This window comes from Rhinopithecus roxellana, chromosome 7, assembly GCF_007565055.1.
Source record: "Rhinopithecus roxellana isolate Shanxi Qingling chromosome 7, ASM756505v1, whole genome shotgun sequence".
NCBI classification, from domain to species: Eukaryota; Metazoa; Chordata; class Mammalia; order Primates; family Cercopithecidae; genus Rhinopithecus; species Rhinopithecus roxellana.
This window is the reverse complement of record NC_044555.1, coordinates 30,990,261-31,062,349: the sequence shown is the minus strand read 5'-3', so window position 1 is coordinate 31,062,349 and position 72,089 is coordinate 30,990,261. Positions and strand designations below refer to the sequence as shown.

The 72,089-nt window shown below is 39.8% G+C and overlaps 1 protein-coding gene across 1 annotated transcript; it reads right to left on the bottom strand.

Moving 5' to 3' along the window:
- Positions 1 to 40,783: 40,783 nt before the first annotated feature.
- NDP (norrin cystine knot growth factor NDP) lies at positions 40,784 to 65,892 on the bottom strand. The gene is made up of 3 exons (XM_010352847.2): positions 65,693 to 65,892; positions 50,486 to 50,866; positions 40,784 to 42,035 (listed from the first exon to the last, which is right to left on the bottom strand). Exons 2-3 carry the CDS (start codon positions 50,657 to 50,659, stop codon positions 41,808 to 41,810), a joined length of 402 nt encoding a protein of 133 aa, XP_010351149.1. The 5' UTR covers positions 50,660 to 50,866; positions 65,693 to 65,892; the 3' UTR covers positions 40,784 to 41,807.
- Positions 65,893 to 72,089: the final 6,197 nt, after the last annotated feature.

The window sequence follows — 72,089 nt, the reverse complement described above, 5'->3', positions numbered from 1 at the left end:
CCCATCACCATAACATTCCTGTCTGTAAGCATCATTATCCTCAATTCCCCCATGAGGAAACTTAGTTGCAGAGTGGTTGAGTAATTTACCGAAGGTTACATAGTGTCTGATAGAGCTGGATTTCTCCAGGAAGGTTTTCTGATTTGCTAGTTGTGAGACTGCACAAGTTTCTTCCCCTTGATGTGTCTCCACGTCCTCATTGTAACAGTAGAGCTAATACCATGCTATCTGCCTTACAGGATTATTGTGGAGATTAAATGAGCAAACGTAGGCAAAGTACAGGGCCCTTGCGCTCACTGCTGGACATGCCTAGTTGATACTAATTCATCATTCATTGAGTAATACCATTCAAATAGCTACTAATCTAACAATTTTGTTCACGAAGATATAATGAAATACTTTGTTAAATACCTTGCTGAATATAAAATTCTCTCAACCTATGAAATCCCTTACCTGCTGGTTTCATTAACACTATCTACAAAGGAAGTGAGGTTTGGCTTACTTCTTGGTGAACTCGTTTCATCACTCCATGGTCATGGTTTCCTTGTGTGTGTCCCAGGCTTTCCTTCTGTTATCTGCTTTAGAATTTTGCAGAGGAATTCCATCAAGCACATTCTTCCTTGGTTTCCAGAACCCACCTTCCTTCCCTTTTGGAAAATGGGAACATTATTCCAACTTCAAAATAGATTCATTTAGTTTTTATATTTTGTTCCCACAGTGTCTGGTAAAATGCATTGCTCAGCCGGGTGCGGTGGCTCACGCTTGTCATCACAGCACTGTGGGAGGCAGAGGTGGGCGGATCAGTAGAGGTCAGGAGTTCAAGGCCAGTCTGGCCAACATGAAGAAACCCCATCTCTACTAAAAAATACAAAACTTAGCTGGGCATGGTGGCACACGACTGCAGTCCCAGCTACTCGGGAGGCTGAGGCATGAGAATCGCTTGAACCCAGGAGGTAGAGCTTGCAGTGAGCTGAGATTGCACCACTGCACTCCATCTTGGGTTACAGAGCGAGACTTTGTCTCAAAAAAAAAAAAAAAAAGACAAAAGCACATTGCTCAATTAACTTTGTGGATTGCTTGATTTGGGACTGAATTCTGATGTAGATTAGATCTCTGTGTCCCTACCCAAATCTCATGTTGAATTGTAATCCCTAGTATTGGAGGTGGGGCCTGGGGGAATGTGATTGGATCATGGGGACAGATTTCTTATGGATGGTTTAGCACCATCCCCTTGCTGCTGTTATTGTGATACTGAGTTCTCCTGAGATCTGTTCCTTTAAAAGTGTGTGACAGCTCCCCTCTTTCTCCCTTGCTCCTGCTTTTGCCTTGTGATGTGTCTGCTCCTTATTCACCTTGCATTACGATTGGAAGCTTCCTGAGGACTCCTCAGAAGCAGACACCACTATGCTTCCTGTATAGCCTGCAGACCCATGAGCCAGTTAAACCTCTTTTCTTTATAAATTACCCAGTCTTGGGTATTTCTTTGCAGCAATGCAAGAATGGCCTAATACAAATTCTTATAAAGTCTTTGCAATTGATTAGAATGTACCCAGAACTTTAGTATTAAAATGATCCATTTGCCTAGTAATATAGTAACTAATATTTTTATGTGCCAAGGAATGTGCTAAGCCCTTTACAAGCATCATTTCCTATAAGTTTTACGAGATTACTTTGAGTGAATTAGTATTCATTACCCATTTCGCAGCTGAAAAGCTAGAACTTATAGATTGTATTTCATGCTGCATGTTGACCAAAAAAACAAGCAAACAAACAAAAAACACCAGGAAGAATACTTGACAAAGAGGGAAATAGGATAGATACAAAATGAGAAGTGCAGAGCTGCCAGGATTCTTAGAGTATTTGGTGGTTTTCTAATTCCTGATTTTAGTCCTTTCTGGACGCTTATTTAAAAACCTTTTTTTCTCCCTTAACCTGATTCTACATCATATCTGTTACTTGAAAATTAAGTCTTCAGAAGGCTTTCTGGAAGATGTAACAAACAAAACATTGTTTTGAGGAACTAGGAGTTTACAAGATGAATAAAGGGCATTTGCAGAACAAACATCAGGTGAGAAGCGTATAGTGGCTACAGGCAGCACGACAGCCAGTATGTTTCAATATTCCCAATAGGAAGGGAATGTGAGAGGTGTGATGGAAAGTGAGGTGAAGAGATAGAAGCGTAATCACGTCGTGCCTTAAATATCAAAATTGAAGAATTTTAAATGTATCCTGAAAAGTAAGAGAATGGTTTTAATGTTTAGTAACAATAAATATAAAATTAAGAGAAAGATTTAAATATTTAATAATAATTAAGATGAATAATTTTAAGCTGGAGATAAAATTTGCATTTTGGACTGATCATGCTGAGTGTAGCCACCTGGTGAAATGTGTGGGGAATTTTCAACTGCCAAACGACCATGGATTTCAGTGATCCAGGAAAGGAGTGGAGGGGACCTGAACCAAGGCCGACACAGTCTCACCATTACCTAAAAGGTGAAGGGTTTTTCTTAAAAAAATAAAAATAAATAAAAAATAATAAAAAGACGTATTTATTTATTTTTTCTGTTTCTTCTTTTAAAAACTTTTATTTTAGGTTCGAAGGTGCATGTGCAGGTTTGTTATGTAGGTAGACTCATGTCACAGGGGTTTGTTGTACAGATTATTTTGTCACACAGACACTAGACCCGGTACTCAATAGATATTTTTTTCTGATCCTCTCCCTCCTCCCACCATCCACCCTCAAGTAGGAAACAGTGTCTGTTGTTTCCCTCTTAGTGTCCATGTGTTCTTCTCATTTAGCTCTCACTTGCAAGTGAGGATATACTGTATTTGGTTTTCTGTTCCTGCATTAGTTTGTTAAGGATAATGGCCTCCACCTTCATCCATGTTCCCGCAAAGGACGTGATCTCGTTCTTTTTTATGGCTGTACGTTTCGGGTGAAAGGTATTCTTTCAGCTCAATTGCACGCATTTTCTTTCTGACCCTCGGTGAACTTGGAGGGTACAAAGACAAAGCAAATGTCCCAGAAGGAAGTAGATGTATGCAGTTTCATAGTTTATCTATGCACACAATCCAGATACATTGAGGTTTTATCTTAGGGACAAATAAGATCATAAAATTAGTATTCTGAATTCTAAAGACCGTATATTTTGATTCTGCAGGCAAGTTGGCTACTGCAGTACACTTAGAATTCAGGACAGAGAGACATAAACAACAAGGCTTGAGATTAACTTTCTATGAAACTCTTGTTGTTAAGATTCAAATATTTTATGTTAGTTTCAAATAACAGGTTTCTGAGGTTGTTAGATGAAAAATTGTGCCTGAATTACATTTGCATCTTTTTGGCTACATTTTCTTATCATTTACACATGAAAATAATGGCAAATAATCTCTCCATTTCTTTAACAACCTCACAGAATCTCAATTTTTCTAAAGAAGGCTTCTGGTTTTGCTCGTTTGTTTGTTCACTTAGTTTTTAGGAGTAAGGAGCAGCAGCTATATCCATTATCCTTGTGTGTTTCAGACTTAAATGCCCCCTCTATTTTTCCTACACTATTGGACCAGCCTGTTGATTCAAGACTCTGCCTTTCATTTAGTGAGGGCTGTGCCTTTTAAGTCATTGTGAGTTACGTCAGTACCCAAAGCACTTCATATCTAGGACCTCTTTATACTGAATAGCATATAACAGAGCTTGATGCAACTGTCCTGACAAAGATGGGTGTTATTGAAATTCTAGGGGGAAAACCAAGCTTGTTCATTTGTTTGTTTAAGGTAATTGCTCAGACCCAAACAATCCGAAGCAATGAACAATTTTATCTAAGACAAATTTCATTATATTATATTCTAATTGCTTCAGTAACAACTGTAGAATATCTAATTCTAATCATAACAAGAACAAACATTTTTTAAATAAGCTGATCAGATGTCTGTCTGAGACAAGGCAATGGGAAGGGTGTATGTGTATGTGAACATAAAACAAAGGACAGATTTCAGAGATTGAAGTTCTGATATTTTCTTGGCAATAAGATCGAAGTTATGAACTACATGATCCTGAAATCCTTCCTAGAGGAAGACAGTGCTTCCTTTATTTAGCCTGAGTCTTTCAAAACAAAAGGACATCTGTGTCAACTTCAAATTCCAAAGGTGTTTTAGGTGTGAACATGAAGCACACAAAACTTTGTCATTTATAAAATTATTTTCATGTATATATTTTAAGATTTTTTGTGTTTCATATGTTTTCAAATACATATGTTTTTACTAATGCAAATGTTTTGTTGTATTTTCCATTTTTTTGCTTGACTCTTCCCTTGACCTCATTGCTTTATGCTCACCCACATTTACCCCTCCAACACATGAGCCCACACACATGTGCACACAGAAACATCATGTTGACTACCCGGTGTGTATCCTTACCAAGCTTACGTAATTGTATACACACATACAAACATGAGTGTTTATCATCATTTATTTCATAAAAGTGCATCATATTATATTACACACTCGTTTTTGCATCATTTTTTCCTTAACATTCCTATAAAAATTCCTCCAAGTCAAGTGGTACCTTTCTTTTTTTGAGACTGAGTCTCACTCTGTTGCCTGCCCAGGCTGGAATGTGTGCAGTGGTGCCCTCTTGGCTCACTGCAGTCTCTGCCTCTCCTGTTCAAGCAATCCTCGTGCCTCAGTCACCCGAGTAGCTGGGATTACATGTGTGCATCACCATGTCAGGCTAGTTTTTGTATTTTTAGTAGAGATGGGATTTCACCATGTTGGCCAGACTGGTCTCAAACTCCTGGCCTCAAGTGATCCACCCACCTTGGCTTCCCAAAGTGCTAGGATTACAGGCATGAGCCATCACGTCCAGCCGGTACTTTCTTTTTAATGGCTGCATAATAGTCTACAGTTTATGAACATATGTATTCAACCATACCTCAGCTTTCATCCAAACCTGATTTAGATTATTTTCAACTTCAGACTTCCAGAACTGTAAAATAATAAATTTATGTCGTTTTAAGCCACACATGAAGTGGCAATTTGTCACAGTACCAACAGGAAAGTAATACAATTATAAAGAGGTGGCAAATAGAAAGTATAAAAAAAAAAGCAAGACAAAGAAAGAAATCAGAAAAAAAATAGCCAAAATTTTAAGGAAGAGTACGTATGCAAGATAGTAGGTTTCCTCTGTGATGTTCACCCAAGAGTAGAGAAAGAGTATATCCCTAAATTTTATAGCTTGGTAAAAGAGGGCAGAGAATATCTGCTTTAAGTCCTAGTCAGTATAGCTTCCATAACAGGAAGCTGATAAAATAAAAAGAATAACATTTTATTGGAAAATGTAAAAAGTATCACTATTGGGAGACTACATAATATTTTCCTAAAAATTCCAAGGAAATAAACTCGAAAATCTTGTAATTAATGAGTGAATTTATTTCAGGGGCTCAATAAAAAACATACAAAAGCATTATCTTTCTTACATATTTGTCATAGTGAACATTATAATTCATTTTATTTTCTGCATATTTGAATTTTCAGACTTTTATACAATTATGTTTTATGACTTGAGTAATAAAAAAGAACAGTGGATAATGAGAACATGAAAAAAGTCACTGGTTTCAAGTAATTTTATTATGTTGTAAATCTGTGTTGTTTTCTTCATGTTTCTTACGTTTGAAGTTTATTGAGTTTCTTGGATTTATAAGTTTATAATTTTCATCAAAATTCTACATTTAAACCAACTTTTTCTAATTCTTTTTATTGTCTTCTTCTCTTTCTTCTTTGGAGATTCAGACTACACATATGTTATGTCACGTGACATTGTCCCACAGCTCACTGATGCTCTGTTCATATAGTCATGTCTGGTTCAATGACAAGGATACGTTCTATGAAATGCATTGTTAGGTGATTTCATCGTTGTGCAAACATCAGCATGTACTTATACAACACCTAGGCTATATGGTATGGCCTATTGCTCCTAGGCTACAAACCTGTACACCAAACTGGTCTAACCCACACCCCATGGGCCGCATGCAACCCAGGACAGCTTTGAATGCGGCCCAACACAAATTTGTAAACTTTCTTGAAACATTATGAGATTTTTTTTTTTTTGCAATTTCTTAAAGCTCATCATCAATAATTAGTATTAATGTATTTTATGTGTGACCCAGGACAATTTTTCTTCCAGTGTGTCCCAGGGAAGCCAAAAGATGGGACACATTGGAAGAAGAAGACAATTTTCTTCCATTGTGGCCCAGAGAAGCCAAAAGATGTTACTGTATGGAATACTGTTGGCAATTTTAACACAATAGTAAGTATTTGTGTGTCTAAACATATCTAAATGTAGAAAAGGTACAGTAAAAGTACAATATTACAACCTTACGGAACCACTGGGATATAGGCGGTCCATCATTGCCTGACATGTCATTATATGGTGCATGGCAGTATTTTTTTGTCTGTTTTCTCACTCATTTTGAATGGTTACTACTGCTATGTCTTTAAGTTCACCAATCTTTGTTTTCAATGTGCTGTTAATTCCAACCAGAGTTTTTTTTTTTTTTTTTTTTTTTTTTTTTTTTTTTTTTATCTCAAATACTGCAGTTTTTATCTCTGGCATTCTATGAGCCTTTTTTATTTTGTCCATATCTCTGCTTAATATGCTTAATCATCTTCTACTTTGTATGATATATGGAATATAACTATAATAGTTTTAATATCCTTATCTACTAATTCTATCTTCTTTGTCATTTGTGCATATGTTTTGATGGGTTTATTTTTCTCCTCATTTTGAGTCACAATTTCCTGCATTTTTGCATGCCTGATCATTTTGTATTGGTTGCTAGACATCGTGAATTTTACTTTGTTGATGGTTGGATGTTTTTGTGTTCCTAGAAAGAATTCTTGAGCTTTGTTATAGGATGTGAAATTACTTAGAAACAGATTATTTTGGAGGCTTTGTTTTAAGCTCCGTTAGATGAGATCTGAGTAGCCTTCTGGTAGCTTTGATTTTGACTCATGACTCTCTCAATACTCATGTGATTACCTAATGCTCTGTGAATTATGAGATTTCTTCTCTGACTAGCAGTAGTACAAACTATTCCTGACCTTGTGTGAGTCCTGGAGATTTTTCCCTCTACTATTTTTGGGTTGTTCTTTTGTCCAGCCTCTGGTAACTCCCTTACACACCTGCGTCAATCAGCTCTCAGCTGGAAATTCAAGGGACCCTTATGCAGCTCTCTGGGAAAGTCTTTTTGGGTACTCTCTCTTCTTTGGAACTCTGTCCTGCAAACTCAACTCAGGGAGAGAACCAGGCTTCATCTGGGTTCCCTCTTCCTGCACTGCTCCCAGGAAATGCTCTCTGAGCAGCAAGCTGGGATAGTCATAGAACTCACCTCATTTGTTTACCCTCTCCCAGGAATCACTGCCCTGCACTGTATGATGTCCAGTGTTTGAAAACCACTGTTTCATATATTTTTTCCATTGAAAAAATGGTTTCAGTTCCCTGTTATTACATATTGAATGAAAGCCAAAATCTGAAATAAGCATTTTTATATGTATCATTAAGTTTCAATAATTAAAAACTTTTTAAACTGATGCAAGAATTCCTTGACAGATCATTAAATCTGTTTATCATTGACAGGTGGTCATGTAATATATCATAAAGGTGGCACCTTAAATTAGTGGCTAAAAGGAGGAATTAATCAGTAAAATGGGGTCGAAAATTCTTTAACTATTTGGGAATAAAATAAATTTATATCTTCACCGCACACAATACTTGAAATAAATTTAAGTTAAAATAAAGAATTAACTATAAGTCAAAAATGAGCAAATCCACTAAAAAGACATGAATATTTAATACCACCATACAAAGAATTTCTAAGTTTAAATTTAAAACTGTGCTAGAAAACACAGAAGAATGAACAAATCTGACTTACAAAAATAAAAAATTATATGTCAAGAACTATTCATAAAATTAAGGAGGAACGTTGAGAAAATATGTTCAACATGCATTTACAAATTACTAATAACTTTTTGTAAATTAAAATAAATAAAAATCAATATCACTCCAAATTATAAAGGAGCCCATGTTATGAGTATATACTCCTCAAAATTGTAAATAAATTACTAAACTTGTGATAAGCTACTGAACATGGTAGTAATCAAATAACTGCAAACTTAAAGTAACAATGAAAATCTATTTTTATCTACCAAACTAAAGTAGATTAAGAAAAGCAAAACTTCAAAATTGGCAAGGTGGGGAAATGAAATGAGTGCTTATCTATATTGTCAATGGAAGGAAAAATAAGAATTCCTTTTATGAAAGCAATTTGGCAATATTTATCAGCAGTCTTAAAAGTGTTTCTTCTGATTCTGTAATTCCACTTCTGGGAACATATCCTAAGCAATAACAATTCTAAATGTAAACATTTATTTGTACATAAACAAGTTCAAGTTGTATAAAATGGAAACATCTAATATTGATGGAACACATGATAATGTACCTAAACAATGAAATGGTATGCCACCATGAATAATGTTTACAAAGAACTTAGATGCAAATATACCTAATAATTTTAGAAAACAGGAACATAATAGAATATACAGTAAGTACTAAGTAACTCAACCATGTTAACATTTTATAGAAATAATAACTGGGATGATATTCACAAATACATTATTGATTATCACTGGAAATAGAAAAATAAGTTACTGTATTCTTTCCTCACACTTCTCTGTATTTTCCATATTTTCAACAACTAACACATATTATTTTTATAATCAGAAGAAAGTTAACACTTAAAATAATGCCAATTGTCAAGCTGAATTTAGAATTTCTTATAAGGTCTATTTTTTAAAAGATATTATGCTTGTGATCTTCTGGATAGTCTTACAAATAAAATATGTAGACTGTCCCCCCACCCCCCAACATCTCTGGTGTAGGAATCATTGTTATTGTTAATGTTGTCAATGTCATTAATCATCTTCTGGAACTGATCATAAAACCTCATTAGTGATCAGTGTCCAGGCAGTAGTCTACTTCTAAGGAAGTAGAGTTTCTTCCTCATGGTCCTCATCATGGTTCTACTTCATTTCTATTTTCGTATCTAATTTACTAAGCCTGCAAGGTTCCTAAAAGTTAAGATCTTTGTCAGAAGCAGTTCTGAAGTAATGCAGCATTAGAGATATAAAAAGCGTTATCAAGTAGACTGGAACTTAAATTCACCTGCCTACATCTAGAAAAGCTAATCAACTGAATCTCAGGATTTTTACCTACAAAAATAGGGAAATAAAGCCTAGAAATAAAATTCTACCTTCTAGAAGTGCTAAATGTTAAAAAAAAAATAGTAGTTACAAAAAAAAACTATTACTTAGTAAGTATTCAATAAATTGCAGTTGGTAGTAATATTTCATGGAGTAAGTGCTAAATAGGAATTTCTTGCTGACTGATGGAAGAAATTATACAATCAGTTAATCTCTTTGGAAAACTAGCAAACCAATCCTGAGAGGCACATTATTTACCCATTATTATTTACATACCTTCTCCTCCCCAAGGTAATATTTTTTAACAAGATGCTTAGAAGAGCAATGTCTTCACCCAAAGAATGAACTTCTAATAGCACAATTTAATAGTGTAACAAGTGTGCAAGGGAGTGATTTGGGAGCAACAGAAATCTTCCAGAAATAACCTCCAATCTTCCTTACTTTGCCTATGGGTAAGGCCATAAGTATAATAATGGAATGGTGAGATTTCAGGCACAGATGAGATTTTGGATGTTTTATTATCCACCAACACTTAATCAGTAACTTCGTAATCAAGGAAACCAAGATCGAGTGAGCTGGAAAGAACCTCCCATGGTAGGTCATGTTTGAGACAAGACTAGAAGCCAAATCAGGCCTCTTGGTTCCTAGTTTAACCTCTATTTATGCTATATTTCATAATAAGGAGGTGAGGGAGAAGGAGAAGGAAGAAGAGAAGGAAGAGAGTGACAATGGTGGTGGTACTGCTGAAGAAGAAATGCTATATGTATAAAGTCTTCACCCTATTCTAAAGAGGGAAACTGATTTATAGCAGCATGGTGTTATGGACTGAATTGTGTCCTCCCCCAAAATTTATACACAGTGGCCCTAACTCCCAATACCTCACAATGTAGCAGTGTTTAGAGATAAGGTCTTTAAAGAAGTAATTAAGTTCAAATGGGGTCATTAGGGTGGGCCCTAATCCAATATGACTGGTATCCTCATAAGAGGAGGAGGTTGGCACACAGACATACACAGAGTAATGACCATGTGAAGGCACAATGAAAAGATGGTCATCTGCAAACCAAGGAGAGAGAACTCAGAGGGAACTAACCCTGCTGACACTTTGATCTTGGAGTTCCACCCACCAAAACTATGAGAAAACATATTTCTATTGTGTAAGGCACTGAGTCTCTGGTGTTCCGTTATGACAATCTGAGCGCAGACTTACACATATGGCAAATTTAGCTCCTTTCATGAAAGCAATTAGCCAGTTATTTGCACTGATCCTTCTTATTGGTCAAAACTGGTCCCAGCTACTTGTGCCCTTGTCATGAGGAAATTTTTGATGAGTGAAGGAATGGGAGAAAAGAAAGAAGTCAAAAGATGATTTAACAAAGGAATTAAACTCTAAAAAATGTAGAATAAAATAGAAAATACAATGAAGTTGTTTAAAAACTGACAAGAGAACATAGGGGAAATTATCTCCATTGTGGGCAAACTTTTTCTTTGGTTTAGAGAAATTTCCTTTTGTTCACTGAGATTTTGGTGCTGGCTAAATAATTTTTCCCTTCCTTTAAGACTTCTTATCAACCTATCTTCTTAATCACTGTATTAAATTGCGTAACGACTATACACTTTATGCTGATTTTGCAAGGGAAAGGGAAAGGCTGTGATGGTTCAACGAACATGGATTTACCAAAACAACCTTATCTTTTTTTACATAATAAGTCATGCCAACTGAAACATAGGAAGGTATTTCTTTTGATCTACAGTGACATGTCCCATCAAGAACAAAGAATCCTATGCCATCTCGGTACACACAAACAGCTTTACCCTCCCAGTAGGGGTATGCCTTTGTGAAAGCGCCACCATCTGATGATTCCATTTCACTTTTGGCAGTGTTCCAGTTAACTGAATGTCTGCCCACTTATCCACCTGAAGGAGAAGATCTGTGACTCTGAATCAAATCAAGATATATTTGGTTTTTAAGATTTTGATGTGCAGTTTAACTTATTTCTTGTTTTATTGTTTGCCATCTTTCACAAAGATAATGATAAACTGAGAAAGAAAGGACAAATAGTTGTGTGCTCAAGCAAATACTTGTTTTGGCTTGTAAATGTTTTACAAATGGAGTTATTTTGTATAAATAAATGATAATCTTGATGAAATGAGATACATGTGCAGAACATGCAGGTTCGTTATATAGGCATACACTTGCTGTGGTGGTTTGCTGCACCCATCAACCTGTCATCTACATTAGGTATTTCTACTAATGATATCCTTCCCCTAGTCCCTCACCCCCCGACAGGCCCTGGTGTGTGATGTTCCCGTCCCTGTGCCCATGTGTTCTCATTGTTCAGCTCCCACTTACGAGTGAGAACATGCGGTATTTGGTTTTCTGTTCCTGTGTTAGTTTGCTGAGAATGATGGTTTCCAGCTATATCCATGTCCCTGCAAAGGACAGGAACTCATTCTTTTTTATGGCTGCATAGTATTCCATGGTGTATATGTGCCACATTTTCTTTATCCAGTCTATCATTGATGGGCATTTGGGTTGGTTCCAAGTCTGCTATTGTGAACAGTACTGCAATAAACATAACTGTGCATGTGTCTTTATAGTAGCATGATTTATAATCCTTTGGGTATATACCCAGTAATGGGATTGCTGGGTCAAATGGTATTTCTGGTTCTAGATCCTTGAGGAATCGCCACACTGTCTTCCACAATGGTTGAACTAATTGACACTCTCACCAACAGGGTAAAAGCGTTCCCATTTCTCCACATCCTCTCCAGCATCTGTTGTTTCCTGACTTTTTAATCATTGCCATTCTAACTGGCATGAGATGGTATCTCATTCTAGTTTTGATTTGCATTTTTCTAATGACCAGTGATGATGAGCTTTTTTCCGTATTTTTTTTTGGCCACATAAATGTCTTCTTTTGAGAAGTGTCTGTTCCTATTCTTCATCCACTTTTTGATGGGGTTGATTTTTTCTTATAAATTTGTTTAAGTTCCTTGTAGATTCTGGATATTGGCCCTTTGTCAGATGGAGAGATTGCAAAAATTTTCTCCCATTCTGTAGGTTGCTTGTTCACTCTGATGATAGTTTCTTTTGCTGTGCAGAAGCTCTTTAGTTTAATTAGATCCCATTTGTCAGTTTTGGCTTTTGTTGTCATTGCTTTTTGTGTTTCAGTCATGAAGTCTTTGCCCATGCCTGTGTCCTGAATGGTATTGCCTAGGTTTTCTTCTAGGGTTTTTATGGTTTCAGGTCTTATGTCTAAGTCTTTAATCCATCTTGAGTTAATTTTTGTATAAGGTGTAAGGAAGGGGTCCAGTTTCAGTTTTTTGCATACGGCTAGCCAGTTTTCCCAACATCATTTATTAAACAGGGAATCCTTTTCCCATTGCTTGCTTTTGTCAGGTTTGTCAAAGACCAGATGGTTGTAGATGTGTAGTGTTATTTCAGAGGCCTGTGTTCTGTTCCATTGGTCTAAATATCTGTTTTGGTACCAGTACCAAGCTGTTTTGTTACTGTAGCCTTTTAGTATAGTTTGAAGTCAGGTAGTGTGATGCCTCCAGCTTTGTTCTTTTTGCTTAGGATTGTCCTGGCTATATGGGCTCCTTTTTGGTTCCATATGAAATTTAAAGTAGTTTTTTTCTAATTCTGTGAAGAAAGTCAATAATAGCGTGATGGGGATAGCATTGAATCTACCAATTACTTTGGGCAGTATGGTCATTTTCACGATATTGATTCTTCCTATCCATGAGCATGGAATGTTTTTCCATTTGTTTGTGTCCTCTCTTATTTCCTTGAGCAGTGGTTTGTAGTTCTCCTTGAAGAGGTCCTTCACATCCCTTGTGAGTTGTATTCCTAGGTATTTTATTCTCTTTGAAGCAATTGTGAATGGGAGTTCACTCATGATTTGGCTCTCTGTCTATTATTGGTGCATAGGAATGCTTGTGATTTTTGCATATTGATTTTGTATCCTGAGACTTTGCTGAAGTTGGTTATCAGCTTAAGGAGATTTTGGGCTGACACAATGGGGTTTTCTAAATGCATAATCATGTCATCTGCAAATAGGGACAATTTGACTTCCTCTCTTCCTATTTGAATATGTTTTATTTCTCTCTCTTGCCTGATTGCCCTGGCCAGAACTTCCAATACTAGGTTGAATAGGACTGGTGAGAGAGGACATCCTTGTCTTGCGCCAGTTTTCAAAGGGAACTTTCAGTTTTTGCCCATTCAGCATGATATTGGCTGTGGGTTTGTCATAAATAGCTCTTATTATTTTGAGATACATTCCATCAATACCTACTTTATTGAGACTTTTTAGCATGAAGGGTTGTTAAATTTTATTGAAGGCCTTTTCTGCCTCTATTGAGATAATCATGTGGTTTTTTTGTCATTGGTTCTGTTTATGTGATGGATTACGTTTGTTGATTTGTGTATGTTGAACCAGCCTCGCACCCCAGGGATGAAACCGACTTGGTCGTGGTGGATATGCTTTTGGATGTGCTGCTGCATTTGTTTTGCCAGTATTTTACTGAGGATTTTCATGTTAATGCTCATCAGAGATACTGGTGTGAATTTTTCCTTTTTTGTTATGTCTCTGCCAGGTTTTGGTATCAGGATGACGCTGGCCTCATAAAATGAGTTAGGGAGGATTCCCTGTTTTTTATTGTTTGAAATATTTTGGAAAGAATGATACCAGCTCCTCTTTGCACCTCTGGTAAAATTTGGCTGTGAATCCGTCTAGTCCTGTACTTTTTTTGGTTGATAGGCTATTAATTACTGCCTCAATTTCAGAACTTGTTATTGGTCTATTCAGAGATTCGACTTCTTCCTGGTTTAGTCTTGGGAGGGTGTATGTGTCCAGGAATTATCCATTTCTTCCAGATTATCTAGTTTATTTGCGTAGAGGTGTTTATATTATTTTCTAATGGTAGTTTGTATTTCTGTGGGATCAGTGGTGATATCCCCTTTATCATTTTTTATTGGGTCTATTTGATTCTTCGGTCTTTTCTTCTTTAATAGTCTGGCTAGCAGTCTATTTATTTTGTTAATCTTTTTTAAAAAAACACCTCCTGGATTCATTGATTGTTTTGAATGGTTTTTCTTATCTTTATCTCTTCAGTTCAGCTCTGATCTTAGTTGTATCTTGTCTTCTGCTAGCTTCTGAATTTGTTTGCTCTTGCTTCTCTAGTTCTTTTAATTGTGATGTTAGGATGTCGATTTTAGATCTTTCCTGCTTTCTCCTGTGGGCATTTAGTGCTATAAATTTCCTTCTAAACACTGCTTTAGCTGTGTCCCAGAGATTCTGGTATGTTGTGTCTTTGTTCTCATTGGTTTCAAAGAACTTATTCATTTCTGCCTTAATTTAGGAGCAGGTTGTTCAGTTTCCATGTCGTTGCTCAGTTTTGAGTGAGTTTCTTAATCCTGAGTTCTAATTTGATTGCACTGTGGTCTGAGAGACTGTTTGTTATGCTTTCCATTCTTTTGCATTGCTGAGGAGTGTTTTACTTGCAATTATGTGGTCAATTTTAGAATAAGTGTGATGTGGTGCTGAGAAGAATGCATATTCTGTTGATTTGGGGTAGAGAGTTCTGTAGATGTCTATTAGGTGTGCTTGGTCCAGAGCTGAGTTCAAGTCCTGAATATCCTTTTTAATTTTCTGTTTTGTTGATCTGTCTAATATTGACAGTGGGGTATTAAAATCTCTTGCTATTATTGTGTGGGAGTCTAAGTCTCTTTGTAGGTCTCTAAGAACTTGCTTTATGAATCTAAGTGCTCCTATATTGGGTGCATATATATTTAGGATAGTTAGCTCTTCTTGTTGCATTGATCCCTTCACCATTATGTAATGCCCTTCTTTGTGTTTTTTTATCTTTATTGATTTAAAGCCTGTTTTATCAGAGATTAGGTTTGCAACTCCTGCTTTTGTTTTGCTTTCCATTTTCTTGGTAAATATTACTCCATCCCTTTACTTTCAGCCTATGTGTGTCTTTGCAAGTGAGATGGATCTCCTGAATAAAGCATACCAATGGGTCTTGACTCTTTATGCAATTTACCAGTCTGTGTCTTTTAATTTGGGCATTTAGCCCATTTACATTTAAGGTTAATATTGTAATGTGTGAATACGATCCTGTCATTGTAATACTAGCTGGTTATTTTGCCTGTTAGTTGATGCAGTTTCTTCATAGTGTCGATGGTCTTTACAATTTGGTATGTTTTTGCAGTGGCTGGTACCGGTTGTTCCTTTCCATATTTAGTGCTTCCTTCAGGAACTCTTGTAAGACAGACCTGGTGATGACAAAATTTTGGGTTAAACATTCATTTCTTTAAGAATGTTGAATATTGGCCCCCACTCTCTCCTGGCTTGTAGAGATCCACTGTTAGTCTGATGGGCTTCCCTTTGTGGGTAACCCGACCCTTCTCTCTGGTTGCCCTTAACATTTTTTTCCTTCATTTCAACCCTGGTGAATCTGATGATTATGTGTCTTGGGGTTGCTCTTCTCTAGAAGTATCTTCATGGTGTTCTCTGTATTTCCTGAATTTGAATGTTGGCCTGTCTTACTAGGTTGGGGAAGTTCTCCTGGATAATATCCTGAGAGTGTTTTCCAACGTGATTCCATTCTCTCTGTCACTTTCAGATACACCAATCAGACATACGTTTGGTCTTTTCACATAGTCCCATATTTCTTGGGGGCTTTGTTCATTTCTTTCTATTGTTTTTTTTTTTCTCTAATCTTGTCTTCATGCTTTATTTCATTAAGTTGATCTTCAGTCTCTGATACCCTTTCTTCTGCTTGATTGATTCAGCTATTGATACTTGTGTATGCTTCACGAAGTTTTCCTTCTGTGTTTTTCAGCTCTATTAGGTCATTTATGTTCTTCTCTAAACTGATCATTCTAGTTAGCCATTCCTCTTACCTTTTATCAAGGTTCTTAGCTTCCTTGCATTGGGTTAGAACATGCTTCTTTAGCTCGGAGGAGTTTGTTATTACCCACCTTCTGAAGCCTACTTCTGTCAGTTCGTCAAACTCAATCTCCATCCAGTTTTGTTCCCTTGCTGGCAAGGAGTTGTGATCCTTTGGAGAATAGGGGTGCTGGTTTTTAGAATTTTCAGCCTTTTTGTGCTGTTTTTTGTTTCTCCTCTTCGTGGATTTATCTACCTTTGATCTTTGATGTTGGTGACCTTCAGATGGGGTTTCTGTGTGGATGTCCTTTTTGTTGATGTTGATGCTATTCCTTTCTGTTTGTTAGTTTTCCTTTTAACAGTCAGGTCCCTCTGCTGCAGGTGTGCTGGAGTCTGCTGGAGGTCCACTCCAGACCTTTTTTGCTTGGGTATCACCAGTGGAGACTGCAGAACAGCAAAGACTGCTACCTGTTCCTTCCTCTGGAAGCTTCATCCCAGAGGGGCACCAACCAGATGCCAGCTGGAGCTCTCCTGTGTGAGGTGTCTGTTGGCCCCTGCTGGGAGGTGTCTCCTAGTCAGGAGGCACAGGGGTCAGGGACCCACTTGAGGAGGCAGTCTGTCCCCTAGCAGAGCTTAAGCACTTTGCTGGGAGATCCACTGCTCTCTTCAGAGCCGGCAGGCAGGAACATTTAAATCTGCTGAAGCTGCTCCCACAACCACCCCTTCCCCCAGGTGCTCTGTCCCAGGGAGATAGGAGTTTTATCTATAAGCCCGTGACTAGGGCTGCTGACTTTCTTTCAGAGATGCCCTGCCCAGAGAGGAAGAATCTAGGGAGTGAGTTATTTTTTTTTTTTTAATCTACTTGTGTTCAAACATGTCCTAGTCTCTGTAAAAATGTCTGTCCCTACTATTCCCTACTTACCCATATTCTGGCAAGAAACATCAGGGACCTGCAGAAGCACAGTAGATTTGTATGATGTTGTCGACAATTTTTAATTTTTATTTCAAAAATTTTTTGTAGAGATGGCATCTCACTATGTTACCCAGGCTGGTTTCAAACTCCTAGCCTCTAGTTATCCTTTTTCCTCAGCCTCCCAAAGTGTTGGGATTACAGCCTTGAGCCACGGCACCCAGCAACCATTTTATTTTAAAATTAGAAATCTTACTCTGTCACCAAATAATATCTTTCTAACTTAGGCACAATGTATATATCTCACGGTAACTCTCCAGTGATTGATCATGTAAGCGCTGATAGCAAATTTATACTCATAAAGGTTTTTATGTTATTCTTTTCAAACAGAAGAAAGCTTCTGAAGTAAATCTCTTAAGGCTAAGATATTACATTTCTGTTTTTTTCTTGGAGATCATTTAAATTAAAATTGTGGCTGAAAAAAACCAGTATGTAAAATATCACCTAGTGGTTTCAAATACCATGAGCTCATTAGAACAGCAAAACACTTGCTGATAATTTATCAGAAACTGAACAAGGGGGCACCTAGCAAATGAAGAAAAGTAAATTTAATCTGCAGTTTAATTAAAGAGCAAAGGGATAGGATGATTATATTAATCATATATTTTCATGGGAAAAGTACCCATAAAAATCTAGGACATCGTAATTGACAGTATCTTTGCAGTTTTAACATTTGGAATTTTCATGCAAGTGTAAAGACACAGTTTGAACAAGGTCTGGGTGCCAGGAATTGCATGCTTAGATTTAATGGCAATTCTTGGGATGACTTTATGTATCTCTTGGTTTTAGTTCCTTCACACAATGGAAGTCATCACAATTCTTTATTTTCTCGCATAAATCTTGATAAACGTTAGCTTAAGAAATATACCAACCAAAAATATTTTATTGTGTTAAGCCTTCTGAACACCTGTGGTCCATACCATTACATAAACATTTTCAAAACAGACACAAATAAAGATTAAGAAAAAGCAGCTTGCATTCAGACATGATGAAGTGCTCTTCTTTCCAAAATGCATGCTATTTTCCAGAATTTGGGGGTATCTTAGTCCACTTTGTGCTGTGCTGCTAATACCTGAGACTGAGTAATTGATAAACAATAGAAGTTTATTTGGCTCCCAGTTCTTGAGGCTAGTAAGTTCATGAGCATGGTACTGGCATCCATTGAAGACCCCTGTGCTGACTCATCCCATGGTGGAAGGAGAAAGGGCAAGAGTAGCAAGAGAGGGCTGAAATCACTTTTCAAACAACCCACTTTCGCAATCACAAAACCACTCCAGCGATAACGTCATTAATCCATTCATAAGGGCAAAGCCCTCCTGGCCTAATCACCTTTCAACAATCCCACCTCTTAATATAGTCACAATGGCAATTAAATTTCAACATGAGTTTTAGAAAGAACATTCAAACAGTAGCAGGGCGCCTGGTATTATGGCACAAGAGATAGAGAATTCTAATTGCTGAAACAGAAATAATGTGTCTGCTTTTTGAGCATTTAAAAATCCTTTTTTTTTTTTTTTTTTTTACCGTGAAGAGGATGTTTCCTTATTTATTTATTTATTTTTTGAGACGGAGTCTCGCTTTTTCGCCCAGGCTTGAGTGCAGTGGCGTGATCTCGGATCACTGCAAGCTCCGCCTCCTGGGTTCACACCATTCTCCTGACTCAGCCTCCCGAGTAGCTGGGACTACAGGCGCCCGCAACCATGCCCAGCTAATTTTTTTGTATTTTTAGTAGAGACGGGGTTTCACCGTGTTAGCCAGGATAGTCTTGATCTCCTGACTTTGTGATCTGTCCGCCTCGGCCTCCCAACGTGCTGGGATTACAGGCGTGAGCCACTGCGCCCGGCCCCGAAGAGGGTGTTTTCTTACAGACTAAAAAACACCAAATAGCCTTTATTTAATTATGGGCTAAGTGCATTCTGGTGGGAGAATAATGCAACTTCATGATATTGTGTCAATATTCTCAGTTATCAAAAAAGCAGAGTCTCACTGATTTCAACATACATTTTGTCAAGATTTAATATCTTAGGGTCTTTATTTGCAAATTCTCTGCTATCTCTATGAATGTGCCATCCAATTATTTAACCTGTCTGCAATCTCTATCAGCATACAAGATATGGATGGAATGATAGGTATTGACAGATGAATAGCTGTGGAGCTGTGTGTATAATTCTTGTGACAAATTACTCTTTAATTCATAAATGTGTGCAGAAATATTATGAAAATAAGTGAATTCAGTCCTTTCTTGTTACTTTTGCCCTTTCTCCTTCCACCATGGGATGACTACTCAAAAATTAAGTTTCTGAAAATAATCGTTTTTTTAGCTTACAATTTTACAAATTGGCAACTTGAGCTAGGGACAGCTAGGAAGGTCCTTCTGGTGGTTTTGACTGGAATTATTCATTTGTCTGGAGCAGGAGTCAGCAAACTTTTTCTGTAAAGGGCCAGATAACAAATATTTTAGGTTTTATGGGCCATACAGTCTCAATCACAACTACTTAACTCTACCAATATAGCACTAAGGGAGCCATAGATGGTAGCAAATGAATGAGCATGGCTGTTTTTCAATGAAACATTATTTACAAAAATAGGCAGCTATTCAGAGAACTCTAGTTGCCATACTCTGGTTTAGGGTCAGAAGCCTGTTGGCTATGGGCTGGCTGGTCTAGAGTGAACTCAGCTGAAAGGTTCCGCACTTTTCAAGTTTCTGTTTGCATCCTGTTTGCTAACTCCCATTAGCCAAAGCAAATTGCCAGCCAACCCAAATCCAAGGGCTGCAGAAACAGACTACACATCTTGATGGGAGGGGAATAATTTGTGGCCATTTGTAATTATTTAGTTCCCAGTCAATCATGATCTATGTATCTAAATAATCTTCAGTAAGATATGCTAAGAGACAATACACAGCTAAAGCTCATAGTAGCCACACATATTCAGTGAGGCTTCCTGTGTAGATCCTGGATGTCCCCATTGCTGACCAGGGCTGGAATTCACGAAATCTCTTAGAATGCTTCTTCTCCTTCCTGAAGAGGTGGGATGGCCCTGGGAAGATTGACACCCTATGCATCTTATATGTAGTGAGCAACTAAGTAAGGTAACCTGAGAATATAGAAGGACCCAGGTGGTCCAAAAGCATCACTCACTGCCAATAACATCTTCTACCATTTGAACTACTTCTTCGAGGTTAAAAGCTGTGAGGCATTTATCCTCCAGAGCATCTGGTTAAAGTGCGTTCAGGCCAGCAGAAAGCCCAACTTCTAGCTCAGATTTACTGCCTGCCACCTTGTGGCTTGTCTCAAATTTCTCACAATGCTTTCATGTTGTTCTATAATGATCTCTTCTTTGTTCTGTTTTCTCCTTACCATTGATAATAAGAGTATGTCTTACCCAATATCTGTTGAAGGGCCTCTCAAATGTAAATTTGGAGTGGGAATATGGATACTGTGGGGTAAGAGAAAATGCAGGCACAGAAGGCAATTTACAGGAAGGCAGATCCTGGGGAGGTTTTGCTCTGCCATCCCAATAGCAGCATGAGAAATCCCAAATCAAATACAGCATGTTTCGCCATTTACCTGGAGGAAGGAGAATATCCTTAACTGAGTGTCTGTCATTTTGCAGGGGCCCACCTTTAAGAATTTGGCTTACATCCCCTTGTTCAGTCTTCTTAAAAACCCTTTGGCATATACAGTATTATCCCCATTTTACTGATGAGAGAACTGAGGCTCAGAGATGTTCAGTGTATTGGCTGAGGCCACTCACCTAGCAAATGGCATAATCAGGGTTGAAACCCGAGACATTCTCTGGCAACTCCAAATGATGCCGCCAAGACTGACAAAGAAACATCTTCCATCAAATTGTCTAAACCCTTCAAAGCAAGCAGCATTAACTTACCAAATGTTTGACATGTAAGTTTTCCTTCGCACTTTAGCTGACAAGTTTTCCAAGTCATCCAATGACAGTCAGCAACAATAGCATTTGAATTTGGACTGTGACACATAACGCACTCTCTATCTTGTGCTCAGAATCTTGCCATCTCTTATTAGAATTAGGAATATTCCTAGGGAATCATCCATCATGCCTGGTCCTCACTTCAAGGCTGTGGAATTGTCTCAGGCTTTCTCAAACTGCTATTCTGTTCCTTTCTCAAGGTTCTCTAGCAGAGAGTTCCTATCTTTTCTACTGGAGACCTCTTCTAGTGTTTTCTTCTCTTGAAAGAAAGGAGTTTCTTCTTAATGAAGATCTAAAGTTACTGTAGTTCTAAATGAAATCATTCCTGTATTTTCGTCTTCTAAGAAAATAAAGAAAGATGATCCAATTCATCCCCACAAAAACTCCATTATACAGTCATGTGCCACATAATGATGCTTCAGTCGACACCAGACTACATATACAATGGGTGGTTGAGATTATAATGGAGGTGTCCTATTCAAGTATGCCATTTTTTATCTTTTATACAACATTTTTACTGTACCATTTCTATCCTTACATATGTTTTGATACACAAAAAGATACCATCACATTACAGTTGCCTACAGTATTCCCTACATCCACATGCTATACAGGTTTGTAGCCTAGGAGGCATAGGCAATACCATATGGCCTAGGTGTGTAGTAGGCTATACCGTCTAGGTTTATGTAAGTACAGTATATGATGCTCACATAATGACAAAATCATTTTGTAATGCGTTTCTTAGAATGTATCCCCATTGTTAAGTGACACATGAATATATAGTTAAAGATAGCAATTACGCCTTCAGCTTCTCTTGAGCACCTCTATCTTCCTCAATTAGTTTTTGGCATTCTTTAGGAGCACAATCCTGATCATAATTATTTCTTCATCTTTAGAAACTCCTTATTTACAAGAATCAGACTGACAGTCATAATTTCACTTCTTAAGAGATGAGTCTCTGAACGTTGCCATGTCAAGTAATAAAAGATCATGGAATTTGAAGTCAGATGTTCAAGATTTGAACCTTGGGTCTGTCAACTATTAGCTTATTTACCTCTGAACCTCAGTTTTCCCTTAAATCTTCTATTGTACTTTTTATTTTTATTTTGGGGGCAGAGAATATATTTTATCACTTAGGAAATGTTGAGTTTTTGTTAAAACCTAGTACATAGTTACTGTGGTAGGCAGAATAATGCCCCCACCAAAGATATTCTCCTTCTAAACCTTGAAACTTGTGAATGTGTTATGTGACATGGCAAAGGGGGGTGAAGGTTGCAGATGGAATGAAGGTTGCTAATAAGCTGACCTTAAGATAACAAGAACATCCTGGATTATCTGGTGGGCTCAACGTAATCACAAGGGTCCTTAAAAGTGGACAAGGGTAGCAGGAGAGTTAGAGTTAGAGAAGGACATATAATGGTGGAAGCAAGGTTAGAGCGGTGCAATGTGAGAAGGGCTCAACTCACATTTGCTAGCTTTGAAGATTGAGGAAGTGTTACTAGCCAAGGAGTGTGGGTGGTCTCTAGAAGCTTTCAGAGGTGTGAGAAGATAATCCATTTTCTTGTCTTTCCAGCTTCGAGACCACACACACTCCTTTGCTCAGGGCTCCTTCCCCCATCTTCAAAGCTAGCAAATGTGAGTTGAGTCCTTCTCACATCACTCCACTCTTTCCTTGCATCCATCATCATATGTCTTTTTCTAACTCTGACTCTTTGCCTCCTTCATCCACTTTGAAGGACCCTTGTGATTACATTGGGCCCACTGCAATAATCCAGGATAATCTCCTTATTTTATGGTCAGGTTATTAGCAACCACAATTTCATCTATAACCTTGGTCCCCCTTTACCATGTAACCAGAGGCTCCCCTGTGCCATCTAAACCCCCAGTTCTCATACAATCCATTTGTGAGTGATGCACTGCTAACCACTCTCTGAATCCTCTCCAACCTCCACTTCATTGGCTTCTGTCTTCACTGGTCCTGCTTCAGCAACTCTGGCTGAAACCCCCCGGTATCTGCATCAGCTCCCTCTCTTCTACCTGCCTCTGAGATGTGAGTGTTCCCAGGGTCTCCTTTTAAGTTTGTTTGCTCTCATGGCTTCCATTACCACTATAGGCTGCAGACTGCCACACCTGTTTCTGTGTTCCAGCCTCCATCTTGTCCAACCCAGCACAGTGCTTCTAAGGGCCTGTCACTCTGCTCTCTGCAGAATGTGCCAGATAATTCACTAATGGGACATTTTAGTACTGCCTTCGACATCTAAACCCCTCACTTCATCTGCAAATCGTATGTCTCTTCCCTCTCTACTAGTCCTTCTTCTATTATGCTCTCATGTAACGCTTGGAGGATGACAGATATAGCCAGCAGAGCTACAGTTTCCATCTTCAGATATGATCATGTCACTCCATTAGTAAATGCCAAGTCTTTACTCCAATACTCCCCTCTCCATGAGGCCTTCCCTGTCCACCCTACTTAACATTGCTGCCATCCCCTGCCAACATTCCTAACTCCCCATACCCTGAGTTATTTTTTTCTTTCCTCCATATCACATGCAACCTTCTAACATGCTATACAATTAACTTACTATGAGCATTGTTTGTTGTTTGTCTCCCTATTAGAATAAAAGCAGGAATTTGTGTGTGTGTTGTTCTCTGGTACATTCCCAGCACCTAGAAGAGTGCCTGGCACAGAACATAGTGAGCCCTCAATAGTTATTTGCTACATGAATAAGTGAATAAAGCAATAACAGAACAGTGATTCATGAGGCATATGAGAACTAGAAAGAGAAAAAAGATGAGGACGCAGTGAAGGCCAGAGTACAGGGTTCAAAATTCCATCCATATATAATGTCTCAGGCCCTAATGTAGGGCACTACCAGTGGTTATGCAAAATGGAATTACAATCAGAGGACCTGGAAAGGGCCCAGCTTATATAATAGATGGATAATTTAATATCAGAACTACTATAATAATATTTTAATATTATTAAAACCTGAAAGTTGTGTGCTTGATTAAGTCCCAGATGATAGGTGACAGGTAGACAAAAGCTACATAAAATAAGTTCTTCCAAACGGTTGCTTATTTCTTCTTGGATGGGGTTCCCAGAGTGTATTAATCATTTTTTTAAATGTTCTGATGCTTTGATATCTTGACCTTTTGCAGATCCAGGGAAGGACTATGCCGCCGAAGGGTGGCTAATTCCTAGCTGTAGCAAACAACATACCACAAACCAAAGAAGCCCAAGCTCATATTCCCCTTTGCCTTCTTTTATTAAGCTCATGTTATCTGGGACACCATCTCCCTCCCCTAAAACACCCCAGGGCCAAGTACCAAGCAACCCTAGACTTTGCCAACGTTATTCAAACTATTCAATCCTAAAACTGTTTAGCTTGCTTACCCTGACTTGCCCATTTTTTTCCCCATGGAAACCAAAATAAAGGCTCTGGCCCATGTGTTGCCCTCACTCTTTCTGCCTCCTGACTGACCCTGGTGATTTCTCATGTGGCCCTGCAGGCTTCTCTTTCTTTTTTTAAGATTCTAGAAATGCTTAAGAGCATTTGATCTACTAAATAAACTTACCAGATTCACAGAAGTGGTAAGAAGGATTTTACTTGTTAGATTTGTGAGTTTGCCTTTGTAAAAGTGAAAGAATCAAATATATTCAACCTGTAAATGCAGTCTGAAATAGCTAAGGTAATTTGATTACTTAAAGATGAAATTGGTGCTAAATACTTAGAAGGATTTGATCTGTAAAATTAATGAAATTTATGAATTAATTGAACATTAATCAAATAACCAATTAAAATGACTGTCCTTTTTCTTATACAAAAATACTGTTTATAAATATAACCTAAAAGATGGGCTTAAAAGCTTAAGAAAGTGTAGGTTTTTATAGTTCTTATTTAAAAAATTCAATAGTAGGAGCCAACCTATGGAATGAGAGAAAATATTTGCAAATCATATATCTGATAAGGGGTTAACATCCAAAATATATAAGGAACTCACACAACACAACAGCAGAAAAACAAATAATCTGATTTTTAAACAAGCAAAGGCTCTGACTAGACATTTTTTCCAAAGAAGACATACAAATGACCACCAGGCACATGGAAAGGTGCTCAACATCACTAATCATCTGGGAAATGCAAGTCAAAACCACAAACACCTGTTAGAATGGCTATTATCAAAAAGACAAGAGATAAATGTTGCTGAGGATGTGGAGAAAAGGAAACCCTCATATACCATTGGTGGGAATGTAAATTGGTGCATCTATTATGAAAAACAGTATGGAATTTCCTCAAAAAATTAAAAACAGAATTATCACAAGCTCCAACAATCTCACTTGTGGGTATACATCCAATGGAAATGAGATCAGTAGCTCAAAGAGATGTCTGCAGTCCCATGTTCGTTGAAACATTGTTCACAATAACCAAGATATGGAAACAATCTAAGTGTCCTTTGACAATGAATGGATTTTTAAAAATGTAGTATACAAAAAGGATAAAATACCTAGAATACAGCCAACCAGGAAGGTGAAAGATCTCTACGATGAGAACTACAAAACACTGCTGAGAGAAGTCAGAGATGACACAAACAAATGAAAAAACATTCCATGCTCATGGATAGGAAGAAAAAATATTGTTAAAATGGCCATAGTGCCCAAAGCAATTTACAGATTAAATGCTACTCCTATCAAACTACTGATGACAGTTTTCACAGAATTAGAAAAAAAAATTATTCTAAAATTAGTTTGGAACCAAAATAGAGCCCAAATAGCCAAAGCATCCCAAGCAAAAACAACAAAGCTGGAGGCATCACACTGCCTGACTTTAAACTATACTACAAGGCTACAGTAACTAAAACAGCATTACTCTGGTACAAAAACAGACACATAGATCAATGGAACAGGTTAGAGAACCCAGAAATAAAGCCATACACCTACAACCATCTGATCTTCGACAAAACTGACAATAACAAGCAATGAAAAAACGACTCCCTATTTAATAAATGGTGCTGGGGTAACTGGCTAGACATATGCAGAAGATTGAAACTAAACATCTTCCTTACACCATATACAAAAATCACTTTGGGAGGCCGAGGCAGATGGATCACCTGAGGTCGGGAGTTAGAGACCAGCCTAGCCAACATGGTGAAACCCTGTCTCTACTAAAAATACAAAAATTAGCTGGTTGTGGTGGCACGTGCTTGTGGTCCCAGCTACTCAGGAGGCTGAGGCAGTAGAATCGCTCTAACTTGGGAGGAGGAGCTTGCAGTGAGCTGAGATCCCACCACTGTGCTTCAGCCTGGGCGATAGAGAGAGACTCCATCTCAAAAAAAAAAAAAAAAAAAAAAAAAAAGAAAAATCAACTCAAGACGGATTATAGACTAAAATGTAACATTCAAAACTACAAAAACCCTGGAAGACAACCTAGACAGTATCATTCTGGACATAGAAATGGGCAAAGATTTCATGATGGAGACCCCAAAAGTGATTGCAACAAAAACAAAAATTGAGAAATGGGACCTATTTAAACTAAAGATCCTCTGCACAGCAAAAGAAACTATCAATACAGTGAATGGGCAACCTACAGAATAGGAGAAAATATTTCTAAACTATGCATCCTATAAAGGTTGAACATCCAGAATCTCTAAGGAACTTAAATCGATCAACAAGCAAAAAACAAACAATCCCATTAAAAACAGGCAAATGACATGAACAGACACTTCTCAAAAGACATACACATGGCCAACAAACATGAAAAAAGCTCAACGCCACTAATCATTAGAGAAATGCAAATCGAGACCACAATGAAATATCATCTCACACCAGTCAGAATGACTATTAAAAAGTCAAAAAATAACAGATGCTGGTGAGGTTACAGAGAAAAGGAAATGCTTATACACCACTGGTGGAATGCAAATTAGTTCAGCCACTGTAGAAAACAGTCTGAAGATTTCTCAAAGAACTTAAAATAGAACTACCATTCAAGATGGCAATCCCATTCCTGAGTATATACACAATGGAATATAAATCGTTCTATCATAAAGACACATGCATGTGCATGTTCACCACAACACTATTAACAACAGCAAATACATGGAATCAGCCTAGATGTCCATCAACCAAGGACTAGATTTTTAAAATGTGATACATATACACCATAGAATAAATACTATGCAGCCATAAAAAAGAATGAGATCATGTCCTTTGCAGCAACTTGGATAGAGCTGGAAACCAATTAATGCAGGAACGGAAAACCGAATACTGCATGTTTACACTTATAAGTGGGAGCTAAGCATTGAGTACACATGGATATAAAGAATGAAACAATAGACTTCAGGGCCTACTTGGGGGTGGAGAGTGGGAGGAGAGTGAGGATTGAAAAACTACCTATTGGGTACTATGCGAATTACTTGGGTGACAAAATTATCTGTACAATAAACCCCTGCAACACGCAATTTACCCATGTAACAAACCTGCACATGTACCCCCTGAACCTAAAATAAAAGTTGAAAAGAAAAGAAATGTGGTGTATATACACAGTGGAATATTGTTCAGCCTTAAAAAGGAAATGTTGACATTTGTGACAACATGGTTGGTAAGTGAAATAAGTCAGGCACCTAAATACAAGCACTGTATGATCTCCCTTATATGTGAAATCTTAAAAAGTCAAGCACCTAGAAGCAGAGAGTAGAATACTGGTTGCCAGAGCCTGTGGGGTGGGGAAGCAGGGAGACGTTGGTCGAAGGATATAAACTTTCAGTTATAAGATGAGTAAGTTCTGTGACTCTTATATACAGCATGGTGACTACAGTTAATAATACTTCATTGTACACGTGAAATTTCCTAAGAGAATAGATCTTGAATGCTCTCACCACACACATACAAAAAAAAAGTAATCACGTGAGGTAATAGATGTGTTAACTAACTTGATTGTGGTAATTATTTCACAATATATACATATATCAAATCATCGTGTTGGACACCCTACATTTATAAAATTTTATTTGTCAATTGTACCTCAGTAAAAGTGGAAAAAAATAAATGGTAAGATACAAGTACTTATAAGAACATTTTTCTATGCACAAAAACATTTTGGACAGAAAAGTCTTTGACCCTTAAAATCTTTCAAAGTCTTCACAATGCACCTCTATTCACAATAGCAAAGACTTGGAATCAACCCAAATGTCCATCAGTGACAGACTGGATTAAGAAAATGTGGCACATATACACCATGGAATACTATGCAGCCATAAAAAAGGATGAGTTCATGTCCTTTGTAGGGACATGGATGCAGCTGGAAACCATCATTCTCAGCAAACTATCCCAAGAACAGAAAACCAAATACCGCATGTTCTCACTCATAGGTGGGAATTGAACAATGAGATCACTTGGACACAGGAAGGGGAACATCACACACCAGGTCCTATTGTGGGGAGGGGGGAGGGGGTAGGGGAGAGGGATAGCATTAGGAGATATACCTAATGTAAATGACGAGTTAATGTGTGCAGCACACCAACATGGCACATGTATACATATGTAACAAACCTGCACGTTGTGCACATGCACCCTAGAACTTAAAGTATAATAAAAAAACAAAAAGGAAATCCCTAGCACACCCCAAATTTCCTTGGCAAGGCAAGTCAGCCCCTGCCTGCTTTGCCATGTCATGCTTATGCTCCTCCATCCCCTGCCCAACTTCTCACTTCCCAGTCTGTGTGACTGCCAGCTGGATGCCAGCTCCTCCACCTCCTGCATGTGTTTGGCACCATCCAAACCCTCTTCTTCACCTGGCTCTCTCTTGCTCATCCTTCAAGTCTCAGCCTGAATGTCTCTTCTTTGGAAACTCCACATTCCAACTAAATTTGTCCCCTTTCCCTGAAAAATACTCTCACAGCATCCTTTAGTTTTCAGGTTGAATCCACCCTGAAATTCTGATCCATGTACTTATTGCCTTAGGGCATTGCTAGACTCGGTTGCAGCTTTTAGGGCAGGAACAACCTCCTCTGAGTGGTAATTTACTGTTTAACCAGGTCATTGATGGGAGTTTTCTGAAACAGCAAGCAAGTCTCTTGTGATTTTCTGAAATTCAGGAGGAAGACTACAAGTCACATCTCAGATCCCCAGGACTAATTTCCAATGACTGACATTCAAGCCAAAAGAATACAATCTGTCTCCCCGTCATATGACCACACCCTCTCAACGCAGCGCCCTCTCCATCCAGCTCTGTATCAGGGTGCAACTCTTTGGTCAAATTTCTTCATGTAGACAAGATTTCCGAAGATTAGCAGGACTGTAATGTTTTAAACAAATGGAACCAGAGCAATTGGATAGAATTAACAAAAAGAACTTCTACCTCTATACCATTGACAAAAATTTATTCAGAATGGATCATAAACCTGAATGTAAAGCCTGGAGCTATAAGCTTCCAGAAGAAGACATAGGAGGACATCTTCATAACTTTGGAACAGACAAAATTTCCTACACAGCACACAAAAAGTCCTAACCATAAAGTTTTTGGTTATTTATTTAAATAGGTCATTTACTCTGCCGCACACATCAAGCTGGTGTCTCCCATATGATTTATTTGCTGTGCTGATTCTTGAAATTTGATTTGTGATATAGCCTTTTTCAGTTTTGAAAATCGTAAATCTTAAACAGTTCATATTTATTAACATCACCAGTAATGTATCCTAGTGGATCCTGGATCAGAGGGAAAAAACGGTTACAAGTGCATCAATGAGACAATTGCTGAATTTTAGTATCATTTATCCTGGTTATGTAAGAGAATGTCCTTGTTCTTAGGAAATGCATGATGAAATATCTAGGAATAAAGGAATATTATAATGCTGTTTACTGTCAAATAGTAACATATATAATATATATGTATTTTATATATATAGTGGGAATGTGTGCGTGCATTATATATATTTATATATGTAAATAATGCTGTTTACTGTCAAATAGTAACATATATATATAAAACAAAGGGATATTATAATGCTGTTTACTGTCAAATAGTAATTATATATATATATATAGAGAGAGAGAGAGATTGGAAGAAAACATGGCAAAATATTAACAATTGAGGAATCTAGGTGAATAGCATATGGGTGTCCTTTGTACTTTTTTGCAACTCTTCTGTAAGTCAGATTTTTTTTAATTTTTAAAACCTGAAAAATACCATTGGAATTGAATTGAAATCTATCTCCTGAAGATTTCTATCCCTTTGAATCTAATTCTACCCCAACATGATCTTTCTGGAAAAAGTATTTTTTCCACTATAATGGAAATTCAGACATTATAATAATGGTGCCATGATCCTCCCAAACCTTTTTCTCGTTCAGTGTCCTGGATGGGAACTTCACCTCCATCCTGACTTTTGCCCCCTTCTTGCTCCTGAGCCATTCTTCTAATTGGAGTGGAGATACATATACATGCAAGCACACATTCCCATAAGCACCATGTATCTATATTAGGCGTGACATCTCACTTTGGAAACCTATGTCAGCTCCCACATGTACAGAGCCATCCATGTGAATGGACAAGAAGTTATTTTTCTTCCTGCAGAGAAAACCTTATCAATGTCCAGGGCTTCTCAATGCAACTGTGACACAGCCTGTCACCTGCTGCATTGGCAAAGAAAAATTGGATAGCAAACCATTGTCTGTTTTGGCAGGACTCTGAGACTGATGGAGTCTCAAGAACTCACAATGTGTGGAAAAGAAAAGAAAGAAGACATAAACCTGTAGTAGAAATGTTGCTGCAGTGTGATGTGCTCTTCCCCAACCCTCTTTTCAGAGCGATAAAAAAAAAATGATGCTAGAGTTTTATCAGTTCTTTCTTAATTGAATGAATGAGGCTTTCCTGAAGAAAACTGTCCCACAAAATGAATGGTTCCAACACACAATCCAGCAACACAATCAGACATTATGAACTAAGATTGCCACAAGCTCCAGTCAATACACAAAGACACAAGACAAATCTGAATCCAGAGGATGTATATTCGTGTTCGAAGTATTGACTGATGGCATGGATTGCACAAGACCTGCCCAGGATAACTTGGTACATTTAGCATCACCAAAACTTTGCTGTGGCAACCAAAGCCCCAGAAATTTATTTTTGTCAAGATGCCTCCAAATCTGTGAATGGGTTTCCCTGACTGGGCACAGGATGTTTGAAATATAGCTAGCCTCTTGAGGTCTCATCCAGCTCTTTGATTTCAAGTATAAAGGAGTACTTGCAGATTTTGTGTTATAGTAGACCATTAGCACCATCTAAAGGCTTCATACCAAATGTCTTGACAGTCAATGTGCATGTTGCTCAAAATGCTTTTTGCTCTGATGATATAATTATTTGGGAGACTGACACTCTGAAAACTTTTGCCTACCTGGAATGACACAGTAGGCCCCTATTGTATACGATGTGTCTGTGACTTAGGTTGTATTCCTGGGGAAGTGCATGTTGTCTGTAGCCCTTGCCTGTTTGAAAGAGGTAAAAGCGTAGTCCATGTATATCAGAAGCTGTGTTGGCCTGCTTTCTTGGGTAGGTGCCCTGTCATTCTTCAGCTCAAGAAATTCATTCTGCAATTGAGCCTCGTCTAAACTTGGCTATGAGTGCAGGAGTCAGAGGGTCGGGGATGGGAAGAAGAATGGGGCAGACATCCAATAATAACCATTAGCTTGGGCTTGAGCAATTGAGGCTCCAGTCCTGCATTGCTGTGTACTAGGTTTGTGACTTTAACCTCTTTGAGCCTTTCATTTCTAAAGCAAGGCCATTATCTTTAGGGGCCCCTCCTATTCTGCCATCTGTGTGGCCTTGGGTTTTGGGAAGATTATATAGATGGCCCAGTCCATTACCTCTGTTTCATATCATGGCGGGGAGCAAAATAAAATGACCCAGGCAAGTCTTTGTTATACAATTCTTAAGCCCAGCCAACTTTCACTCAAATTATTTGGATTCAAGGTCAAGGGAATTCTGACTTAAAATTTCCTTGGGAAGTTTTAAGTTTATTGGGGCCCTGGTGTTTTGCTGGAGTCCCCAGAGTACCTGGAAGCTCATGTGCTCCCAAAGACATTTTAGAAATACACACTGGTTTTATAAAAGACTTAGGTGGCATGTGGTTTTTGGAACAAATTTACCTTTGATCCTGACCAGGTACTTTGGTGTAGTCACCCAATGGGAAGGTGTCTTGTATAAAGGTCAAACCCAGGTAGGTGTGAGGAGGGAGGGTGGATGAAAACAACAAAGAATCTTAAGCTTAGTAGACATAGAGATCTGTGGTCGAAGTTTGCCCCCATCCTTTACTGGCTGTGAGACTTGGGGAAAATCATACGACTTCTCTAGGCTTTGGTTTCCTTGTCTGTAAAACGTGGTTAACTAAAAAGTTGTTAGGCTCAGCACAGTGGTTCAGGTGTATAATCCCAGCACTTTGGGAGGTTGAGGCGGGAGGATCACTTGAGGCCAGGAGTTCAAGACCAGGCTGGGTAACATAGCAAGAGTTTGTCTCTACAAAATTTAAAAAATAGCTGGGCATGGTGGTGTGGACGTGTAGTCCCAGCTACTTGGGAGGTTGAGGAAGGAGGACCTCTTGAGCCCGGGAGTTTGAGGCTGCAGTGAGCTATGATTGCACCGTTGCATTCCAACCCGGGTAACAGAGTGAGACTGTCTACAAATAAATAAATAAATCTTTAAAAAATGGTTGAGAAGATTAAATTAGTCTATCTATCCTGTCTAGCACCATCCTTGATACAAAGTAAAGATACTATGAGGGATGTCATTGACTTCTTATCTTAAAAGCAGACAGTCCTGTTTAAGGCAACACACTGCACAAAGAAAGGCTGAAGGCTCTCGCTTATGAAAATAGGCCCCAGCAATAGATTCCGAGTCTAGATTCAACAAACTCTTGCCAGTTTCCTCTGACTCACAGCCTGGGGCCTTGCCTTTGTCTTTCAAAATGTCCTCTCTGCCCACTGTTTCCTAGTATCTGCCATGGCTCTGCATTTCCCCTGCGTGATCCTGCTTCTCTGCTTTCCACACAGGTGGCTTTTGCTATCAGGGTATTTGAAGTTTTCCTTTGATGGCCCTGCAACTAAGCAACTTAATTATGGATGAGCACTCTGCCTAAATGCTTGTATCTCTCTTTCTTTTTTAGTCGAATACCCCTGGCATATATCCAGGACTTCAATGCACAAAAGCAAAGGGTAAAGCTGACCCACCCACCACTGAGCAACCCCCAATCCCTTCCCATCCATCTGCTGCTTGGAGCCTTTGTTAGAAGGGAAGAGGGAGGAAGAGTGAGCTAGGAGGAAAAGAAAAGGAAAAACGAGACCCATTTCCATAAAATGTGCCATGTTTAATATTTTAAATTCTCAAAATGAATGATGCATTATCAGCAATGCCACTGTATGTAAGATAATAGAGTTAACTGTGTTCCGATATTGGTCAAACTAGCATTTTAATGAGATTACTAGAATACTCCCATTTTTAATCACATATATAAAACATCACCCAGGCACAACCCTTGAAAAGAAGAAAAGGCAAAACCGAGAAACCCAAGAAGTAAAATATACGATTTCTTAGTGGTGAAAATAAAACAGGAACAGATTTTTCTAAAGTACCTTTACCTTGAGAACAGAGAAATATTAGAGGAAGGAAGCATGTGCTTGTGTGTGTGTGTACACGTGCACACATATGTGTGTGTATGTAGAAAAAATATTCATAGTACCAGAAGAGATATTCACAATCTAGCCTAAGAAACTGAGAAACAGAAAGCGTAAAAGTGGTTCACTTGGAATTATGCATTTGCTTACTGGTGGAGCCAGAGGTGCATTCAGATTTCCTGACTCTGAGGGGATTGCTGGGCAGAGCCATGCTGGCAATAAAGTCTCTGAAATGTCCAAGTAACTGTTGCTTGCTAAGTGCTAAGCTGGTTCATTCAGTCTGCAGTCCCATCCTCTTTGCTCTTGTTCTTAGACTTGCTCACCCCATTGGCCTTTTGTTCCCAGTGATTTCAGTATGCCCATGAAATCTCAAAAAGAAACTATAGTTCCAATTGATATGCCCCGTAAGCATAAAATACACACCAGTCTTGAAAGACTTGGTATAAACAAGAATGTAAAGGGTCTCATTAATAATTTTTCCTATTGATTATATGTTGAAATGATCACTTTTGGGACATAGTGTATTAAGTAAAATATGCTAACAGTAATTTCATCTGTTTCTATTTTTTTAAATGTGGCTAAAAGGAAATTTTAAATGATATGTATATATAGTTCATATTACATTTCTATTAGGCAGCACTGTTTTAGGTAATATAAAATTGCAATTTTTCCCCTTTTAATTTGATATTCTACACTTTATTCAAATTTAAGACTTGCTACAAAATTTCTGGCTCTGGATGAATGACTGCTGTTTTGGAAAAATGGGAATTAGTGTAAGAGACAAATGATTAAGATATATTAAACTGTGCTAATTAATAATTGTGCTGTTTTTAGAAAATGTAGAAATTATACGAATCAATAGTTGTACTATTTTGGAAAAATAGAAACTAATGTAAGCAATCAATGATTTAAATGTATTAACTTGTACTATATATTTAAATCCTCCCCTTCTTGGGGTGGAACATACAGTCCCTGACTCTCTGGTGTTCTTAAATTTAAAATTGACCAGAGGATTTACCTTCTTGTGGTTCTTCCATCAGACTACTACCAGAACATACTTCAGAATGGGCTAACTCACACGTTAAAGAGGAATCGTTAAGGCTGAGGTTGGGGGGCCGTGTGGTGGAGCACAGTGTTTTCGAGAATAATTGGGTAATGAGAGGAAGAGAAGGTCATACATTTACTTAAGAGTAAAATAACTTCCTGAGAAAAATGTTCAGAAACTCGCATATTTCGTTGCTTTAGTTGTTCTAATCTAAGCCTGATTCAGACATGTAGGTGGGCACATAAAATAATCTCATAGGTGTTTTCTGCCACTACTCTGAATGTAATTTGTTTTGATTTTTGTTTTTTTTTTGAGACAGTGTCTTGCTCTGTCACCCAGGCTGGAGTGCAGTGATGCGATCTTGGCTCACTGCAACCTCCGCCTCCCAGGCTCAAGTGATTCTCCTGCCTCAGCCTCCTGAGTAGTTGATATCACAGGCACACACCACCATGCCTGGCTGATTTTTGTATTTTTAGTAGAGACAGGGTTTCATTATGTTAGCCAGGCTGGTCTTGAACTCCTGACCTCAAGTGATCCACCCACCTTGGCCTCCCAAAGTGTTGGGATTACAGGTGTGAGCCACTGCACCAGCCCAGAATTTGAAGGAAGAACACACAAGCTAAAAATTAAGCTATAAAATAACAGCCAGCTCTATTTTTTTTTCTGTGAATTTAGTGCTATAACCTTAGAAAATGAAAATTTTTGTTGTAGAATAGTATAACAAGAAATGTCAAGAATGCATAATTTTTGCTGGAAAAAAATGGTGGTGGCGGGTGGGGGACAGTCAGAATAACATTCACCTTAGGCAAAGTTGTATTTGACAAGTTACAACTTGTTCAAACTATGACTCCATAATGACAATGGCAACTAATACTCATGAGTGCTTACCAGGTTGCAGGCATGGCTCTATTTCTCTATTTCTCATCATGTGTTAACTCATTTAGTCCTCAAAATGGCACCATGAAGTACAGTATATACATATTGTCCTTTTCCTTGCCTTACAGATGTGGAATCTGAGGCACACAGAGGCTAAATAACTTGCTCAAACTCACGTGGTTAATAAACAGCAGAGCAGGAACCTGTAAACTCTGGCAATCTAGCCCCAGAGTTCATGCTCTTTACAATGAAGACAACTATGAACTGGCAAGTAATAGTGGACAAAGAGTCAGAGAAATTCACAATGTGTTGGTTTCAACAACAGTAAAGAATAGTTTCGGGTGGTCCATGGAAAAGTGTCATGCAAGAAAAATCACAAACAATATTGGCCAGTAGGGTGAACATCAGTTGGGAAGTCAGGAGACAGAGGATCAAAAACCTCTATAAAGTGAGAGAGTTGGACTACATGCCTTCCACGTTCCTTCTCAAACCAGCGATTTTGTTAGTGCTGTGGTTCCTTGTGGCTTCTTCCAACAATGGTTACCTAAAGAGTTATGAATTGCAAACGGAGTTGTGAAACCTACTAAGGGAAAGAGAAGGAGACTGTCCCAATGCGAAAGGGGAAATAATTTGATATATTAGGATTATGGGGAATAAAACCACACTGCTAGGGCAGACCAAAGATTGAAGAGAACACATTGTTAAGAATTTAATGATTGAAGAGAACACATTGTTAAGAATTTAGTTATTTAAAACCATAGCAGGGTTTATAATGTCAGATCTTACAAGGATAGAACTTGCCTCTTTAAATTTATTTCCAGAGCATGTATGGATGCAGATACTTTATCTACACTTTATGTTGATGATGGCAGTATTAGTGTTGGTGATCATTTTGAAGATAATGAAGAACTCTGGGATATTTTTAAAAAGCCAGAGTGATTATGAATCATAAGCACTTATTCACACCATCTGTAAAGTGCGGGTAATATTAACCTCAAGGACTTTGGGGAAGATTAAATGAGAGAAAGCAGGGAAAAAGCTAAACACAATGTCTGCTCCATTATATGCTATTAATCAAGGGTAGCAATGATGAGAGAGGGTATTTTTTTGGGGGGGGGTTGTTTTGTTTTTTTTTTTGAGACTTGCTACTTTGCCCAGCCTGGCCTTGAACTCTTGGGCTCAAGCTATCCTCCCATCTCAGCCTCCCAGGTAGCTGAGACTGCAGCACCATACCCGGTCTCTGACAGAGTTTTAAATTCACAAGCCTGGCTTTGTTTCACATACAATTTTTGAATATATTTATTTTCTTCAGAAATTCATATTAGAGTAGGTTGTAAAGGTCTGTTGGGTCAGACCCTGTATACTTTATGTCAACAAGCTCCTCGCATTCTGGGATCATAGTTTGCTAATGACAATTGACAGATACCTACACAAGATGGTTTGGTGGTTCTTTTCTTAGTCCACATGCTTTAGAAAAAAGAAAAAGAGTTTTTGGAACAACAAAGAAAACATAGACTTTGAGGTCAGAAAATGACCTCAGGTTTCTTTTCTGTGAAACTTTTGTAATAATTAACTTATTCCATAAAGATATAGAATCTTTTGAGAACCAAGTGAGATACTCTCTGTGGAAGTGCTATACAAATGCTTGTGTTATTATTAAAAGTCATATTGCCTTGTGTTAAAATGGTTGCTTTCAAACCAAGAACACCAGATTATCTCTTTGTAGATTACCTCTATATGTCATTAGCGCACTTAGTATAGTCATCTCTCACTCTCTCAGCCTGTGCACCTATGAAAAGCAAGGATATGACTTTTTGATCTCAATATCTCCAGCATTTAGTATTCTAGCTGACACATAGGAGGCACTCTCACATATTCTTAAACCATGCATTTAAAGGAAGCAGAAACATTGATTTGAATCTTTAAATATTATGAGCCACACAATGAGACTAGATGGCTTAGATCCAAAATGAGTGAATTTCTTTCCTTTTACAGACCAATAAATATATAAAAGTTACTGTTGCAGGCTTGGTTCTCAAGAGTCACATACTGAGTTAAAGTTTGTGGTGCAGGATATTTATTAGGGATCAGCATCCATAGAAAACAAGTGGGGAAGCCAGCTTAGGTAGAAAGAGGAGTGCTCATTAGAGTTGTCCTTCATTGGGCCAAGATAGCCAGGCCTTTATACCCTGGCCTTCATCAGTCACTGGATATGAGCCATTCAGAAAGAGCATGTCCTTGGGCAAGGTGACTCCTGCAGCTGAGGCCATTCCTGAAGGGGTTGACAGTTGAGGCAACCCCTTTTGAAGGGGGATCTGGCTGGTGCATCTCTATGTTTGCCATAGTCATCAAATTTAAAATGTTCTGTGCCCCACATGAGAAGATGGCATAGGGCACAGGATGACTTTAATCAATGAGACATTTCAAATTACATTTATAATTGAATAAAAGAAAAGGCTTATGCTCTCACAGATTTATGGTAGAATATACCAAAAATTAATGCAATGAAGACTTACAGAAAAACAAAAGGCTCTAACATTGATTTGTTGGCAAGTGATGTCAATTTCTCATGAAATGCGGTCCTTCAACAGGTGTTGTGAGTACCTTTTTGTGCGTTGAAACAGGCATACTAAGGAAAGAGCTCCTCCCAGAGTGTAATGATGCAGTGATGGGAAGAACTCTTCCCAGATTCAAGTCTCTCCACTATTCTAGCTTCTGAAGAGAACAGGTGTGTCTGTCCACTAGGAGGTATCTGTACCCTGGAGTCATGATGAGTGCAGCATCAGCAGGATATGGCTTCCCTTTCTGATTTAAGCCTTCTCACCCCTACCCACCCCTCAGCGCTAACACATTTGGTATTTCATCTTGGGCAGCTCTCTTGCTCAAGTGTGTAGGTTTCAATGGTGCCCAAAGAAGTGAACAAAAGCAAACCCATGCCTTAATTCATTCAAGGTCACAATGAAGAAATCAACTTACTCAGTTTCCCAGTCATAATGTGTAAGCGACCTGCTCTACCTAACACAAAATAATGTGTTGGGTGGACTAGCAAACACAGGAGTTTAGAAGAAAATCAATCACTATTTCCTCAGGACCTAGAAAGGTTGATTTGTCCTTCATTTTGAGCTTCTGGGGGTAGTTCAGGAGCTTATGCATATTAAGATTTAAGGTATGGGTCTGTAAAACTGGAATCTCAAGAAAATCAATTAAGTTCATAAACCTCTCTATCTTTCACTGCAGTACTAATTCATTATTACTAAATGCTTAAAAAATGATGAGGGCAAGATCAGTCTACAGGAGGCTTGCCCTCCACCATAATAGATTATCAAACAGATTTGTAAGATGTAAGCTACTAAAATGATAACATATTTTAATTTTCTCATGCATAGTAAATGGAGAAGCAAATGAACATTTCTTAGGCGTTCCAGGAGCAATGTTTTTAACTGATCGATGTTTTCATTTGGTTCTCTCTCAATCCTTAGGGGTAGACACCAAAATAAGGCTATGTTTAATTTTTAAAAGATAGAAAACAAATTCCATAGTAACTTAATATCCAGTAATGTCTGAACTCTCTCAGTTCCCAGGGCTATTTTTAGGTCTTTAGGGAAAATATAACTATTTTTCCCCTTTCTCAGCCTTGCTATTCCCCAATTAAACTTTACCCTGTCTCGCCACACCCTGAGATCCTGAAAGGAGCCAGGCTCCTTTCACTGGTGGCGGGAAGGAAGTTAAAGCAGTCAGGGTTGTGAGGAGCAGGAAGCGTAGGTTCGAGTTCCAAATCCAAGAGTGTCTGTGACTTTCAGCCAGTTTCTTGTTTTCTACAGGCCTCCATTTGCCCATGTATTTAAGGAGAGAAGAGGATGTATGCTTTCTAATAGTTCTTCCAAGGTCACTGTCCTGTGATTCTTTAATGCTCCAAGCATATTCTGCTCATTTCCATGGGGGAAACTTTGACAGTAGACCATGTAATGGGATTTGAAGGTACTATTTTCTATGGCTTCCAGAGAATTTGGAAGATATGAGTCATATAACTGCCCCCTGTAGTCCCAAACTGGTAGGAAGGAAATAAAGACTAGAGTTTAGGGTATAGATTATAGATTCTCAAAGAAAATTGAGTTTTTAAAGCCAAGAAAATACTTTTTAAGGCTGGAAGTATTATTTTTCACTTTTTGATTAACAACATGAAAGAACAGCCATAAATGTGACCAACAGTTAATACTTTCATTATCAGTTAAAAATTATGACCATTTAACTTTCAGTATTAAATTTAATTCCATTTATGGCAAAATTCTTCATGTAATGGTCCAAATTGCCATTTCGCATTTGCCTTCAGAATGAGGAGAACCTCCAATTTAGTGGACTGGCTGGCTGTGTCACCACAGAGGTTAAGATCAAGGTCAAGATTTAATAACATTAGTTTCATTCTGTTTCAAAGCCATGAATACAAATTTAACCCTGCCGGCTTTCTTAAGAATGTGTGAAAGCTGTGACAAAGAGTGTTCAAAACCATTATCTCTACTGGAAAAGTAATTCACAGGTTGGCTGTACTAACAGTAGGGGAGTTAATATCATCTCTGGTTAACCAGGACAAGGTTGCCCTGGAAACTGAATTGCCAAGTCTGGGTTTGTATTCAGATGCCTAAGATGGACATAGCATTGTGCTAACATCATGAGTATTCTTGTAATGCCCAGTAATATCATTGGATCCTGAGCACTGGACAGTCAATGGCACAGAAAGGTTGTTAACTATTTTGTCCTTCTGCTGGTTCTTCCAACTTCACTTATGGATATTTATTTTCTTCTGAGAAAAGTAAAGAGATTAAAAAGGAGGGGCCTCCTCTGTTTCATTCCATAGCTTCCAAGGAAGCCAAAATGCATTAGATTTTGTGTTTACTCAATGGGCTAAAATCTAAAACTCATAATCAAATTTAATAAGCCCTCAACACCTTGGTACATTGATTTCAAAAAAATGTTCCCACCATGCATTCTGGAACCCCATTTCTCTCTCTCTCTTTTTTTTTTTTTTTTTTTTTTTACCCTTTTACCGCATCATAGGAGATGCTCAAGTAGTAGCTACATGTATGTTCTAGTCCACATGATAGTAGGATATCAAGTAGGAAAAAAATACTGAAACAGTCAAAATTTTGAAGATACTCTCTTTTTATTTCAAAACGTGGGAATAACTCAAAATTTGAGCCTCCAGGACCAAAACGCATTTGAACCAAATGTTCAGAAGACAAGCCAGGCCACCATTTTGGCAACACATTTCACATGGACAAGTGGATATTAGAGAATGATGCCCGCGACACGGCTAAAGCTATAGCACACCCACAAATAGATTCATACTTTGTTGTCTAATTTGCATGCATGAGTACGGTGCATTCTCCATGCCACTAGTACATATATGCCTTTTCCAGAGTCAGTACAGGATCCGTATTTGTGCAAGTCTTTAAAAGTCTGCTCCCTTACAAAATTTTACCATAATTTATCTGAGACAGCCTTCCTGTGACAAATTCTTTATGCCGCTTTTACTTCCAAAAAGCCATTTCTGAATAATAATTATAGCTGTCAAGAGTTCCAGCATCACATAAAAGAATCTGTTTGTTAGTTATTTTAATGTCAGTTCGCTGGCTGTGAGTAAACCTAGCTAAACATATCCACATGCTTGCTATCTGGAATTTGAAATCGGTAACCTTTAGCAGCAATGGCAACCTTAGACCAAAATGACAAGGTAAAAAAAACGTCAACAATAACAGAAGATGTCCCAGAAAGAGCTGGGCTTTTCTACTTTCCAAAGTAAATTCTTCCTCAGTATGCACCAGACACTGACAACCTGACATGCTTGTGTATGAGGGCCCACTTTTTCCCACTAATGCTGAGTTGTTGGAAACCCAAACAGCATTGAGATCCAAGGGGGAAAATGTCTGAATCTGAAAATCAACCAAAAGAAATTGTACCAGAGAAAGGAGATGGGAACTGCAAAGAAGTTCCCAGAGTATCTCTCTCTGTCAACAAGCGTGTAGAGTCTTTATTACTAGAATATGCAGAGTCCCGGGAGAATTGTTGCATCCTTTTTTGCCTTAACTCTTTTCTTGCCAGTCTTTCCCTGGCTGGTCGAACTGCTTCTACAGTTGTCCCATCCAGAAGCCACACACAGCAGCGGGCCTCAGGAATTGCATTCCTCGCAGTGACAGGAGAGGATGTACCGGTAGGTGGCAGTGAGTCGCATGCCCCCTGAGCATCGCAGCCGCAACGCCTTCAGCTTGGAAGTCTGGGGCCGGCAGCAGTGACAGGAGGAACGGAAGGGTTGCTTGAGGACAGTGCTGAACGACACCAAAGGCTCGGAGCGCGATGCCTGGCTGCAGTGCCCCTCGCACCTGGCCAGGAGCACCATCTGGGGAAAGAAGAGGAGGTGGTTACTCTGTAAGCCACAAGCTTAGCCAGGTAAAACAGCATCCTTTGAAAGACCCTCACACTCCTTGCCAATTCCTGCTAGATTAGACCAGTGACTCCATGCATGTTGCAACACCCAGGCCCCTTTCAGACTGATTGAATTAAAATCCTTGGGGATAGGGCCCAGGCTTTCATGGTTTTCAAAGCTTCTTAGGTGATTTCTAAGTGTACTGAGGGTTTAGAACCACTGAATGACACACATCACTGTGATGTACAAGTAAAAACCAAAGAACAAAAGAAATTTCTCCTGACAGGTAGTGGTCTGCCACTGGCCCAATGTATTGCAATTCTACCAGTAGCAAAATGCAGAAAGTCAATCCAAATTGAAGCCAAGAAGTAAATTAAAATGACTACAAAAAAAAAAAGAAAGAAAGAAAGAAAGAAATTGATTTGTGCAGGAAATAGCTAAAGAACAGGAATATAGTTTCTGAAGAAGAAAATAGGATAGCCTGAGTAATGCTTACGAAGACATATTCTGGGTGCTGCAATTTGGGACAAGAGAATAAAATAGACACAGGGCATGTTTGGGGCCCTGAAATCACACTTCCGGGTTTATGCATTGAAGGAGCCTGGGATTTGTGTAATTGCATCTGCATCTTCAGTCATTTGGGGCAAATATTAGGATGTACCCATTCTGATAATCTCTATTTCCAAAGATTGGGCTGGAATAACAGAGGCTATGTGTTCTTTATAGTAGCTCTTAATCTGGTTTTAGCAAACACACACCTTTAAGAATCTGATGAAAACTACCAAAGTAATCCCCAGAAAAATGTACGTAAGTGCACACACAATTTGCATACAGCTTAACGGAATGGACAAAAGGATCACTTGTGTATCTCACACATAAATCCTGGTATCCTGGGAGTTGGAGTCATGGATGGGTAGGGTAGAACAGCTTGACTCATTAAGCTACATAATCTTAATATCAAGGTGGGGAGGGGAGTGGAGAACCTGAGATTCTTTGTCCGTGGTTATGTAAGAGGTTTTGCTTGGTGAATTTCATGTTAAGTGATGGAGAGAAAAAAAAAAAAAAACCCTGGGTCACACATGCCTCATTGTCTCATGCCTGTAATTGTCTCATGCCTGTAATCCCAACACTTTGGAGTCTGAGGAGGGAGGATCACTTGAGCCCAGGAGTTTGAGACCAGCCTGGGCAACATAGCAAGACCGTGTCTCTACAAAAAAATAAAAAGTTAGCCAGGCATGGTGATGCGCGCCTGTAGTTCCAGCTACTTTGGATGCTGAGGCAGGAGGATCACTTGAACCCAGGAATTACAGGCTGCAGAAAGCTATGATCAAGCCACTGCACTCCAGCATGAGTGACAGAGCAAGGCCCTGTCAGAAAAGAAAAGAAAAAGGAAAAGAAAAGAAAAAAATTGTCGTATAATTCCAGAATCAACAGCAGGATCATAAAAAGTGAAACTGTTCAAAGGAAAGATTAAAAGATACATATATATGCATGAAACCTTTTGACATTTACCTTACAATATCATAGGAATTAGCAGTTATTATTAATGACTCACCAGCTATTATCTCTGACATCATCCTGTAGCGCAGAATTAAACACCCAAGGTTTACAAGAAGAAAATAGCCAGTCCATCTTTCCAAAAGGGAGAAAAGATGAATTCTGGTAATTATAGATTATTGGCATAGTTATCTGAGAATATGCTGGGGCTAAATCCAACAATCGCTTAGCAACCACTAAGGCAATATGAGATACTAGAAAGAAAAAAAAAAAAAAAAAACAGCAGGGCTTAGGGAAGAATAAGTTGGACTAGACCAGTGAATTTATTTTCTCTGAATGATCACAGAGGCAGAGAGAAAACAGCAGCTGTAAGCTGTTTTGATTTTTTTTAAACTTTTGATTCCATCCTATCTGCTCTTCATTTTGACAGGCAAAGTAAACTATCAGAAATGGTTTTGTTTGTTTTGTTTTGTTTTTAGAGACAGTCTTGCTATGTTGTCCAGGCTGCAGTGCAGTGGTTATTCATAGGCATGATCATAGCACACTACAACCTTAAACTCCTGCCTCAGCCTCCTGAGTATCCAGGACTACAGGCATGCACCACTGTGCCTGGCTCTGAAACGGGTTTTGAGAGACTATGCCATAGGTCAGTAGTACACAGGCCAGTCCCTAATTCCCACCCCCATTTCTCTAATGAGAGAGAGAATCTAAGATCTTCCTTAGTCTGTTCTCCTGCCATCTGCCTGTATGTGGGAAGAGTTGCTTGACACCACACCTTGGAGTAATGTTAAATTTGCTAATCTCTCATCTAGATCATCTATTAGGTTGATTAAACAGTTATTCACAGAGTCACCTTCCATAATGGAGTCTTCAGAGGTGCAGTTTCAGTCTGGATGGACAAAGTAATCCTGTGCCAACAAACTTAACTCAGAAGGGCCAACAATGATATGGGACATAATATCCGAATGATGTATATACAGGTGAACCAAACGTAGGCCTAACTGATCGGCCCATCAGCACTGTCCATAAAATGACTAAGTCAACAGCGTAGGGCCATTTGTAAATGAGCTAATCTGATTGCAATCTCACTAAAAGTTTTCAGGATGTCCAGCTCCAACCCCAGCCCACTCTGAAGCACAAGAACTCCAGGCACTGAAGGACGTGGGGCCACCTCCAATGGGCTGGGCCCCTCTTCCTTGGGAGCTGGACTGTTTGTGCAAGAAGAATGCACAGACATGTACAATAAATGCCTTCAGTAGTTCAGAATAAAACCCAAAATCTTGAAGAAGAGTCAAGGCCCTTCATGACCCAGGTTTCAGATGCATTTCCAGTCTTACTTACAACTGTTCTCATCACTCTACTACCCACTCCCTACTCCAATCAAATTTAACTACTTAGGAGTCCAAGAAAGTGCCCTGAATTCTCCTGCCTCTTGCCTTTGCTTATGTCTTCTGTCTCCCAAATATGTCCTTTCTACCTTGCTCTGCCTAATAAAATCCCACCTATCTATCCTCTGTAGCCAAATTCAAATGCCCTTTCCTGGAAGAATAGACTATGAAGCAATTATTGGACCCTTGATGTTCTCAACACACACACACACACACACACACACACACACACACTCCTAGAAGGAAATCTATCTCTGTTTTGTGTGTTGAAGTGGTAAAGCAGAAGTTTGAAAGACAAGATCCTTAAGGGATGGAAGGAATAACCGTCTGCTCTCCTGGTCTACTCTCAGTACTTCAGATTTTAGCCTCTGCCATGTCTTACCTGTGTTTCAGCACTTGAACATCTCCTGATCTCTTCCAGATCAGAACTTCTCAGACTGGAATGTGAGTGTGAATCATCTAGGATCTTGTTAAAAGGCAAGGACTGATTGAGTAGTTCTGGGCTGGAGGCTGAGATTCTGCATTTCCCTTCAAATTCTAGTTGATGTCAGTCCTACTGGGCTGATGCCCACACTTTGAGTAGCAGGTCTCTGGACCCATTCAAGTTTGAGGGCTCTGCTCTAGATGGATCGCTAGATAACCATCATTTCGCTAATAAGAACATTTATTGAGCACTTACAATGTGAGTTATTTTATTCTTATAATAATACTACCTGTTATGTTAATAATAAAAGTACTGTTATGATCTAAACTGTTAGGACGGATAAGGAAACTCAAGCTTTAGAGAGTTCCAGTAACTTGCCCAAACTCACATAGGTGGTAAAATGCAGAGCTGGAATCAAACCAAGGTCTATCTGAAACCAAACCCCTGACCCAAACCACTGTAATACCTGCCTCCTGATACCATGTTTTCCTGAGGCATGTGCCAACTCACACACTTCCTTATCTACATTGATTTGCCTCAGGAACCCCTGACCATATCCATAGACATACAAGTCTAACTTTTTCGTGTGGACTTCTTGGGACATTAGCTTCACCATCCCCAAGCTTATGCTGAGCTGAATCTTCCAAGAGCCTTGACCGACCAGATGCCACCATTAGCATCAGAATAAAGACCCACCTGTCCCATTCTAGAAGAGCATTTTTGCGATTTTACTCCAAGAGAGTGGAAACATATTTTGCCTTTTTCGCAGCAGTGAACAATAGTGTTATTCACCCTTATTTCCATGGCACCTTGTGAAGCACCCCTTTTCTCCTCAGGAACAAGATCCACCCATGCTTCTTCTCCCATTCTTTTCCCACAGGCAGCCTCAATAACTCAGCTCATCTTCAGGGACCCAGGTCAACCTCCAAAAGATCTGTGCCAGGCTGAGGGCACCAAGAAAATTGCAACCAGGGAACAAAGCAGCAGAGAGATGGTGGGGGCTTTGAAAGGGTGGATGGGAACTCAGCTCACTCCAACTAGTCTGGTCCCTTCACTCAGGTCATGAATCAAACAGATACAGGCAGACCTTTGTGCACTGAACACCTCTCCTTCCTCTCTCCCCATTTACTCGTGAGCATTATGAAGGCAAAAAAAAAAATTGTCTCTTTTTTCTTTCTTTCCACTTTAGAGTCTCCAGCACCTTCCACAGCACCTGGACATGGTAGGCACTCAGTATAAATTTGTTCCTTTTTAAAAAATCAAATTATATTTCTCAAGTAGTCTATTGTATTATAAACACAATATTCCTGACTCCCTCCATTTCTCCTATCACACCATGAGCTTGGTGAGTAGCAGGAGAAGATGGCTTTGGGGGTCCTGTTAGGAAGCTGTTAGGACTCAGCCCTTAGCATACCAGGTCCTTTTTTTCCTAGGTTTTGTCTCCCAAACCTCTTCCTCCTTATCCTTTGTTGTTGCTCTTCCGGCTCCCCACCTGCTCCTGTGGCCATTACCAGTTCAGACAATCATGCCCCGGTTCCACGTCCTGGCCTGGGGCCAGCATCCCCCACTCCTCACCCAACTGAGACTTTCCAGGTCTTCCCTGCCAGTTTGCTTTCTCACCCTCCCTTCCTGAAATCCCCTCCCTGGCTCAAGACCAAAGCTCACCCCCCTCCAGCCCCTCCTTCCTCCACTCACCTGGGAAGGGAGGTTAGCCAGACATCGGGGCTGTTTCTCTTTTACTTTTATCCTCCCTGTTAGCACCCAGCACAGTGGCTTACATTTACTTTGTTCTTCTGCCCCACCCTGTGCTTAACAAGAACTACAATAAGGTTCATTTTCCTAATCTTTTAAGGCTATAGGAGATCCCAGCAGTTATTGAGGTCTCAGTTGTGACTGAAATAGAAAATTGAGTCTAAACACCTGCTTAGTTTATAACGTCATCATCGAGATCATAATATCATCTACTCACTCAGCTCACTAAATGGCTATTATGTGCTGGACACTGCTGGATGCTTTACAAATCGCCAACACCCATAACCATACCCTCAGGTAGACAGCGGTATTTTGCATGGGAAGAAACTGAGGCACAAAGAAGGAAGTTACTGAACTTCCTCAAAGTCACTTATTCGGCAAGCCATGGAGCTGGAATTGGAAACCAGGTCTCTCTCACTTCAAAGCTTGGTATGCCTCAGTTTTCATAGAGATTCCCCCAGGCAGTCTGTTTCCACTATCAACTGGTCTTTTGCCTGTTTGCTCTACAGCCTTTACTCCAAATTTTAGAGAAACTTAGTCTCCCATGAAGATTTTAAATGAGCCTGCTACTCCCAGGATCTTTTGTACCCAATCCCAGGAGGTGTCACCACTTAAAACTATCAGGCACATCCTAATCTGTGGCCACACTGTCCTCCTTAGTGGGCCACTGTGGCCAGTCTTTTCTGCCTGACTCCCTCTCAGTCCTTTCCTAAATTGCTAGGAGATGGGCAGCTGGGACCTAGGACTGGCCAGCTGCAAGTTCAGGGCTGGGATGAACAGTCTCATTGAAAGCTCCCAGAAAGGCTTTCACTACTATTTATTTTTTCTAGAAACATTGCTGAGTATAAATTATTACTGCCAGCAGATCGGAAGTAGAGCCTGAACTTCTATGTGATGGCTCCTACATTCTACTTATGCTCCTCCAATATGAAGATCCAAGTAGTAGGAAGATGAATACTGTGAGGCAGACATTGCCACTCCCTGGCTATGTGGTACCAAGCAATCTAATTATTTTGGGCTTCAGTTTTCCTTACCAGGATAATGGGAATAATAATGCCGGCCATCACAGGTTTCTTGGCAACGACTAGAGTATACAGTATGAGGTGCCTGATACATATTAGGTGTGCAAGCACGTATACTCCCTTCCCTGAGCCTGGGTCACATTCTCCCTTTCTTGTCTTTACAAGGCCAGATAATGGATAAATGTGAGTCAGGAAGCATTAACAATTGGCAGGCAAACAATAGGCACACATTTAGTAAATAATGACCCTTGAACATGATGTCAAGGGAAAATTTTTATAGAGACAAAAAATCTACCCTAGTCTTTTCTTTGTAAAAAGAAGCTAGGGTAGATTGTCGTTGCCCCTTTTCTAGACACAGGCTAAATGTTTTATCCAAGTCTCAAAGGCAAACAATTTCATTAAGTGAGACACATTAGAGAGAAGATCAGCCTGAGAATGTAAGAGTTAAGAATTATAGAACATTTCCAAATGAAAACAGTTTTGCTCCTGGATACATAGAGAAAAATCTAACCTAGAAAAGGTCTGGGTAGTTGAGATTCTGCCAGGCATATTTTATGGCCAGGGAAGAAAAGTTTATAATTGCAAGCACCATTTACATAAAACTATTGCTATATTTGGGATAGTTTGGGATGTTTGAAAACAGATTGTTCCCATGAAATTACAAACATTTCTCTTACTATCACAATTTTGCGCTGTTATTTGCTATGGCATTCTGGAAGAAACAAAGGTGAATAACAGTACACTAAAGTCTGTTTCTAAGACTCATGCTCAGAATTCACATGTGAATTTCTTCAGTTTGAGTTCATGATGTCTCTTCTTTGACCTTCGCTAGATTAGTGTGATTGTTGCCAAGGTACTCCTCCATCATTTCATCCAATCTTTCCAGATTGTTTTCTAGTTTTTATAGATGCTCCTATTTCTTTGTTCCTTTCTATCATAGTGACACTTTCTTTGAAATAATTTTAATTCCTTTTTTAAAAAAAGAATCGTGATTATGGAAGACAACTCAGTAGAGAAAGAAATTATCCATGGAATAAAATCACTAAATATTAGTGCTGTCTGTTTCTGAAGAGGGAGGGAAGGAGAAGCTAGTAATTGCTGCACTTCTCATGTTTTTTCTCCATTTCTTTGAGTTTCCTTTTCCTAAGAAGGAATAGTGGCCCTGCAAAAATTTACGTTAATCTCTTTACTTCATTTTTTTTTTTTGTTCTACAAGCACAAATAAGAGCCAGAAAGTTTTTATTAAATGGAAAATCTCTATTTTTTTTCCGACAGTCATAGACCTTATTAATATAATGGTTAAAATGATTTAACCCGAATTCTGATCCTCCTAAACTAAAATGAATCATCATCACTGAACTATAATCAGAGAAATTAATGGAAATTTTCAAGGCATACAAGAGTCATAATGTCTTTGAATGGCGAGTGGAGGGATTGGCTTATATGGTCTTAATTCTAGTGACTGATATTATAAAAAATTCTTAATTATACTGGTAATTTCAAAAAATACTTGCCATATGAGCATGTTTAAGGATTTTCATCTCAAAACTAAATGTACAAATCTCTGAGGTTGGGCTAAACAAATTCTTATTTACCAAGTGTGGACAAATTTCATTCATGCGCCTGTTTAGGGGCAGTGACAGTCATGAGATCTCATATGTTCCACCCTACAATGTGCCTCCCTTCTGGGTGGTCCATGTTGCTGGCCACTCTTGGTGGCCTTTTCAGCATGATATTCCTTTGCAGACCACTGAGGCACAGATTGCCTCTGCAACAAACATGCATCCTTTACCAAACGAGAACGATTTGGATAAGCAATGTAAAAATGATAAATGATCATATTGCCACCTTATCTTTTGAAATCATTTTAACAGAAATGTAGCACCTGAAGAAAGGCTCAGACCACAAAGCCAGTTATTTCACCAGCCAGTTATTTAAAAAATTCTTTAAAGACCTTTCCAAGAAGTATGTTCCACTGCTCAATCACATTCTTTGCATTCTCTTCCTCTTTATTGATGATGGAGGTAGAGAGTTATGATAACTTGTAGACTCCATCTTTTTTTTGGAAAAACACACTATCACTCATAAACGTCACAGCCAGGGGCAAAGGACACCTGTCCCACTGGATGGGTATGCACACGATTGATTAGGCAGTTTTACTGACAACAGTGCAAAGCATGGGGGGAAATTCTAAAAGCCTCATTCTCCCACAAGCCTTGTGGGCCAGCCACATCATTTAAGTTTGGGCTATGATCACAGTTCTCCATCCCCTGACAAAGAAATATGGCTCCTCGCCTGTTTCTGAGGGAAATGCCCTCCTCACAGAGACCTTGATCTTACCTTTGAGCTACACTTGTACAATGGGTGACTGATAGAATCCACATAGTGATGCCTCATGCAGCGTCGAGGGTCCGAGTCCATTATGAACGAGCTGTCCGTTTTACTGTCTGTATCTCCCATTATCACCAGCAGGGAGAGCATAGAGAAGGATGCAGCTAGTACATGTTTTCTCATTGTTGTAAGGAAAAACTTCTCCAGAAGAACAGCAGAGGGAGGCAGAGGACAAAAAATTGGAAATGGCTTCACCTCCTAGGATCCAGTCCCGTCCAAGGAAAGGGCAGGATCGGGCTGAAGCTTTCTGGTTGTCATTGTCCTTTATGTGCTGGAGTTTTGTCTTACTCTTTGCACTTGTAATCCATCATCACAGTATCTGCTGCACAGCTGGAATGAAAACAGAAATTATTTTCCCCAGAATTATTTACCCAGAACCACTAATGGAACCCAGGAGGTATTAAGTAGAATTTTCCCGTGTTATTTTGAGAGGAGAATATTGGTTTCTAGAGTGTCATTAGCAAAGGCTGTCATCCATCCCACCCCAACTCCCATAGCTTACGCTACATATTTATAACCATTTGGAGGTGGACACAATGGTTTAATGGAAGCACATGTTGACTTTAATTGCTGAAGTCCAAGTTCCTAGGGGTAAGAATAGTTTGAACCCATGTTAAAGATTAAACATTGTTCTGGCAACAGCGTAACCGAATTGGGTGGTCTCATCTTTGTCCTTGGTTGGTGGGGGCAGGAGGGTCTATTCAGTTTCTCAGCGAGCTTTGGTGTCAACGTCAGCTTACAGGGTTAGAGAGGAGGCAGGTCAGCACTAATGAACACAAGCCACGTCCCACAGGGAAGCACATTTTCCATTTCCAAGTCCATGCTCACCCACCCACCTAATTTTCCACTTCTGTGCTCTAGGCTCATCCTGTTTTTGTTTTAAGCCCCATACCACCCAGCACTGATGACAAACTGCATCTGAAATACACATTATGCTAACTGGCCTCCAGCATGGTTAAGGTATCACATGTGTATTTGCCAACAGAGTCACATTTCTGCAGAGCCTTTGTAGCCTGGGCACATGGTGTAATTCGAAAAAGAAAGCAGTTGTTGGAACAGACTTACCATTAAAATAGGATCATGTTATACCAGTTTTTCTGAAATTTGCTTTGTTCTTTTGACCATACCTCTTGGACAAGGGACTGGGGTCCAGAGATCTCTCCAGATTACCTCATTAACTCCCCAGGCATGGCCAACACTGGTGCTTTCTTTCTTTTCTTTTTTTTTTTTTAATCACAACAGAAGACAGAAAGTATCAAAAATATTTTCAAACATTTAGGAAAATTGGGAGGGCCTGATATTACATCCAAAACAAAAGGAACATGATAATTAAAGCTTCGGGAAAACTTTCAAAGGTATTTCAGATAAAAGTTTGATCATTTTGTTCATAGGCAACGTTTTCCTTAACTTCCTACTCATGAACAGTCTGAATAAACAGGGCAAAGTGTTGATAAAATCAAGATTAGGAGTTCAAGTTGGCATAAGCCAATTTATTTTGCACTAATAGAATGGCGTCAGACCCATTTAGCCTCAATCAGCTGTCTTGGAAGTGTGAGGCAGGGGATCCTAAGTGGAAAGGGGTGTGTGAGATAGGGCTGTTTCAGAGCAGAGAATCTCTGGCAATAGCAAAGCCTCAGCACATGTGCCTCAGGGAAGTCCTATAAATTGCAGGAAGGGCAAGGACCAGTAATGAGGGGACCCTCCTGGACTTGAGTCCTGGCACTGCCATTAACTAGCTGGGGAAGCCTTACACAAGTCATTCAACCTCCTCTAGCCCAAGTTTCCTCATCTGTAGAGGGAAGGAGTTGACAGAGATGGCATCTGCTGTCCCTTCGTGTTCTAAAATGCCACCACTTGATAACTATGGATTCAGTTACTATCATCTCCATATGTATACAGTGAGCCCAAAGTTGAGGAGACCATATTCCAGTACAACTTTGCACCACTTTATGTGCATGCTAAGAGCAATATCTCATTGAAATAAATCAAACCTGTGCCCAAAGTTTCAAATCTGCAAAGGATGCAGAAGAGCATGTTTGTTTTCTTTTCATCTGCATAATCTAGGTTTTCCTATACATGTTACCTTGAAAATTGTCAAGACATCAACTCAAAGAGCCAGAACTTTCTTGGGGTCCACATTCAGTGGATGAAATATTACTGACCATTTCCCAAGTTTCAGTGTGACTAAATTATCCCAAGTGGTTATCTGTCTCTTTGAAGCCTTAATTAGTGTCAGAAAGAGAATTGATTAGATTTTACTGCTTCGGTCTACAGATATTTTCCCCAGGAGTCAATGACAAAAGGATGAAGAGAGAAGCAGACATTCCAGTCCTGGCCCTCTTTCTGCACTGCCAGCAACTTCTCTTCAGAGCCATGGCCAGGAGGTATGGTTAAATGAGCAAAGCAAATTAAAGAAAATCATGTATAGCATGATGGCAAAAACAAGCTACATCAATAACAAAACCCTACATATATGTATGCATGGGTGTATTTATTGGCATTTCCACTTTCTTCACAGAAATAGGAAATATAAAGGGCCCTTAAAGATAAAAGAGAATAAAAGTCTCATTTAAGAGAATGAAAATTAAAGTACTTTGAAATACATTGTTCAACCAATCGGATTAACAAGGATTCCAAAGTCTGATCATGCACCCTACTGGCAAGGCTGTGGGAAAACAAGCCCATTTTGGAGAAAGTTCAGTATAAATGGGTCCAAACTCTGTAAAGGCCAATTTGGCAATACCTTTTAAAAATGCAAATGTATATAATTTAGACCCAGCAATTCCACTTCTGTGAATTATCCTACATGTGAAATGACATGAGCACATGGCTGAAATAGCATAAAATTGGAAACAGCATAAAATATCCATTAATAGGGGACTGGTTAATTATATTCTAAAATATTCACACAACAATATACTGACCAACTATATATGGAAGGATGCAGAAACTCTGTGTACTGATTTGTGTTAAAATGCGGAGAGATAAAAACACATATTTGTCTAGCGAAACTCTGAAAGGATACCCAAGAAACTAACAAAATTAGTTACTTGTGGTAGTTGAGGGACAGGCATGAGAGAAAGAGTTTTCACCATATATCTTTTGTATTTTCAGATGTTTGAGCTTGTGAATGTATACTTTATTTAAAATTTCATTAAAAAAAAACAAGGCTTTCGGCCTGGCACGGTGGCTCACGCCTGTAATCCCAGCACTTTGGGAGGCCGAGGCAGGCGGATCACGAGGTCAGGAGATCAAGACCATCCTGGCTAACATGATGAAACCCTGTCTCTACTAAAAATACAAAAAATTAGCCGGGCGTGGTGGCGGGCACCTGTAGTCCCAGCTACTCCGGAGGCTGAGGCAGGAGAATGGTGTGAACCCGGGAGGTGGAGCTTGCAGTGAGCCGAGATTGCGCCACTGCACTCCAGCCTGGGCGACAGAGCGAGACTCCGTCTCAAAAAAAAAAAAAAAAAGCCTTTCTCTTTTAAAAGCTCAGCTTAAATCTGGTAACTAAGTTAATGGATGTTTCCTGTTTGTCCTAGTTTGAGTATTTTAAAAATATTATATTGTTATTTCTTATAATTACAGGAAAACATGCTAGTCTCTTAGTCAAATACTCTTCCAGGGCAACCACATAGTTCTTGTACATTACTGCCACCTAGTAGCACCATCCTGAATTGCAAGCACAGTTTAAAAATTTTTCCTAAAAACGAATAAAACACTTTGCAAGCAGATATTATGACATTCACACAGATAAACAGATAGTTAATGTCACATACAATGTAACTTGATCATCTGACTTTCTCTTTAGAGATGGTGAGCTGAACCCAGACGTAATATTAAAGAATAAAAGATTGACAGGAAATGTTGCTTTACCATTAATTCTGAGAAATAGATTTTTTATTTCAACACAGTCAGAAAATGTGACACTTGTTGTCCAGTTTTTATCTTAAATTCTGAAATAAGAATGTAAGCAACAATATAAATATGCCACAAAACTCACAGAACCCTCAAAACAAAAAGGTAAGATTCTGAAAACATAACCTGGGATTTTTTTTCTTTTCTTTTCTTTTCTTTTTGCCTTAAGTGTTCAAATTGAATGAACCAACACTGTTGTATTGAAGAAGAAATAAAAATGAAGCTCTAGAAAAGAGCAATGCTCAGTCAAGTTGTCAACACTGTGTTGCTCAGGATGTGCATAGGTGAGAATGTGCAAAGTATGGGAGTGGGAGGAAGACCTCACAAAGAGGAAAATCAGGAATTAAGAAAATGTACACCACTGAGATCACCACTTTCTGGCAGCCTAGGATTACCTCTGCCTTGTAGCAGCTTCCGTTGTTTTCTCAAAACTAAATTAATTCCAGTTTGCCTTAATTTTTTAAGCCATGTGTCATAAAATCAAATGCTGCCTATGAAGACTTAGAACCTTGGCCCAGGCAATAATAGATTGAACAAGAGAATGACTTTCTTGCTGAATTCAGTAGCCTGTGGCCACTCTATGCTCTGGATGCAGTCTCTGAGACATGGACTTGGCCGACGTACAGAGCCCACATTCTAATAGCTCCAATGTGGAGCCTCTGCCGGCAGGAGAGGCACGTAGGCTGGCGTGCCCGACTTTGGAGCTACCTTCCAAATGATACCAGTGGAAAAGAACAACTGGTGCCCAGATTTCCCCACCTGTCATCCTCAGCGAAATAATATAGCAGAGCTTACAGTGGGCCCAGCCTCCTGGGTGAGAGATGGTGTTGTGCCCACAGATCAGCTCACTCTTGGGCTGACCTTCTGGCTGGCAGAGGGTAAAGTGCTGGTTTCACACAAGTTATCTCAGCAACAGGCTAAGACAAGTGGCATGTGCCAAGAATGGCCTTATTCTTGCCTTGCTTGCCAGGCACAGGAGGGTGGTGCTTCAGTATCCATATTTCCCCCTGTGCTGTTTTCAATACTAATGTATACTGATATTCCCTTCTGTGGCTTCTTTCAACAAATATTTTTTAACATGTATTTATTGAGCACCTACTATGTGTCTCCTTTTGCTGTAGCAGATAAGAGATAGGGTCAGGGGAAAAATATAGCTCCTATCCTCGATCCCTCTTCTAGCTCACTAACTCTACAGGCAAAGAGTTTTGGTCTGTTGTTTTCCTGGATGATTTTTTAGACACATTGATAAACTCTCTGAACATCTAATTTGTATCCAATATCCATTGCATCATTTCTAAGAAGAACAACTGAAGCAAATAAAATATAATGACCTTGGAATGGAGTCAGTATATCAGCCAGAATTACTTGATATTTTTGTAATTTTTTAAAAAATTATGGTATGAGGCATAAATAAAGTGAAGATGGTAGAACATAGAGCCTCTATCAAAGAAATTGCAAAAACATCAAAGATTTATAAGCGGAAGAAAGCTTGCTAGATAACCCTAGATAAAACTTCATACAGTACTAGGATCAGAAAAGCAAGAAACCCTAGGTCTAATTCAGAAAGTGTGAAGTGTTAAGTAGCCCCTTCCCAGGAACTCAAAGGATTCCAGTTGGATCTAGTCAACTAGATGCCTTGGAGAATAAGTCAAATGCCTCTTCCCAAGGCAGTTAATTTATAAACTGTAAACAGCATGTTGGATTTTATAAAGCATCCTGTGCGCTCAATGAATGGTTTTTAATATTCCTATCTGGCAGCACATCAGTAGCAGCCAAGGAGCCAAGCCTGGGCTGACCCAGAGGCAGCGGCACTGACTGCAAATGCTGCTAGGCCTCCAGCCTGCCAACTCCAGGTATCTCCAAGAATGGGCAGGCACAAGGTCAGTGGGGAGGAAGCAGTTCTTGCTCCTTTCATCTCAGAGATAGGCACATTTCATGTGTCTATTCTACAGTGCAGGGGTGGTGGCGGGTGAGGGAATAAAGACAGCAATGACTGTCCCAAAAGTGCTACCTTAGGAGAAAGAAGACAACATTCTTTTGATTAAATAATAGTCCTCCAGTCTGTGATAGGACTCTGTGTTCTCTCAACCTGCACTACTAGCCAAGTGTGGCCAAGCTCAGCAGTGGGGGTGATGGAGGAAGAAAAGAGATGGGAGAAACAAAAGGGATGGAGGAATATGGCCAGGGAAAGAGGCAATGAATTACAGTCCTGGGGTAAATAGTAGTGCTAAACTGAAGGACTAGAAATACGAATAATTTGGAGGGTGGGGAGATGAGCCAACTGTCAAGTGCCCCCACCTGTATGTATGTCCTTGACTTGAATAGTTTTACTGTCTGAGGAGGGACTGGAGTGGGAGGACTCGACCTTGAGCCTGACTGAAGCTTAAAATCCTGATTTTTTTTTTTTTTCAGGCATTGTCAGGAACTCCAGAAAAACATCTCATTGTTATCCAAACTCCCACTTACCTACAGCTTTCATCGTTTCCTCCTTAGACCCATTGCTCGCCTATGTTGTTAGTGTTCCGTGTCCCGATACTGATTTGAAAGAAATATGATAACGTTTCACTGCATTCTGAAATCTACAGAGCATTCCACTGTTGCCTGATCTGGTATAAGAATGGCTGATCTGAAGATCCTCAAGCCCTGAGTCCTACCCTCCCATCATCGGCTGTGTGATCTTAAGTAAGTCACTTGCCTTTTCTAGGACTCAGTTTCCTCACCTGCAAAATGAACAGATTGGTCTAAATGCTTTTATGTGTCTATCCATTTCTAACAGTCTCTAACTCTACCCAAGTTTCTCAGAGTATAGCCCCTGCCTTGGGGCTACATATTCCCCAAAGCAATCCTACAAAAAGAGTTCCCTTCTTACTCAAGGAGTTAATGATTGCAGAAAAATTCTAAGGTGGTGCCTGAACCAACACTGAAGCCCAAACTATAAGTATTTGCCCCTTGATGAAGCTATACTGGTGGCCTGAAATATAAACAGCCATTAATAACCATTTGACTGAGTGCTTGCAATGTACTAAATAGTTTATAAATTAATAATATCCTGTTAATCATAGGAAGTGGGCCGGGTACAGCGGCTCATGCCTGTAATCCCAGCACTTTAAAAGGCAGTGTTGGGAGGATCACTTGAGCCCAGAAGTTCGAGATCATCCTAGGTAACATAGGGAGACTTCATCTCTACAAAAATAATAAAAAAAATATTAGCCAGGCATGGTGGTACATGCTTGTCATCCCAGCTACTTGGGAGGTTGAGGTGGGAGGATCACCTAAGCATGGGTAGTTGAGCCTGCAGTGAGCTGTGATCACATCACTGCACTCCAGTCTGGGCATCAGAGTGAGACCCTGTCTCAGAAAACAAAAGTTAACAGTAATAATCATAATAATAATAATTTGAAGCAGTTAGTGAGGATATTTAGCCAGTTACTATTTCTCTTAAAACTATCTTAAAATTTGTGGCATTTCTGTCTAGTATCCACCAAAGCATAAACGGGGAGAGAAGAAAGGCTAATAATAGTAGATCATGCTAGAATTAGACTCTTCTTGCATTTGATAATGACAATATAGACTGAGTTCCACCCTCTTGCACCTTTCTTTTGAAAGACCCTTATTTCTTAACTGAGCTTGAGCCACAGATCCTCATGCTCTAATGAGACGATCTGTGATACTCTGGTTCAGGATAGAAGAGAAAGATTGATTAGAAAAGTTGTCTTGTCTGCAAGTAGAATCAGTAGTCTTGGGGTCAAGAGCAAGGCCCTGTGCTTGGTAAAATATCTACTACAGAGCTTCTCTGCTAGGGGAGGTACATTCCAGAAGCCCTGGGCTGGGACTTAAGTCTAAAAGAGTTGACCACTGGGTATGGCACTTGGATTCTGTGTTGAGTATCTCTGGGCTTCTGTGGCCCACAGATACTCAGAAAAGACTCATTCTGAAGAATGGAAAGACTCATTCTGAGTTTTTAACAGTTGACGTAACTAATTGACTTTTAGAATACAAACCTTGCATAAATTGGAAATGACCAGGTCAGGTTACCCAAGTGTCAGGAGGTACTTTTCTGTTGAAGTCTTTTCCTCCAGGGATTTGATTATTTCTGTAAATCCAGCTACCCAACTAAAAGCTGTGACTGAGATGGTGATGAGCTGTCAGAAAATGCTTAGGGGTGGCCTCTCTATAGTGCCATAAATCAACAGTAGCCCTAAACACAGAGTCCCCTTCTATCCTTTCTCAATGGGGAATTAAAGTAGGCAGAGAGCAGGTCATGGGAGAAGTAACAAAAGAGGAGGAGGAGGAGGAAGGATTCATTTTGAAGTTCAAAATCTGCCACTGCCCTTTCAATTTTTTCAAAGAGCGCAGTTTCAGTCAGGGAAGAATCCCTTCATTTCACCCACTCCCTCCCAGGAAGCGGATTTTATATGAGGAATGAGATACACTCCACTGTTCACCTTACATAAGACCCTTTGGAAAGAAAATAGGAGAGTTCTGAGACACCCAACTCAGAGGACTCAGTCTTGCCAAAATGCATGAATGTACATTCTCCCTGTGGAAAAGAAAAGGTGCCAGGTGTTCTGGGGACACTTGTGCTGAAATAACTAAACACTTGTTCTTCTGCTGTACTGCTGGCTGTGGCATGGCCTCAGGAGAAGAGAGGTGACCAATGTTAGCTCAGGGTACAGGCTCCCTTTTACCCTAGAGCCAAATGAGCATGTTGGCTTTTCTTCAAAGAGTGCAGCAAAGTGTTTCCAAAGCTGCGTTTGAACCTCCTCACCCGCAACAACATTTTGGAATGGTGGGTAGTGATCTCACCTAACAGCTGTAGAGCCCTTAGTTAGGAATGGGGCATAAATAATAGGAGCAACTCAGTGTTTCCATTCCCCATTCAATTTGCCTTTTCTGCCCAATGGTGGGATTTGAATACTGAATTCAATCCCATTGCAATCCGGAATGCTCCTAGACTCAGACATACGTCAAAGGGGCAAGGTTATCATAAAAATCGCATAAAAATACGTGTCCCTATATTGCTGATAACCCTGAACTTGTTGGGGTGGTGGTTTTCTGACTGTCTTGCTTTGCTTAAACCATGCATGCTGCAGCTATGTCTTTTGATTGCCAGCTTTCCTGTAACAATACTATTCTGCTGCCTTTGGATTCCAAACCTCAAAAGAAAAATTTAAATTCTGAAAAGGAGCAATTTTTCATAATTTGGAGGAGGGGAGTGAAATCACAGAAATGTAACGAGTCCTAAAATATCCTCTCAAGTTTTAAAGAAAACTTGGACTTTGATTAAGGATTGGATTTCTTTGATTCTTTACATCCATCATAGTTTGTGGATACAAATTATACGTGTACCCACATAATTAGGTACAAATGTGTGTACCTCCATTTTACTTCGAGTTGAAGATAGGGGATGTTTTTTCCCTTGAGGAGTTGACCTCCTTTTCAGGTAAAGACAGCAACTTCAAACGCCTTCCTGGGAGGGAGAGTAGGTGAAATAAAGGGATCCTTCCCTTTCTGAAATTGTGATATTTGAAAATATTGAAAGGGCAGCAGCAGATGTTGAACATCAAAAATAATCCTTCTTACTTCTCTTTTGTTACTTCTCCCATGACCTGCCGTCTCCCTATTTTTATTCCCTACTGATGAAAGGATGGAAGAGGACTCCACGTTTAGGGCTGTTGTTGGTTTGTGGCACTGTAGAAAGGCCACCGTTGAGCATTTTCTGACAGCTCATCAACTTGCTTGAATGTCTTAACCTGTTGCCCTTTCATTTTTAAAGGATACTGCAATTGGTTGGATCATGGCTTAAAAGAAAAAGTTGAGATTGAGCCAGGCCTTGGAAGAGAGCAAATTGTCTGAAAAATTCTTAGCTTTTGTGGAAAAAAAAAAAAGAGAAAAGACCAAAATGTTATCTATTGCAAATCTTATACCCAGTTTAAAGCTACTAGTCAATGTTTATGTTCAGATTTTGCCATGAGGGTGAAATGGACCCCAACTGGATGAATTCCTGATTATGAGCACTGGGGATATGTCGCCAACTGAAGTTACCCATTCTTTGAATTTTCTGAGTCAGCAGTCTTCCTAACAAGAAAGTAGTTGTTTCAGATTGCAAACTCTATCCAGGGTTTCACGTTCTTACTGTTGAAAATGGGTCTGGGGGTATGACTCTAGTGACATATCCTTGACCATCAGGCTCTGAGAACCTCTGATGAAGGGGACAGTACACATGAATGGTGACAAGCAAATGACTGCTGGAGACACAAGAAAAAAGCTTTGCAGATGCAAGGGAAGCTGGCATCAGAAATAATGCCATCGGCACAATCTTCCTCAAAACCTCAACTGTGTGGGTGTGCGAATTTGCAGCATGCAACCTGCACAGCCAAGTGAGTACTAATTGCAGTTCCAGCCTACCCTACCCTGCTGCACACACATAGGGGTTTCGGAAGGATTTCCCACCCTTTGTTTTCTCCTGAAATTAAACACAGAAGTTCATGATTGCTGACCTGATGGGCGAGGAGTGGGTACTACCAGTTGGAACATTGCCACTGGCAGGGGCAGACAAGAAAACAGGAATGCTCTTAATGTCCTCCCAAAGAAAACCTTTGATGGACAAAAGAGTGGTTGTATTTTTACCCTCTCCCTTCATGCTGCCAGGCGTCTTTAAATAGATCTCTAGCCTAGGGACTTGTATGGAATAATTCATATTAAAACCCAAGAAGTGGTAGCGGAGGGGAATTGGTTCTTTCTTCTCTTTTTTTCCCTTTCTTTCTTCCTCTCTTTTTTACTTCTTGTCAGGCTAACAGGGAAAGACTCATTTTAATTCAGCTGCTTTAAATTTTTCCTTTTGGGTCTTTTAATGAACTTTAGCTAATTTGGAAAAGACGACCAAAGCCCCCAGAAAAAGAAAAGGAATAGGAAGCTGCCTGGTAGCTTGCTCTTTAATACCTTTTGGTCCCAGGGACATTAGCAGCATCTTTTAAGGATGTCACAGGGAGGTTTACATTGAGGCTCTTAAATGGGAATCTCTAATTGAGAGGTCCATTTCCTTCCATTTGCAACTCATCAACGAAACTGTTGTTCTGCTGTTAAGAGACAGAAAGAAAGAAAGAAAAAATCTCCTCGCCCCGCCCCCCGCCCATCTCCAAAGCCCCATGCGTTTTTTAGTTCGGATCAACCCAGAATATATTTCTCCCCTCTTTCTTTCACTAAACGGGTTTCATAAAGACATTCGGGTCTGTGCTGGCCAAATTAGAAGTCCTGTCTCTCTTCCTTTCTGTTTGGGGAGGGAGGGATGTGGGAAGGACAGACGGGGAAAGGGGGCAGGGCAGGGGCCAAGGATCCAGAGAGCTTTGTTTCAAACCACTTGTCTCTCCCCCAAATCAGAGAATAACCACATTTCTCTTAATGTAGGCCGAAGCGCATCCAGGCATTCCCATAGCGCTCCCACCCCAAGGCCTTTGCCGGAGATGTTCGGGTCACTGTGATGGTATGCTGGTTCCTGCCAACCCGGTCACTCCAGTCCTGCACTCGGCAGCCCAAAGGGCAGCTAAGCCATGTGGCTGCTCCTCTCTGTGAGTGGTTTCAGGCTCGGGACTACAAAAACCCCCCAATCCTATCAGCCCGGCAGAGCTGGTGCCAAGAATGACATCCTGGGAATACTATGGAGATGGGGAGATCTCATGGGCTGTTCTCCCCGGATGGAACAGGACCCAAGCTGTCTGGAAAACAGGCAGAGCAAAGAGCCAGCTGACAATGGAAGGAGCTCAGGCGAAGGGAAAAGGGGGCGGGCTGGGAGCGGTGGTGAGCAAAAGAAAAGAAAAGCCACATGCCACCCAGGAAGATTCCAGGACTGGCAGGAGGAGGTGGCGGAGGAAGGACTTGCAGGAAACAAGTACCCAGACATGGCACTGCCAGTCTAGCTGGATTCTTTTCTGAATTAGATTATGCGAAAGAAAGAAGGGAAATATATAGCCAGCCAGCTGTTCAAAGGCTTACAACCTTGCTTTTATTGTCCGGGTAAGTTGGTGAGGTGGGGCATCAGAGGAATTCCAAACATACCATCCCAGAGAAATTTTAATATGTTCCACAGTGTCATACACGAAGAGGAAATGACAGCTGATCACAATCAGGACAGGCCATAGCAACCCAGGCCCTGGAGCTCACCCACCCTCTCTCACAGCCCTGCTTCCCTGCTCTGCCTTAGCACCTCACAGTCTGTCCACCTGGCTGCCCATCCCCTCTGCTCCCACTGGCCGCTGAAGAGAGCCTGGGCAAAGAAGCAGTCTCTAGCTGCCATGGGAAGAGGTGAGGATGGGCTCGAAGGCCGCTGGCCAAGAAGCTGAGGGCTGGCTAGGGTGAGTCAGGCACCCCAGGGAGTCAGAGGCATTTTAATCCAACCACGGGGGATTATCTGCTGATAAGGACCAAGTCAAGGACCCTGGTGTTGCTGTTTTCAGGGTTTTCTTCCCCAGTAACCCAACCGCGTGATAAAACACCATACTGGGTCATTTGAAAGCAACACTGTGTGGCTATGATGGAGACCTGGGTTTGGGGAAGAGTTTCCAATAGCTTCTTCCCAGGGACCTCTTGAATTTAGGCCAGGCCCAGAGGTCATTGGTTTTGATATTGGGGGTGGGACAAGTAAGTGGTGAGGGATAGTGACTGCATCTTCCTCCATATGCATGTTTCTAATTCAATGATTCAACAAGTGGCCCTGATGTTAGCTACTGAGTAGGTGACTCACACCTATCCCCAGTAGAGACAGCATATGGTCCTTTCCAAAGAGTGCTCAGGAGAGCAGAGAAAGGATAAACTACTGTCTTTTTCCGGAATTCTTCTACCCAGGCTGGAAAGATCTAGGCCGTGTTAGCTGTGCAAATGACGTGTACCCAGGATCTGGTGAAAAAGGCCAAAGGGGAACCCCTTAATCATAAATGGAAAGAAAACCTGCTGATGAGCAAGAATCATTTCAAGTAAATCTGGAAACCAGTAGCTGTTTTAAATAATTCTTTAGAACAAGGAAGTTATTGGCCACTTTACCCATTGGCAATGCCCATTTCAGTTCCAAAATCTAACTAGAGATGGCATATGGACTGAGAATTAGAGTATGGGACAATGTCTCATTCACCTTTGCATCCATCAGGACTAGCATAGCACTGGGTATCTAGAAAATGCTTAATAAATATTTATTTTAAAATTGATGAAATAAATAATTAACCAGAGAATAATAGCACTTGAATTGTGAGTTCTTAAAATAGAGTAAAGATTGCTGGCCACCATTGGTGGCTATAATTCCAAGAAACTCACCACATTTTTCAAGGGCCCAGGAAAATAAATGAGTTGGAAATTGTTAAATGTATTGAAAAATGATTTATTTTTCCCTTGACAGTGTCATTGGAACTCGAATTAAGATTGAAAACTCCACAGGCACACTTCCATCTGTGGGTGTCAGCTGCTTGGTACATGGTCGTAAGAAGGCCTCAGCCAGTTCTCCCGTTACCTGAACCAAATGTATTTTTAAATAAATGATGCAAAACATTGCATTTTGTGTTCAAATACTCTCATGTAATGATCTGAATAATAGTTTAAGAAAATTGTTTTGATTCAGCTAAATGCTTTGCTGACAGCAGTTTTTTTTTTTAATTACAATAAAATTTTATAGCAATGGAATCCATAGTCTTTTATGGCTTTCTTGAATAATGAATACCCCAAAGTTGTAAATTAACTCATTCAAATATCAGATTTTCATTCAGCGATGCTTATTAGGCTAGTTATCAGAGAAAATCAGAAAAGTTTTGCATAAACTATGTCCCGATTTGCAGTGAAAACTGGCAAACAGGACCGTAAAGTTTCCTTGAATTAGCAAGACTGATGAGAAGAAAATGAGCAGATATTTGAATCTGGTTTAAACGCTCATTGAGAAGCATTGTGCAGTCCCCGCTGTATTTGGTTGACACCCACAGCAACCCCGCATTTCAGGCATCTCTATGTTTTCAAATGCACCTGGTATTTAATCTTATGTGTTGGGGTAATTTGCCAATGCCAGCTCCTTGTAATTAAAATACACTAATATTAGAAATGAAAAGAGACATGTTTCACAGCAGCCATATCTGTTATTAATGAGTTACAAAGAACTGTACAAGGGACTCCCATCTTGCCAAATAGCTTCCTTTCCCGCACCTGAATCTCAGTAAAGATGGGAGTCTGCCTCTCATGGAGGCTTATCTGGGTTTGTCTATTACAATGAGCCTCAGTTACTGGGCGTTCTGAGTCATTAACATTCTGTACACAATCAAACTTCCCGTCCCCCAAGAAAGAGTTATGCCCAGGCCTCCTACAGCTCAATTGTTCATTTAAAGAGAGAACTTGTATTCCAAAGTTTGAAAGAAACCTCAGAATATTCCTCAGGTAAGAGTCATTCCTACAGGTCCTGGTCCCTGTACTGGTGGGAGCATCCTTTCCCCGTCACTCCTTGAACATCATGCTGCAGGGACGAGCTGATGACTAAAAATAACCCCCTGCAATAAGTCCAAGGCAAACAGCATGCATTTCCTCAGACTTTTTGCCCAATCAAAATCATACAGTAAATCCATCCTCATCTCCTCCCGGTGCTCCCGAATGCATCTATGGAAGCGAAGACCTGCACGCTGAAAGAAGAATACAGGGGAGCAGGATTCCTGCAAAGCGTGACACAGAAAGCTAGAAATAAATGTTGCCTATTGTTTGAAGTCATTCTGAGCACTCCGGCAGAGCCCTGGCAGGAGATCAGCAGCATACATAAGTAGTAATAAAAGTAAACAGTGCGCTTTTAAACTCGCAGTCTTGCCTGCGTTAATAGTGCCCCCATTGTAAGTGGGATGAGGGTGCTGGGGAAGATACTGGGCTCCATGAATCCATGTTGGCGAGTTGCTGCTTCGCAGCCCCCTTTCACGGGGTCAACTATAAGAACCATCACAAAGTTATATCTAACTACGCAGAGAGTTTGAAAAGCAAAATCTCTTTAAGTCAAACCAAAAGATATTTTCAAGCTTTTCTAGGAAGCTCCCTGCTCTGTCACAGACTTCAAAGACCCGTTCATTTAAGAAACACAATGCTAGCATGCTACAGATTAATGCAAATTAAAGTAATGCAAATTTAAGTGGTATTTAAAGGTTGTCTCTTTGTCTGAGAGGAGGATGAAATGCTCGGTTTGGAAAGAAGCGATTTCCTAGGCAAGCCGGCAGCGCTTGTTTTCCTGCTTACCTTAGGGGAACGCAGGGCTCCTTTCTTCTCAGACTTTTCTGAGAGCTAGAAAGAGGTCCTGTTACTTCCAAATGCTTTTGTTCTTCTGTCTCTCTGTCACATGGCTTGCCTTTTATATTTGCAACACACAAAAGTTAGGACTGTTGTTTAAGCGACACAGGGAGAGAGAGAGAGGGAGAGAGAGAGAGAGAGAGAGGGAGAGAGAGAGAGAGAATGTCAAATGGAAAAGTGCCATTGCAGTCATATATCAATCAGGCGTGCGGCCGCAGCAGCGCACTAGCAAATGGGAATGCCACGGAAATGTGAGGCGCTCGTTATCGGGGACTCAGCCGCTGCCCACCGCTCGGCTCCCTTCCACGGAGCATCTTACGATGGGAACAGCGTAGCAGAACAAGGGCTAGGAAGTTTCTTTCTTTCTTTCCTTTTTAATGGTATTATGGAACTAATAAGAGGCCAAATGAATATTCTGAATTTAATTCTTTTGCAAGCATGTGGCTGCCATAAAGATGTGCCGTCCGCAAGAGAGACGCATAGTTTTGGAAATACAAAGGGAGAGTGGCATTCTGTTGAACGATTCGGCAGCTGACTGTGATGAAGTTGAAATTCTAAGTAAGAGAGGGTAAAGATGGGAACCAGAAATTTTTTTCTCAGGCGATGCTGTTGAAGCAAGTGCAAAACGCTGCCCTATTTTATCACGATGTGTGTGGGTGGTGAGAGTTCTTTTTTTCCGGGTTGTTCATCCATTAAATGATTTTTAGCAGCATATACATGATTAAATTCACAATGGCACTTTAATAAGCGCCTTCATCTGCATCATTTAGAATAAAACTTTAGGTCTGATTTAGAAACAATGAGAACGTGTATTCCGTGACTCCTTGAGCTATATGAAGGAGAGACTAATAGATAAGGCTAACCTATTACACAACAACTAGTAGAAAAGTGACAAAGGTAACTATGTGTGTGGGTTAAGTACCTGCAGCTGAATCATGCTGTGTTATGACCTGTGGGACTACAAAGGCAAATATTTCATAATTCTTGCCCTTTAAAAGCTTAAAATTAAGACAGAAAACGGTCAGGAATTTTGGAAGAAAATACAAAGAACATTTAATAATTATTTTATGTCAGGTAAACTTGGACCCAGAATAATTTGTTTTGTTAATACTACTGATGAAGAATTAAACTGAGAATTAAAAAAATATATATTTCATGGAAAAAATAATACATTATAAAACTCAAAAAGAAATTTTTCTTGGGAGCTTCATATAATTGCTGATGCTGAAACTGTCTTGTTCAACTCTGTATCAAACCATTTGTTATTCATTAATAAATTTACATTCACCTTATTACTTTTCCATGTCCATGGGACCTTTACTCTGGTCACTGATATTTACAAGAGGTGTCTTGAAACTTTCAGTTTTATTGCCAGAAATCCCTTTTCTTATACTCCACCTGGAAAAAAAAAATACCCTGTCTACCTTGGATCAGCCAGTCACAAACAGAATCCACCTGTGAAGATCATGGATAAATGACAAATTCAATTCTTGAAAGAAAACCTGGCACTTGGCTGATGATGATATTGGCTAAATGTCTTAAAAGCAGAAGATCGAAAAGCAAATGGAAATTGGGCCTTAAAACTGGAAATCATCTGAAAGGGGAAATGACTTGTAGCTGAGTAAGAGCCATGGAAACAGTCAGGAATACATTTTCTGGCCTAATTTTGTGGGTCAAATTGGGAGGGGGAATAAACTATTTGGCCACCAACATTTTCAAATATCACAGCTTGACATCCATCCACCTTTTCATTTCTCCCAATAAATAATCTGTGGCTTTCTCAACATATGCTTGCCACTCCACCCTGCCATCTTTTGCCTTCAGGTTGTCAGGGTTGCATAAATTCTGCCCAGTTCCTGGGCAGAATTTTCCAGCGTTCTACAATCTGCCCTTCTGAAAGAGCACCACAGAAAGTGTAAAGATTGCAAACACATTGACTGCTTGGCCACAGAAGACAAGATCTCTCCCAGATGGAGTCCCACTGCTTCTTCCAGCCGTTATTTTGTCAGGAGTGGCAAAGAATACCATCTGCTGCCCCATTCAAGAGGAAGGCTTTGCCTCCCCACATTGGGCTCCGGAGAACCCATTTCTAAGCTTGTCAATAGACAACAGCAAGCTGGCAACAGCAACTGTTTTCATCTCATCACCGTGCTTTTTAGAAAGGTCACTGTGGCACGTGTAGTTTCTTTACTGGCCATCATTAATGTTGCTGAGAAAGAGGGCTCCCTTTAACTTTGCCAGAGGGATGAAAGGACCCCTGCTGTTATTTCCTACACATTAAGGGAGAGAAGAGTTTGCAGAAGGAGATGTCTATCAGCTGGCTGAGAAATCTTTCAAGGGATCACTTCTCAGCCTTTTATTTCTGGTCTTGTTTCAGGTTGGGTTTCTCTTTCTTGGTAGCCCTGGTGGATATTTACAGGAGTCACCCAGCATTCAAACACCCCTGGGGGGATGGGTCGTCCCAAAGCAGGTGGGAGATAGGACCCGAGTTCTTGTTGCAGAATCTGAAGAAGCAGGTGTTTCCCCTCCCCTCCTTAGGACAGCTGGAGGAGCCAGGTGTAACCAAGCCTGGTTCACCAGATGAGCCATCTGGGAGGAATGACCAAGGCATGACGATTTTGTGGTTCCACAGGAATCGAGATCCCAGAGGTTGCAGCAGCTGGTGTGGGGAGCTACAGAGTCCAGCAATGTGACAGTTAGTAATCTGGGGATACAGGGCCTGTGACTGCATCCTTAGTAGTTTGGTCTCTTTGGTTCCATCTGTGTTTGCCACCATTTCATGAGCCTGGGGCTCTAGCTTTCCTGGTGATTCTGTGAAATGCACCCCATCCCCACCCCCACCAAGATCCTGCCAATACCTTCCTTTCTCCTTTAATTAGCTAGAGACACTTTTTGAGGTTGGCAACCAGGAACCCTAACCTGAATACTACATTTTCCAAATTTAGGCAAACTAACATCATTAACATACAGATGGAAACACAGTGTCCACTTCTTCCTAGTTACTTTCCCAAACAAATAAATGGCTTCAGATTCATTGTCAGTCTGCTCTAGTCTCTGCTATAGTATTTCAAAAGTAGGAAGTTCCTTTGTGGGTATATAACAAGATCCATGGTGTATGTGCATTTGTGTAATCCCAATATACCAGCATAATCTACGAGGCACAGTTTATAATTATCAAGTGAGACTGCTAATTTCTGTTGTCCCATGAATATGATAGTATTCATTCATTCATTCAAAAATACCTGTTAATAGTAATAGCAGCTACTTAATGGGTGTTTACTCTCTGTCAGCCTCTGTGCCAAATATTCTATATGTATTATCTCTTTCAAAGAGATATACAACAACTCTATAAAGTAGATACCATTATTGTCTCTATTTTACAAATGGAAAAACTGAGGCTCTGAGAAATTAGGTGGCTTGCCTGTGGTTGAAACAGCAGGCAAATGGTAGGTATGGACTCTGGCTTTCTTGTCTCCAAAGACCATGGCTTACCTATTACGCTCTGCTGCCCCTGTTCAACAGAAACTCCCTGAGCAGCACCTACAGAGTAACGCTCTGCTATTTGTTGGGGAGACACATAAAAGTAGGACATGGATCCAGTTCTTAAAAATGTTTATGATATTATAGGGAAGAGAGAAATGTTCACTTGTGAAGACACTGCAAGGTAGATCATGATAAGTGCCACAAGAAAAGCAAAAGGTACAATAAGAGGAAGTGGTGCATCCAGGAGAACCGGATCTGGGCTTTGAAGGCACAGAGTGGGAACTAGAGGACAAAGGTGAGTTTTCGAAGTGATTTGCAGCCACACGTTTTGTCTAGGCTTAAATTTAGGCTACCGTAAGCCAGGAGGGTGTGATGAGCAGAGTGAAGGTCAGGGATCTGGTACCAAGTGGGGTTAAAAAGGAGAGGATAGAATGGCAAGCCAGACAGACAAAGGAGAGGTTATATATGTGCAAGGAGACTAAAGCAGAGGAGCAAAGATAAGTAGCCCAGCAGGGCTGAAAACAAGTGCTTTCTTTCATCCAGGCATTCATTCAACAAATATTCTTTTATGAAAAAACTGTTTTTCAGAAAGCATGACTATTTAAATGTCATTATCACAAAGCCATAGTAAATCATTTGAAATAAACTTTGAAATACAGAAAAAGAAATTTCTTTGAGTGCCTCCTAACTGCCCGAGCTGTTCTCATCCCAGGGGCTCTGGCATTGAATAAGACAGACAAAGTTTCTACGGTTGTGGTGTAGGAGTATGTCCACAAGGACACATTAAAGGCAAATGACAAAACCTTGAGTATCAATAGCTTAAAACATAAGGACATTTATGGTGCTCAATCTGGAAGTGGGCAGTTTCTAGGGCTGGTATAGTGGCTCCATGATATCGTCAAAAACCCAAGGTCCTTCCACTTCCATCATACTCAGCACTGTTGGCTTCTGTTTTCCTCTGGCAGGTCAATTCATGGGCACCAGATGGCTGGTGGAACTCTAGAAATCACGTTGAGATTCAGGAGTCGAGAGGGAAAGAGAGAAGAGTTTGCTCTTTGTCTGTCTCTTCAATCAGGAAGCTTACTTTGGCTCATATGTCAAGATGGATCATGTGCAGATAAGGAGGTGGAAAGGAGCAAAGTGTGGCAGGAGAGAAGTCACTGAAATCTCCTAGACAAGAGAAGGTGGTAGCTTGCACCAAGGTTGAAGTAGTGGAGATAGAGTGAAGTGAACAGATTTCAGATATATTTGGGAGAACATACAAGATTTCCTCTGCATTGGACGTGGTAGTTTAAAAAAGGAGAAAAATCAAGGGTGATTCCTGCCCCATGGTGGAGGGAGGGAAGCACAGGTTTGGTGAGGGGTGGAGCTGTATGCATTAACTCCATTTGAAACAGGTTCAGTTTGACATTCTTGTAAGGCATCCAAGTTGAAATGTGAAGAAGACAGGTTGATATACAGGTCTGAATTCCAGGGCCAGTTTCAGAGCTGGAGCTATACATTTGGAGGTTGTCAACCTATGGAGTGTATTTAAAGCTATTTGACTGAGATCATCCAGAATCAGACTCTAGCTAAAGAAGAAATGGTAGACTAGGAGGAGCCCTGGATCTCCCCTACACTGAGTAAGACTGTAAAGAAGAAGTCAAAGAGGTAGGAGGAAAGCCAGAAAAGTAGACTGTCACCAGTAAAACAAATAGTAGCTTTGTTTTTGCTTTTAATCATAGAAAGCTACTGCCTGAAACTAGAGAAAGGTCTCCATGTCTTTAGACTTGTACTTTTAAATTTTAGGATTAAATGGAGAGTTTAATGAATGCTGAGGCTCAGGCCTCACCCATGCTAATTAAAATAAAATTTCTAAAAGGGGGGTTGGGTATTTGGTATTTTTAAAAGCTCCCTTTACAACACCAAGGGCACTATCCATGAAAGACATAACTGATAAGCTTGACCTTACTAAAATTAAAAAACTTCTCCTCTGTTAAATATAATGTCAAGAGAATGAGAAGAAAAGCCACTGACTGGGAGAAAATGTTTGCAAAAGACACATTGGATAAAGGACTGATATTGAAAATACGCAAAGAACTCTTAAACTCAACAGTAAGAAAACAAACAACCTAATTTTAAAAATGAGCAAAATACTTGAACAGACATCTCACCAAAGGAGATATACAGATGGCAAATAAGCATATGGAAAGATGTTCCACATCATATGTCATTAGGGAATTGCAAATTAAAACAGCAATTAGATGCTCCTACACACCTATTAAAATGTCCAAACTTCAAAACATCGACAACACCACACCACCCAATGCTGGTGAGGATGTGGAGAAACAGTAACTCCCATCTGTTGCTGGTGGAAATGCAAAATGGCACAACCACTTTGGAAAGCAGTCTGGTAGTTTCTTACAACACTAAACAAAGTCTTATCATAGAATCCAGCACTCACATTCCTTGGTATTCAACCAAATGAGTTAAAAACTTACTTCCACACACGTGTATGTCTGCACACAGATGTTTATAGCAGCTTTATTCATAATTGTCAATACTTGGAAGCAACTAAGACGTCCTTCTGTAGGTGAATGAATAAATAAACTGTAGTACATTTAGACAATGGAATATTATTTTACACAAAAAAAGAGCTATCAAGCCATGAAAAGACATGGAGGAAACTTAAATGCATATTACTAAGTGAAAGAAGCCAATCTGAAAACGTCACATACTGTATGATTCCAACTATACGACATTCTGGAAAAGGCAAAACTATGAAGACAGTCAAAAGATCAGTGGTTGCCAGGGGTTAGGGAGAGAGATAAATAGATGGAGCACAGAGGATTTTTTAGAGCAGTGAAACTACTTTGTGTGATAC

Bases quoted from the DNA above. Each gene is read 5' to 3' on its own strand.
- NDP (XM_010352847.2), bottom strand. From the start codon at position 50,659: ATGAGAAAACATGTACTAGCTGCATCCTTCTCTATGCTCTCCCTGCTG. The intron at 42,036-50,485 runs GTAAGATCAAGG...TTCTTTCCCCAG, and splicing joins TGTACAAGTGTAGCTCAAAG to ATGGTGCTCCTGGCCAGGTG.